The 62,526-nt window shown below is 31.5% G+C and overlaps 5 protein-coding genes across 10 annotated transcripts in view; 3 read left to right on the top strand and 2 right to left on the bottom strand.

The window, feature by feature from the left end:
- Nucleotides 1-2,125: 2,125 nt before the first annotated feature.
- LOC132746212 (uncharacterized) lies at nt 2,126-24,558 on the top strand. 4 transcript variants are annotated; one of them, XM_060735291.1, is made up of 7 exons: nt 2,126-2,232; nt 2,533-2,653; nt 2,836-2,946; nt 6,916-7,047; nt 7,749-7,767; nt 9,291-9,328; nt 10,961-11,389. In XM_060735291.1, exons 2-5 carry the CDS (start codon nt 2,540-2,542, stop codon nt 7,764-7,766), a joined length of 375 nt encoding a protein of 124 aa, XP_060591274.1. In that variant the 5' UTR covers nt 2,126-2,232; nt 2,533-2,539; the 3' UTR covers nt 7,767; nt 9,291-9,328; nt 10,961-11,389. The 4 variants fall into 4 exon arrangements, with proteins under 4 accessions (XP_060591274.1, XP_060591273.1, XP_060591272.1 ...); XM_060735290.1 differs by lacking the exons at nt 7,749-7,767; nt 10,961-11,389 and adding an exon at nt 21,226-24,558; XM_060735289.1 differs by lacking the exon at nt 7,749-7,767.
- LOC132746209 (CD209 antigen-like protein C) lies at nt 15,709-19,805 on the bottom strand. Its single transcript, XM_060735285.1, has 6 exons — nt 19,686-19,805; nt 18,040-18,128; nt 17,628-17,727; nt 16,598-16,739; nt 16,183-16,281; nt 15,709-15,800 (listed from the first exon to the last, which is right to left on the bottom strand). The coding sequence occupies exons 1-6, from the start codon at nt 19,771-19,773 to the stop codon at nt 15,776-15,778; spliced, it is 543 nt and encodes a 180-aa protein (XP_060591268.1). The 5' UTR covers nt 19,774-19,805; the 3' UTR covers nt 15,709-15,775.
- A 1,039-nt stretch (nt 24,559-25,597) lies between the features above and the next one.
- Nucleotides 25,598-42,752, bottom strand: LOC132746208 (CD209 antigen-like protein C). Of its 3 annotated transcripts, none has more exons than XM_060735284.1 (6): nt 42,604-42,746; nt 29,747-29,835; nt 29,309-29,408; nt 26,709-26,850; nt 26,127-26,225; nt 25,598-25,692 (listed from the first exon to the last, which is right to left on the bottom strand). In XM_060735284.1, exons 1-6 carry the CDS (start codon nt 42,689-42,691, stop codon nt 25,668-25,670), a joined length of 543 nt encoding a protein of 180 aa, XP_060591267.1. In that variant the 5' UTR covers nt 42,692-42,746; the 3' UTR covers nt 25,598-25,667. The 3 variants fall into 3 exon arrangements, with proteins under 3 accessions (XP_060591267.1, XP_060591266.1, XP_060591264.1); XM_060735283.1 differs by lacking the exon at nt 42,604-42,746 and adding an exon at nt 31,395-31,541; XM_060735281.1 differs by lacking the exons at nt 25,598-25,692; nt 26,127-26,225; nt 26,709-26,850; nt 29,309-29,408; nt 29,747-29,835 and adding exons at nt 39,117-39,207; nt 39,622-39,720; nt 40,095-40,236; nt 41,104-41,203; nt 41,538-41,626 and having other exon boundaries at nt 42,604-42,752.
- Nucleotides 42,753-45,904: 3,152 nt separating this feature from the next.
- LOC132746211 (methyltransferase-like protein 27) lies at nt 45,905-48,718 on the top strand. Its single transcript, XM_060735287.1, has 5 exons — nt 45,905-46,061; nt 46,985-47,116; nt 47,533-47,668; nt 48,012-48,107; nt 48,458-48,718. Exons 1-5 carry the CDS (start codon nt 45,954-45,956, stop codon nt 48,637-48,639), a joined length of 654 nt encoding a protein of 217 aa, XP_060591270.1. The 5' UTR covers nt 45,905-45,953; the 3' UTR covers nt 48,640-48,718.
- A 3,751-nt stretch (nt 48,719-52,469) lies between these two features.
- Nucleotides 52,470-62,526, top strand: part of LOC132746210 (ubiquitin-fold modifier-conjugating enzyme 1) — an 11,547-nt gene continuing 1,490 nt past the window's right edge. Inside the window, exons 1-4 of the mRNA XM_060735286.1 lie at nt 52,470-52,628; nt 56,616-56,747; nt 57,252-57,328; nt 61,957-62,047. Coding sequence (XP_060591269.1) covers nt 52,506-52,628; nt 56,616-56,747; nt 57,252-57,328; nt 61,957-62,047 — 423 coding nt within the window. The 5' untranslated portion in view covers nt 52,470-52,505. The remainder of the gene's footprint in view (nt 52,629-56,615; nt 56,748-57,251; nt 57,329-61,956; nt 62,048-62,526) is intronic.

Raw genomic sequence — 62,526 nt, 5'->3', positions numbered from 1 at the left:
TTTTTTTTTGATTTTTTTTGTATTTTAAAATTTTCAGTTTTTTTTTTTTTGCATATTTTTTTGAAAAAAAGAGTAAAAAATTTTTCCTTAAGACTTTCTTCAAGTTAAAGTCAAATATTCACCTTTAAAAGTATTAATGATAAAATGGACCTACCTAAACCCTGTATTGGTGGGGTAGTCCTTTTTGCCTATTTTGTATTTTCTCTGAAAAAAAAATTTTTTTTTTTCTATTTAAATTTGGGAAAAGTCTTGGAGTCAAAAAAAAAAGCATTTTTTCTGCCCCTTTTCTTTTTTGAAGATACCCTATTCTGCCTATGCATTGTTGAATCTGCTTTCTTGATAAAAAAGCTTTTTTTGCAATAGACACTTGTTTCTATAAATAGAACTTTTTTTCTAAAAATAGACATTTTTCAAAAAATTTTTAAAATTTTTTTTCCTATTGGAAGGCTATAAAAACAAAACTCCACTAAAAGACAACTTTGATTTGTACCTTTCGGTAAAAAAAAAGGGTCCCATAACCTTGGGCAACCCAAAAAAAGGGCCCCAATGGAACCTTACAATCCATTTGGTAGGGAAGGGGGGGGAGCACCAATGGTGGTTTCTGTTGGCCAAGAAGAAACGTATTGCGGATAAAAGGGTTATTTGGAAGAGAGGTATTCTTCACTAAATTTTTAAAAAATGATTTGTAAAATGTTTTTAACTCTAAGTTTTGCTAGCATGACTGATTCTACCTTTAAAACCGGAAGCCCAAAAGATTATCCGACACTTTCCTGCCTTTTGGCCATAGTTCACTTTTGCTTTTTAGTCAGAATTATTAGGAAATTTTGGAAATTTACCCCAAAAAATTGTTAAATTGGTTTTTTCCTATTGTAAAATGGTTAAGTCCATTTTAAAACTTTTAAAATTGAGTAAGTTAAATATTCCCCCTAAATAAAAAACGTTAAAATTTATGAAAAAACATAGTAATCAGTTAAATATTTTCATTAAAGCTTATTATAAGCTGGAATACTTCTGAATAATTTGGTCTGGCAATTTATTACTCAAACTTTATCATGCTACATTTGTATAGCAGACTTGTCTTATATTTGGAAATTCAGGATATCAATTATAAATTTGATCTCATCTTTTTACAATGTCTGATTCAGCAAGAGCAAGGCGTGCACACAAGAGAAAGCTTCTCCAAGAAATTGGTATGTTTCGTTTTCCTTTTTCATTTTTACATGAGAAACGGCTTTCAGAATAAAAATTTTATTCTTTTCTACTTGCAGCTTAAAAATTTTCTTTCTTATTAAAGCTATGCATAAGCATTGATAATATGATTTGTCATTCAATTTAAATCATAATTCTTGAAAAGGAATAAAAAAATAATAACTGTAGCAAATTAATAATGTGAATGAGATTGTAAAGCATGTAATCATCTTTAATAAAGAAAATAGTTTCAGACAAATAGAGGTTGAAGAGTTGAATGTTGATTAAAGGGAGACAACTGCTTTTCTTACAGGTGAACAAGCTGCTTTTGAACGTGCAAGAAAAGAGAGAGAAAAAGGCATACAAACTAGACAAGAGGTATGTATAACTTTTTTTTAAGATATTTTCAACTAATATCAAAGCATCTACATCTGCAAGATATTCAACCTGTCTTCTGTGGTGTCAAAGCAAAACTTTTCCTTGACGATTTGAACCCACACTGCAAGTAGTCCTTAGATTACTTGTCTGAAGTGTTAACCATATGGCAAAGCCCTGGAGATCCCCTTGATGGCAATGAGCAACAAAGTTTTAAACTGAAATTTTCAGACCAAGGTTTAATTTGAATCTGATTCATGAGAGATAATTGAAAGTGTTATATTGTAAAGTTAAACATTTGTTAAGTTAACAAAAGGCAATTCTTACTTTGAAGAAAGTCTATAAACATTTTAGTTAATTGGTTGACAGTGTTGAAATATCTTTTAATATCATAAGCAAGCAGTTAGTGTGAAGAACATTAATATAAGCAAAAAGATGCATTAAAGAGTAAGTAGTAAAGTGAAGTGTTTTTAAAGAATGTTTTTAAAGATTTCAACACTTTATATCATTGGGAAAGTTTATCTTTTTACTGAAATAAATGATATGTTTTTTTGACAGTTTGTTGAGGTAGCCAGATGCAATTAGACAGAAGAAGGTTGGCTACCCACGATTCAATCAAAATGGTTTGATATCCCAGCATCATCATTTACCTTGCATATGTTCAACACTGTAAGTTCACCTCATTAAGTATGCAGTTTGAAGTAAAGTAATTGTTTTATAATTTAAAGTGAAAAATAATTTTGTGAAGTCAACATTAATAATGCAGATAAATTATGTTATGTGAACAATTTTTTACGTAATACATATTATGTGATCAGTAATCAATGATTTATTTGTGAAGTAAACTTAAAATGTTTATGTTCAAAGAGAGGTTTTTAAAATTTTACTTTGCTGGACCTGAATGTATGATGATACTTTATGTTTAGAATTATGATAATTCTATATAAAAATATTGTCGTTGTTTTCCAGGTACCATATGCAGAAAGAATGGAACAAAAGAAGTACCGATGACTTTTTAGAACGACAAATTGAAGACAGAAATGCTATGACCCGTATAGGTCAGTTTGAGGAACAACGCCAAGCAAAAGAGGTTTGTCTTCATTCTTTGTCATCAACCTTACACCCCTCATTTAAACACAATGGGATTTCCTGCTTTAATATTGGAAACTTTTGTCCAAAATCTAAACAAGTTATTAGAAAACTTTCAATTCATGGTGTTTTTCTGTCAAAAGTTTTCTATATACCTACATAAATTATGTGTATACATTACAGCACTACCGTACAATAGATGGTTTCTTTGGACGACGGGGAGGTGGTAATGTGAAAGGTCCAGATACCAGAAAAATTAATCTAGACAAAGCCATCCATAATCCACAAAGCACTGTAAGTAAACAATGTTACTATTAATAGACATTTTTTTAAGGTCACTGAGTTCAGTTTCACCCTCTGTTCTTTGATGCAAGTTCAAATATTGTTCAGATGTTGAATACTTTCATGTGCCAAAGGGATGAAACTTTCTTGCGGAAGGTTTGCAGTATTACTCAGATGCCTGTTTGTGCCTGAAATAATGTTTGACGAAACATCTAAAAAAATCCTTCACAATGTTTGTTGACATAAAACTGAGAAAAAATTGAAATGAAAATTGTTTCTTTACAAAGTGAACAGTTCATTAAAATATTGTGCTGATATATAGAATCTATTTCATGGGTTCACAGGAGAACCAAAGTAACTTGTGTTGCTTAGCAACCTCGACCAAACTTTGTTATGTGCCTCTGCTCATGTATTTTCTTCCTCTATGAAAGAGCTTTTATTTTGTTGCAACTGTTGTTTTTACACTTGTATGATGAAAATTGTTTAAAATATATACATGTATAGAAATTATTCATGTACCTATGACATCATTTCTGTGTAAGAATTTCAGTTCAGGATGTTCATAGTAAATTTTACAATTTCTCATAAAATAAATTCTGAAGTACTTGTTAAATGTCAAACAAATTCAAAATTGGTCGCTTTCAGCTTGGGACACCACGAAACGATCACGACTATTTTTATGTGAATCGATGGGAACTATATCGTTAAGGTGAAATATATACGATACACGTATAGGATAATATCAGTTGCTTTTTTGATAATCAGAAAGCTTTCTCCCCCATTCTCAGTAATATGGACTCTTCTGCTACTGATTATGGAAGAGTCTATTGTAATAGCAATAAGGGGGAGAAATTAAAATTCAAGCTTGATTAATTTGCACAGCAATTATCATTTAGATAGAGCATACTGTCATTTAAACAGTATCAAGAGCTTTTAATTGGTATCACACTTTTTTTTTCATTTCTTTTAATCATCACACTATCTGTCATCTCATGAAAAAAAAATATTGAGATTTAGTCACCGAGATAAGCAGATCTTTGCAGTAGTCTCCCTTTGACAAAGTCAATGTGCTTGTATTTTGTAATTAGCAAGTTCTAATGTTATGTATTATAGGTTATGACCATTTTATCACATACCTGTGCCGCTTTTGCGACTCCATACAAATGGAACTGCACGACCATGCATATATTTTGATGTGACGTCATTTGCGTTACATAAACATAGCCTTAAGACATGCTAAATGATAGTGTTACACTATAGGCATGTCAATAACAAAAAGGGATTCTTTTCACTGTAAACAGTTCTTATGTTGGTTATGTGTTAAATAGAATATTATATTTGTGTAGATTCATTACATAATTAATTGATCTAGTTGAATAAAATAATATTATGCTCACTAGGAGTCCACATAATTTTTTTAAAAAACTCGTTCAATAAATTCAGTATTGAATCTACACTCATTTAATATCCCATATAATTATAAGATTTATTATTATAAATGGATTTTTGAAATTTGTTGATGAAATTTATGATGTTATTTCTAGGGTTATGGGAATGAGTTAAGTTTACTATAGAAAGGTAGAGTTACAAGTTCATATACGTAATTATCTCTATGTTGTCCAAATTCCCTGAAATACCACAATTCCTTTTACTACAAAGTATAAAAATAACCATAATACACCTTCAATTACTAAAATTCAAAGGAATACTTTTAAACCTGTATATTATTGTGTGTGTGACCCTTTTATCGTCTTTCTCTTTGATGTATTGTTAAAATACTAAGATTACTAATTTTTCTTTTCAGCTGATTAATTAAATGGAACCCAATAAATACATTTATGTGAGAATTTTTTTTAAGGTGGTTTAAGTATTTGTGGTTATAGGGAAAGCTTTTACACAAGGCACTGCACCTTTTTTTGTTTCAATAAGACCAGTCTGTTAAACACTTCTCTCCTATTGGTTCATTTCAGATTTGAATTAGCAAATCAAATGGCAATATTTTAGACTGGTTTTATGATTTAAGCTAAAAATAGCATCAGCCATATTCTGAATCTAATGTAAAGACTTCCGTAGTTACAGTTACCCACTGGCGTTATGTAATTTATTACATATTCACAATATTAAGTTGAGGCTTTAACAATTCATTTTTTCTAAGTGAGATAACTTCTACAAATTAAGGAAAGAAGATAAGAGAACTGCAAGAAAAGTAGGAACAATTTGCATCAGAATGTCCTGTACAATTTATTATCCCCCGCCGAAAAATTTCGGCGGAGGATATAGAAATAGTCTCCATCCGTCCGTCCGACCTTCCGTTCGTCCTTCCGTCCGACATTTTTGTCCGGAGCATATCTCTAAAAGTATTTGAGGTATCAACTTGAAACTTCATAGGTGGATAGACCTCATTGAGGAGGAGTGCAGTGCACAAGAATGATAACTCTACCTTGCATGATTTTTGAGTTATTGCCCTTTGTTATTTTTCAAAATTGATTTTTGTCCAGAGCATAACTCCAAAAGCTTACGAGATATTAACATGAAACTTCATAGGTGCATAGATCTCACTCAGGAGGTGTGCAGTGCACAAGAATGATAACTCTACCTTTCATAATTTTTGAGTTATTGCCCTTTGTTATTTTTCATACCTAATTTTTCACCTGAGTGGAGCATAACTCAAAAAGTGTTTGAGATATCAACATGAAATGTCATAGGTGGATAGATCTTATTGAGGAGGAATGTTGTGTGCAAGAATGATAACTCTTCCCTATACAATTTTTGAGTTATTGCCCTTTGTTTTTTTTTATGTTATTTTGTCCAGAGCTTATCTCAAAAAGTATTTGAGGTATCAACTTGAAACTTCAAAGTGGATGGATCTCATTGAGGAGGAGTGCAGTGCCTAAGAATGATAACTCTACCCTGCATTATTTTTGAGTTATTGCCCTTTGTTATTTTTCAAAATTAATTTTTGTCCAGAGCATAACTCAAAAAGCCTTTGAGATATCAAAATGAAACTTCATAGGTGCATAGATCTCACTCAGGAGGTGTGCACTGCACAAGAATGATAACTCTACCTTTTATAATTTTTGAGTTACTGCCCTTTGTTCTTTTTCATACTTAATTTTTCAATTCAATTTTTTTTCTCAAAAAGTATTTGAGGTATCAACTTGAAACTTCATAGGTGGATAGATTTTACTGAGGAGGGATGCAGCACACAAGAATGATAACCTACCCTGCATTATTTTTCAGTAATTGCCCTTTGTTATTTTCAGCCATCAGTATTCACATAGGTTTCAAATCTGTAATCATTATAGCCATCAGTTTTCATTACCAAAAGACCTCTTAAAATGGAATTATTCCGCTCTACTACATATACATTCTTCCAATGAGCAAACACATTCGGCGGGGGATGGCCATGTTGACATGGCTCTTGTTTAAAGTTATAAGTATAATAAAATCTAAATTATTAAGTGCTTCATGATGATACAAGTGTTTATTTTTTATTTCAATTTAATATAAATCTTTTGACAAATATGAATATTAATTTATAAACAAACAAATTCAGTTACAACTTCAAAATTAAGTGCAACAGGTTGACTAATCTATTGTGACAGGTAGTGTCTGTCAAGTTTTAACATACCACAGGGGTGGGGGAGTAGCATGAAAAAACGCACATTTGCTGAGTTCCGTATAACATCATTTGAATCAATAATTCATTCCAGTACTACTACTGGTTATTCCTAGATATATGTGTACCCTTTTTATACAATTTCTTGCATATTGAGATTAATTTTGATTTTTATCAAATTTTCACGACATCATGGAAAAGCAGTGAATAAATTTGACAGAGAATGTCATCATTTTCATCCAAGAGTACTTTCATTATCTCATTTTTTTTTATAAAACATCTATTAATAGTAACAAATATCTATAAATAGTAACAAAGTATATTATTAAAGTACTAATCTGTGTTGTTTATTGAACTCAAAGAGTCAGTATTACAACAAAGTTAGATTGGAAGAAGAGATGGCACCGCACGAAATTCTCAACACGTTTAAACCACGCATAACCATTAACAGCACACATAAGAATTTATATGAATATCCACAGGGCGAACTTAAGGTAAAGCTAGCTTAGACAGTGGTAGAATAATTGTGTATATAATCATAGCGTTAATGTCGCATTATTCCCGTGTTTTAAAAAGTGTGTCACGTCAAATGTTTAATAATAATATGTTGCAGTTATGGTGCATATATAATACTTGTGTAGCAAAGTTTGTTACTGCAAAAGTATGATTAAATGTTGCATTTATGTAACATATACTCTTATTAAAAAGTGTTGGTAATGTTAAATCAGTGTTTTTATTTGAAAATTTTTGTCCAGTTCAATGTATGTTTTTTGTTCCCTTAACAACAAATCTATGTTTTTAACAGCTGAAAAATTTGAAAAGCCGGCAAATACATGTATAATGTAAGACTAACTATGGAATGTTTTCTGTTAATGTTGTTTAAGTTCTGAATAAAATATACATATAATATTCTCAAATATATATTTTCATATACTGCATTATAGAAGTAGTTCAAAAATTAATTGAGCCGTGTCATGACAAAACCATTCTGATCAGGATCCATGCTGTTCGCTATCAGTTTCTCTACTTGTTATAGGGTTTGTAAGCGAACAGCATGGATCCTGATCAGACTGCGCGGATGCGCAGGCTGGTCTGGATCCATGCTGGTCGCAAACGCACTATGTTGGTTTTGTCATGACACGGCTCAATTGTATAATTATAACAAGATATACATATAAAACATAACTATTTTCAGAGACAGCTCTTTTATTAAGGTAAACAAAGTAAACTGTAGTTTTAATTCAAGAAGATGCCATTATTTTGATTATAGCATTTTATTTTTATAAAGATGATTTTTGTTTGATGCTAGGTTAAAGAATTTAATTTATGTTTTCAGCAGCTACATGTAGATCAGACTTTTTTTAGAAAAATATAAACATTGTAATTGTCTTTAAGGGCTCTTAAATCTAAGTTGATCATGTATCACACAAAGAACTATTTGACCCTCCTTTATATAATTGTGTTCAAATTTCATAGTACATTATACAATAAATAATTTTATTAGCATAGCTATAAGATAGTAAATGATACTATAATAATAATCCAGTTACCTCTCTGGCGTGGGTTCGATCCCTGGGAGATGCTTCGGTAGTTTAGCACGGAGGAAGGTAGTCTAGTACTGGTGTAACTCTCCAGGAACGATGGTTAGTAAACTACCCGCCTATATGACTGAAATACTGTTGGGAAAAGGCATAAAATGAAACAAACAAACAAACAAACTATAATAATGATGATGATAATAATAATCCAGTGAAAAGCTCATCAGAAAATTCGAGGAAAAGAAAGGAAATAAAACCTTATAATTATACTTAGTGCAATAACTGATAAAGGGCTATTAAATTAAGAAGGACTTATTCCGTTATTGCACTAAGGCAACACATATTATACTGCTGATAAACAAAACATAAAATGAATAAAAAAAATGAAACTCAAATATTACTTGCAATTTGACATACATAATTAATAATCATACAACTTTAAATTACTGATATATGAAAATCAATCCACACAATTTCTTTGATAATAAAATAACATGAAGAGCCTTTATGTTTACTTGATACTTCTGATTTTATCAGACCTAATATGTAGATGAGATAACAATATTGCAAAAGTTTAAAAAAAAAGATTGAGGATTGATTTTGAACTAGCTGTATAGAATAGTGTTTGCTAGATGATAGCCCTGTGTGAAGTGTGTGATTGTTACCATTATATAATTGATATTGGTATATAGGTCAGTTTTCATCAACATCTGGCATTTTATAGCAATTAGACTCATTGACATACATTAGTTATCCATTAAATTTAAAGTACTTTTTCTGGTAAGGCCAATAATTGGTCTAAAAATCTAAAAAATATGTGGCAGGGAAAATGAGTTTCATTAAGTTTAAAGGAAGATTTGCAGGTTTTATGAAATAAAACAATTTTGTTTCCAATCTTTCACAAGATGGTCTATTTTGATAGATTTGGATGGCAAAATCTAGCTTTACCAAATATGATAACCGCCAAAAGAATACATAATATAGCAAAAGCCTTACTTAGCAAAAGCCTTACTTAATTGAGTTTTTTTTCCATGAGGCACAAATTTACTCCACAAAAAAAACCCATAATTTTAGCCCTGACATCTTGATAAATCTTTGACGATGAATAAGGGTTGTTGTAATGAATGACAGTTGAGCATAAACATTGTATCAAGTTTTGTAATCAATTAATGTTTTAACATATTTTCTGCTCCTTGCAGAGTATTGATGTAAGAAATTACATGGGACGTGTTTGAAGGTAATTGTTACACTAGATCAAATACCTACTAAAATGTGCTAGATTGTCTTTTCCTGTACAGCATATGTATTATAGTTCTTGCTAGTTGTCCCCTTTTTTCTTTACAATTTTACCCTGCTTAATTAGTATAATGGACTTGTATCAATTTAGAAACCATTTATGAAGGATTTCAGTATCAAAATACAAATTTACTGAATTTGAAATTATTTAGCGGTCAGTAGTAGAGTGAGGGCCGTCTGCACCATATGTTATTATATTTGATATTTCTGTATCAAAATACCAAAATTAAATGGCCAGTAGTATAAGGTCAGGTCAGACTCGGAGGTTATCAAAAGGTGTTGATCTGTGATGATAATTATTAAAAAAACCTCCCCCTATCCTTCAAACCTTCCTCACAGATAACTAGAAACCTTCAATTTACTCTGTAACTGGAGTATTTATATTATTAAACATGTATACACAAGATAATTACACAGAGTATCTTTCCAACTGCCTTTGGAAAATTTCAGTAAATTCTAGGCTAATTTAAATTTTCTATATAATTGATATGACCATTACTATTTCCAGCTATGGTTAACTATGTTAATATGATGTGACAATCAATTTGGTTGTTAAAAATTTTAAGCCAATCACATTCATTTATTTAATTATCCAATCAGCTTATCAATAGTCCTCATCCAATTAAATGCATTTTATCTTTATCACCCAATCATGTTTCATTTTTTGTATATTTTTACCCAATCATATTCAAGCAGTTCTAATTTTAGTGCATATTGTAATCAGCCTCAGTTTAATTTATTCATATATATTTTCTTTGTTTTGTTCTTTTCACTATTTGCATAATACTTACTGTGTGGGCATTTGGTACTTTTTTCTTTATTGCAAGCTTTAATAATAGTTTTGCTTGATGTCTGTCCAAAAATAATATTATTCCTGTATGCTTTGCATTGTATAAACACATGTCTATTTGCTGTTGTTATTCAATATACTCAATAGACTGTAACCATGTTTACTACAACAATTATCTCTTTAAATTGCAAAAGACGTTCTATAATTTACACAGTTTTTGTTTTCTTTTTTTAAGTACATTTTTATAGGTATGTTTTTTCTGTTGTGATTTCTTCCAGTCTAACTCTAGTTTCGTTGATTTTTTTATTGAAACACAATAATTTATTGAAATTTGAGGTCAGAATATATTAATTTTGTTAATGTCAAATCAAAACAGCTTATCTATGGATATCATTTGTAATGAGTATATTATACGTGAGTATATATAGATAAAATTAAGACTTCAAATCATTCTTATATGAGTGTAAAATCTAGAAGTACTGTATATAATTATGATAAATTTAAAATTAATTATGAACTGACTATACAAAAATAACATGCAACATACTTATCAATCATATACATGTAAATTGTTTTATTCACACATTTGTAGATTGTGCTATGAACATTATAAGTCAATCTCAAAATAAAATCTCATATAGAAATGCAGTCAATAAACAAATATGCTAATACTAAATAAATATGCTGTCGTGGAACCTGTCAAATATCAAAATGACAATTATTGCACTGTTTGCTGTAACAATAAATATGTTATAACATTTCTTTATTTTTTTTATTTTCCAGACAAACTACTCGGGGAGAACGCCTTACGCTGCAGAGTTTTGAAAATAAATTTTCCCAAACAGATGAATTAGATAGGATATAGCAATAAAGATTTCATAGCACATTAGATGTCATCCTCTTGTAGATACAGCCATTTTTGCAAGCCTCTTAATCATCTAGATCCATAAATAGCATGCCTCTTTATCACATAGATTATTTTATTATTGGAACAATGTGTATATATGAAAAAAATATGACTTTTGAAGAAATGAAACATATAAATTTTGATTTCCGTTTCACAAATTCCAGAGGATACTCATAAAGGGACTGGGGAAATCTTGTATTTCAATGTGTTTTTATTAAGGGCAAAAATTTACGCTTTTCATTTTTGTGAAACAGACAGAGATGTTTGCTCAATATTTTAGTAATAAAAAATATTTTTGTCTCAAATTTATGTTATTTGTATATATATATAGTGTCATATTGTCATAATATTGTTAATCATTAATGAGAATTGTTTCTGTGATATTTGAAAGATTTTATATATGTACATAATTGATCTGATCAGATTGGAAAGGAAAATAAATTTTCAAGTTTTATCTTTATTTCTGGATCGGCGGCTTAAAAAAATGAAGAATTAATTCCTTGCCAAAAAGTGGGAATAATATCAACTTATGATTAGGCTATGCACACTGCAATTTTGTTCCTTGGATTAAAGTAGCCTTAAAGATGTCACAATGAATTTGAAAAAATGTTTGAAACAACTTGGTGGCTTTTTATAAGCAAAAATAAATAGTATGCTAATTTGAACAATTGAAAAGATGTTTTGAGATAATGATGTAGGAACAAGGTTCTGTCATTTAATAAAAATTATTGAGGTAACCTCAAACTGTTTAATACAAGTTTTCCAAGTTCTGTATAATGTAAATTTATCTTGAATTAATTGTTACAAAGTATTTATATATATTACCAGTATTCTGTATGTAGAAATTAAATGTCTTGTTCAAAATTGATGATTACAAAAAATTTATGACATGGAATTGTTCCTTATACCTTTGACCTTCCATTATCCTATTTTATAAAATTTGATAGATTTTATTTTATGTGCCAATTTGATTTAGTGATGTAAGATCATTGATGAAACGTTTTAAAGAAAAATATTTTGTTCAGATTTAAATGAAACAGTCTGTTTTATTTTCAAGTTAAGTGAAACATTTCTAATTTTTATTTGAATGAAATAGGGTTTTGTTGTTTCAGTCAGAATTGAACAAACTACTTTTTTCTTAAAAAATTTGAATTTTGACATTTTCAACAAAACATAACAATGTTTTATTATTTCAAGGAAAGCTGTTAAATTTTAGTTTATGTTTAACAGATAAAAGCATGACAAAATAAATGGATTAAAAATATCAGCTTTATAAAATATATATTGTGCACATGACCATGTTTTTTATATGTTAATGATTGTTTAACCGTTTTTAAAAAGAGCAAAAAAACTGTGAATTTATTTTTGGTTTGATTTTTGGCCCGGGGATTTTTTTTTCTATTTTTTTATTGTAGATTTTTATTTAACAAATTTAAACCTTTTTTTAGTATAAATTATTTATATTTTTTTTTTTAAAAGTTTTGTGAAAAAGCTTTTTTCTTTTTTTATTTTTCTGTTTATAATTTTTTCCCACATTTTGTTAGTTTTTTGAATTTAAATTATTTACACCTAAAAGACATTTCAACTTTGAAAAAAGAAGTTTCAATGTTCATGTATATATGACCATTTTAAAGAAGCTCCTTTAAAGTCTTGCATTATCATTAATTTTCATATTGGTTTAACCTTTGGTGATTAAACCATATTTGCCAAATTTATGTCTGTCAAAATATTTAACAAATATTTCATTGATCATGTTCAGAAATAATTGTCAGGATTTTGCTGTGGGATACTTTTTGATTATCTTCATCATTTAATTTGAATTGAAAAAGAAAAAACTCAACATCAAGTTCAAAGTTTGTTCGTAATTTCCTTTTTGCTAATTTCAATTGATTTCCTTTTTATCTCTTTGGGTTCATTAATATTTAAATAATGCTTATTGACGATATTTTTATGTATTGAAACACCTATTTGGCCAATCTCCACACAGTGATCTCCCCTTAATTCTTCGGCGTAGATCTCTGCCACCAAGGTCCCGATATATCAGAATTTCTGATATACTATATTTTTTCAAAAATTGTTTATCTACTGCTTTTATCTATCAGATAAGTTTTCTCTCATTTTTTAACAATGTTTATGAATAAATAAATAATATGAAAATTTAGAAATAATTTTAAAAATTATGAGCTGAGACGATATTTTATATTTTTTAGCTTTTGAATTTATTTTTCGTTATTTTGTATACTTTCGATAATTTTTTGATAAACTATATCGAACGTAGGCACTAAAAGTTAAAAATAAAACAGAAAGAGAAAAATAAAGTTAGATTTTCTTTGTAACGGTCGATATTTACATTTGAATTTCGACGTTACGTCATGTGACTTTCATCATCATGTGACGTCTTTGAAGGCAGTGATTACAATACTGCCAAGGGAGGTAATCACTATGAGGAGTTTGCTATTTGGCTTTATTGTATCATTTATTATTTTTTTTATGATCATTATAAGAATATTATATTTATATATCCACATGTACTAAAAAGTCTTTTTTCTTCTTAAAAAAAAATTCCGTCCATTTTTTGTTTGTTTTATACATGTTTTAATTGTATTAAGTGTCAGGGAATAAAATGTAAAGTTTAGATTTGTATATTTTTACATGAGAAAAATCATTGAGAAAAAAAAAACAACTATGTTCTTATCGACTATTTGTGGTGTTGATAGTATTCAATACATAAGAAATAAATACTTTGTTAAAATATTATAAGAGCAAACTTCAACTGTGGCATATATTTTATATTAGTTTAGTAGACAGCTAAAAATGTTTAGTAGACAGCAGTGAATTGTTTACAAAATATTTCAGTGCATTAATGTTTATTGTTAGCATTTGTATAGGTTAAATTAATATTTTCAAATATTTCTAAAGACTGTGTAACATTAATAAACTATAGAAATAGCAAGTTTAAAAAAAACAGAAAGAAAATAAAACAGAACGCAAATTTAATTAAAAAAAACAACAACAAAGTATTTTGGAATAGAATTGTATTGAAAATGTCACATTACAGTTTTTTTTTGTTTTTAAACATTTTCACAGCGATCTGCTCAAGTGGAAAATTATATTTAATAATGTAGAGACATCTGTTATATATTCAATCTCATCAATAAATGTATTTGTTCTTAGAAAAATATTCCTCTCTTTCTTTTTTCCATTCTTCTTATTTATGTGCAGCGACATTTGAATATTACGCATGAATTCCTCCCATCAGAAAATGCAGAAAAGTTGACATTCTATTTCCTTATGCCCCCATTCTAGGGGGAGGGGAGGGGGACTTGTCCCGTCACTCCGATCACACTACCAGATAGGGATTGTGGGCCATCTAATTACTGTAAACATAAATCTAACCAGAGTTCATTTCATTACACTAGAGGTAGTGGCCAATGGTCCTCTGATTAACAGAAGAAATTAACAATAGAAATGGCCCTTTATCCCAATTTGGTTGCTTGGTTGTGCACATGTCTGTTGTGCATTATCATGTTGTGCCACATGTAGCTCTGAAAGTGCTTGAGCTAGAGTAAACAAACTTTTACCCTGACTTAGAATAAATTTGAAGTGGTGCATAGCTCAAAAAGTATTTGACCTGAAGCCAAGAATCTTTACAGGTGTTGGTCAGGATGTATAGTTGTGCATCTGGGGTTTTGCTTGTACAGTATTTATTTTCCTTTAAGCAAACTTTAGGATATAAAACAATGAGATTTTTAATATTTGGAGAAATCAAGATGTCAACATTTGGAAAATTTGATGTTGATTTTATGTCCCGACCACTAAGGTATAGTGGGGTGGTTCATGTAGAATTTCCTTTGTCCCTCTTTTCATACTGTCCTGCTGGGTTGCCAGTAAAAAATTTAGACTGCGGTTATACATCAAAAAAAGTTTAAGATCTATCAATATAAAATATACAGCTAAAAAGTGAGACTTTATAAAGATAACTCATGTCCATCATGGTCTCCGATTACTGCGTGCACCTGCAATGAATGATTGTAATGGACTTACAGATGTAAGCCCGATGAATTTCTCAGTGAATGGGAGGTCATATTGGACCCCAGCTTAATTCAATATAGTTTCTTTATCAAGATGCAAAACGTTAGGTCAGCCTCCCCGTTAGGCTCATGCCGTCATGCCATGTAGCTCGAACCACAGAGCTTTGGCTCAGTGTTAGTTTTATGTAGAAGGTGCTTCGCTCGTCAAATTATATATTACCAAAGAAAAGAATTTTTTTATCAAACCATTATTTTGAATATATTACGCGAGAAACCCAGGCAAATGTGAGTATAATGAACACGAAGTTTACAAAGCTGAAACCAGGATAATTTTGTGCTGAAAAAATAGTACATGTATTCATTTTATTTTTCAGGACTTCAAAGAGTTTACTATAATAAGAATTTACTATATAAGTTATGGAGAAATTGTAGGAGAAAAAACTGTCAGATTTGTGTAAAACACTTCACGCCGCTATCAATATAGTATATATGCTGTCTTGAAAAAGATCTAGTCTATGCGCTAACAATAAAGAACAACAAATTTGCAGGTTTTTTTCAAGTTTGGCAGTCAATAATAAATAACAAATCAACACTTGCAATCACTTCTTTTATTCGAAAGCTTGAAAAGAAAAGTGCATACGAAATCGTTTAATTCTCTCATTATCCAATAACGTCAACATCATCTCTGAAAAATAATGAATTTGATATTATTATATCCTTTTATTATTAATAACAAAACATTCCTCCATAAAGAACAATTTATAGTTGATATACTAGAAATTGCAATTATTGCCGTACATAACGCCGTGGTCGTATATTAATCCAACATGTTTATGTGTATATCAACTTTGAGCTATCTTTGTAAAACGTAAATAAATACGTATCCGAGTTTAACAAATTGAACGCATGCAATTAGATAAAAAGGAAGCTAATATATTTATTGTATTATACTTCTAAAGACTCTATTTTCAGTTAACAACCTTGAAGTTGGGGTGGCCAATAGTCGTTTATCATTTACATTGTATTATTTAAACCGAGCGAGTTTTTTGTTGTGAGCTTTAACTTACGCTGCTTTACAGATATAGAAGTCCTGTATGTCACAAGGTTGGTCATTCCACTGGTAAGCATGAGAATCATGACCCCAGAGAGTAACACAGTCTTCCTCTCTGAAATTTATATACTTCAATTACACGCTTCTTTACTGTATATGAAAATATTTTAACCACTCGAGCTAAAAAAAAGACATTTGCTTTCAAATTTTAAAAGCCGAATATAAAAAATTAAATATGCGCAAAATAGAAAACAGAATATTCTTCAAGCTCGGGGAAAATTGCATCACATACTGCTATCGTATTCCCGTGTATAATACCTGAAATAATACAAAAAGTTAAGTCTAGGTTTTTACAATAATGAAAACAAAATCCGGATAAAAACGCATTATAATATTTTATCAAAAATACGTTTTGAAAAGTTTGAACTAACCTGCCGTCGTACCAGTGATTGTTTGGTTCCCCACGGAACCAGTCAGTCGTAGTCATTGGTATACCTTCCGGATAACCCCAAACCCATGTTCCTTCAACGGCAAGGTCATTTCCGCTCGTCCAGTAACCAATAGTCTGAGGATCTGAAATGTGAAGAGTTCCTTGTTTTTTATTTATCTATTCGGTTTAAGTTTTCAAGCCGAATACCGGTGGTTCTTGTAAAGCTTATCGATGATCATTCTTGAACTTTGTTCTCATCGTAAACAATTTTAACAAATTTAGTGATCTTAGGCATACTTGAATATTTCCTCCATCTCCACCTCAAATGGAAGTGAACACTTAAATTAACTTTAATCTGGCAATAGCTATCAATGATAAGGGCACACTATAGTACAAACTCTACAGAACAATACCTTTGACAGACAAATACTTTGGTTGGTGCTGAGACGTTTTGCTCTACGGAGGTTAAATCTTTTACGAAGTAAATGTATTACCATGGATGAGATGATTTCATTTGTGTAAATAAGTGATTGTTCTAAACAAAGCCTTTCTTTAGTGGTCAAGTTAAATATATTCTGATATTTCATAGCGATAAAGAAACAATATTTATTTTTATTTTTTCAAATTTACAGTAAATTGATCCCCATTGAATGTCAGCTGGAAATTTTTAACCTGATTCTCTCAATTTCCACCTGGTTCAGCCTTTTTTAATTTTTTCTTTCAGCCTAGTTCAGCCTTTTTAATTTAGAGATAAATGCGCCGCGTCATGACAAAACCAACATAATGGGTTTGCGACCAGCATGGATCAAGACCAGCTTACGCATCCGCGCAGTCTGATTCCTGGCATCCGCGCAGTCTGATCAGGAATCATGCTGTTCGCTATCAGTTTCTCTACTTGTTATAGAGTTGTAAGCGAACAGCAAAGATTCTGGTCAGACTGCGCGGATGCGCAGGCTGGTCTGGATCCATGCTGGTCGCAAACGCATTATGTTGGTTTTGTCATGACACAGCTCAAATCAACAAATTCTTACTGTCATGTACATGCTGGTGCTTGATGGTACGTTTCAGGAATTCTTCTTCGTCTTTTGATTTAACATCAACTAATTTAGCATCTAGATCGTGGCATGCTTTCTGAAAAATGAAAGATATTGTGACACAAAAGAACACCAGTATGAAGAAACTTATTAACATTTTGAAAGTTTTTCTAAAATTGTTTAAAAAAAGACAATGTATAATCTTCCTGATGTTCATTTAGCAATTAATTCATTTTGTTTATAGATTTAACACTACATGTTCAGATTCTACTAATTGATAGGGTTAAAGCGCAACGTGCGAAATGATAAAATGTACTGGTAAACGCGTTTCATAAAATATTAGGTCATCAATTCATTTTACAAAGCGATATTTTTTAAAGATAAATTATTTAAACTAAATGGTAATTACCGCGGCATGGAACCATGTCTGTTTTGTTGTCACAAATGAATAACAGTTCCCGTTGAAAGTTATCCAGCCGTTTGGACATGCGCTGACCACTTAAAACGAAACAAAAGTATATAAACCACTGTGTGTTTAGTTATATATCGAAATTCAATATATCATGATGGCGAAAATCTCGAGATAAAAATTTATTCATGTAAAAAGTTTGTCACGACTATCTTCTTATTATGTTCTCCTTTCTTATCACTGACAAATAATGGTCAAATAATTGTGAACCTTGTCATGTTAACCCTGAACCTACTGGAACCCAATGTGATCAGCCTTTGCCACCAGTATAGAGCTAAACCAGCCTGCACATCCGTGCAGTCTGACCAGGCTCTATACTGTTAGCAGCTCAAATTTTGTTTTGTTGATACTGTAATCCCTTGAATTTTGAATGGACTGTTTCAAATTCATAGCTGGACAGATCCTTTATAGAAATATAGTAGGTTAAAGGTTATCCATAATTATACAATTGAAGATAATGACAAGACATAACATCTTATCAGCATAAATATAGACAATAAAATCTGAGTCATTCTGATAAACAAGAAATCTACTAAATGTTGAACAATTTATAACGACAATATTGTTACAAATTGTTTTAGCATCATTCACGCCAATGCAAATCAAATTGTTTCAGTCTAAATGTTGCATGTTTGTTAGTTAAGTCGATAGTGTTTATATGTATATGAGTACTGTATTCCTAGAAAAGATTTCGCGCATTTTAAGTTAGCGGTTTTCGCGGTAGGCATGATTCCGCAAATCTTTATGGCCGCGAATATGTCACTTATAACAAATCCGCGAACATTTCTAGCTTCAACCAAATATAACATAAAAAGTGCAGAATATTTATTATACAGTAATCTACTTACACAAAACAACATAATAATTACCAACAAAGGTGTTAGAGAAATGTGTAAAGAATTATTTATGTATGTAATGGATACTAGTTTTCACGCTGAAATTATTAGTAATTAACATGCTTAATGACATTATTTGCTAGTCACGGCCTTGACAAACGCATTTACAGTTTGCGAACATTGAATGACTTGGATTTCATTTGCTTGGAGTAGGTGTAATCCTTTGGTAAAAGTACAATAGCGATCAAGTGCTACATTGATAAACAGCTGTTATGTTGTTATAATAAAAATATGTACAGTCCGATAATGTGTAAAAAAATACGTATCGACATTTTGGAGATAAAGTCAGTTATGACTCAAATGAGAATAAAAGCTAACGGGTCTGACTAAATCTTACTTAATAACATAATGAAAAGGTAAGGAAAACATTTTTATCAGACACATAGAAATTAGAAATAGGTGAAGGGCGAATGGATATAACATACCGTGACAATGCATTTTTATATAGATCATTTAAAGTAAATGATAATTAACTGCTGACAATGCAGCATTTCAAACATCAGATAAATCTTGAATGATGAAGTAACGAATCCACGTTACATACATATGTGCGTATAAAAATGCTGACTTACTAAATACAAATGTACATATTTCTACATGGTTATGCATTATTCAAGCTCATTTTATTACATAGTGCGAATGAGCCATATATCAAATTATGTAACACAAATGCATCTCTAAAAAACTAACCTAAAATCGTGGCCAGTAATAAATGTAGAGCACATATATTCCACCACATCTTCGCGTTCCTAATGGTAACTCTTATCAACGGGGTCATTTTAAGTAAGTCAGTATCTACGCTTCTTCGAGGGTTTTTGGGGTCACGTGATTTGAAATATTGAAAATACGTAAACAAAAATAACAGCAACAAATTATTATTTCTTTCTTTGGGAGCTTTTATCTGTTAGAATTTATTTGATGCAATTGCAGGAATCATAATAATGCCAATCGAAACATCTCGGCTTTTATTTATAAAAACTTCTCATTCGAAGATTGTCAGAAAGGGTCAATTATGATGCCCTACTTAATGCACCATATAAATACTTTGGGAAGAAGAGGAAAAGCTCGTGGAACAAGCAATTGAATACAACATAATTATTTAATATATTAAGCTAATATTGTTTTAACACAAGTTACCCCTACTCCCGAGGAGTGCGAGATATAGCACGAAAGAAAAACATACAAGTTATCACAAAAATATAATCGTGTAAAACTAGTGTTATTTTTGGTGCTTAAAAGCATGGACCATCTACAGTGGCGTTGAGAAAGGCTTTTGATATATAATGTCGGTCTATATAGTGGTAGGCCTATATCAGGTATCAAGTCAAGTTTTTGCTATTTCCCGAGCTGGGGGATGGCACGGATTTACAACTGACTTGGGCGTAATCCCTTATGCTGTGTTCTCACCGCCGATCAGATCAACTCGATCAAGCACGATCAAGCGATCGGGTACCGGTCTAGCTCGGTCTGCAAGCTTGATCGGGGTGTACGAAGCGGTTTACCTTGGTTGGCATGACTTGGGCTTCCTATCCGAATTTTTTTGACATGTCAAAAAAATTCGAGTAGCGATCGAGTAGATAAGCGGTCGAGAAGCGATCGTATAGTGATCGAGTAGAAGATCTAGTTGATCGAGAATAAATCGTGTAACGATCTAGTTTGGTCGGGTATACATCGGGTATACATGATATTACCCGATCTGTACACGATCATCTCGAATTCTGCTCAAGCATTATCCGATCGCAACCCGATCAATTCGACCTCTGTTCGATCTATTGTCGAGAATAACTAGACTACTACCCGACTGCTACAAGACCACACACGATCGCTTCCCGACAGTTATTCGACCATACACGAGTTCACGTGACCTAGACAATATATAGATGGGTGTCTCATTAGCTGTTTAAAATTTGAAGATAGAGCAACTTCCAAATTCTGACAACAAAAATGCATAGAAAGGGTAAAAAGGCAACATGTTGTACGAGTAGTAGGACCATCTGGACCACAACTGCTACTGCTCAATCTCCATCATGAACTGATTTGAACTAGGAATGTTTGAAGTTTTTATTCTAAACAATTCAATACACGACTATTCACGACTCGATTACGATCATTACGATCTGGTATATAAATATGCTGTTGTGGAACCTGTCAAATATCAAAATGACAATTATTGCACTGTTTGCTGTAACAATAAATGCGTTATAACATTTCTTACCTTTTTATTTTCCAGACAAACTACTCGGGGAGAACGCCTTACGCTGCAGAGTTTTGAAATAAATTTCCAAACAGATGAAATAGATAGGATATAGCAATAAAGATTTCATAGCACATTAGATGTCATCCTCTTGTAGATACAGCCATTTTTGCAAGCCTCTTAATCATCTAGATCCATAAATAGCATGCGTCTTTATCACATAGATTATTTCATTATTGGAACAATTTGTATATATGAAAAAAAATGACTTTTGAAGAAATGAAACATATAAATTTTGATTTCCATTTCACAAATTCCAGAGGATACTCATAAAGGGAGTGGGGAAATCTTGTATTTCAATGTGTTTTTATTAAAGGGCAAAAATTTACGCTTTTCATTTTTGTGAAACAGACAGAGATGTTTGCTCAATATTTTAGTAATAAAAAATATTTTTGTCTCAAATTTATGTAATTTGTATAATATATAGTGTCTAGTGTCATAATATTGTTAATCATTAATGAGAATTGTTTCTGTGATATTTGAAAGATTTTTTAAATGTACATAATTGATCTGATCATATTAGACAGGAAAACTTATTTACAAAATTTATCTGTATTTCTGGAATGAGCTGCTTCAAAAAAATGAAGAATTAATTCCTTGCCAAAAAGTGGAATTAATATCGACTAATGATTAGGCTATGCACACTGCAATTTTGGTCTTTGGATTAAAGTAGCCTTAAAGATGTCACAATGAATTTGAAAAAAAATGTTTGAAAAACTTGGTGGCTTTTTATAAGCAATCAAAATAGAGTGCTTATTTGAACAGTAACAGCTGTTTTCAGATAATGATGTAGGAACAAGGGCCTGTCATTTAAAAATTATGCCGGTAACTTTGAACTGTTTCATTGAAGTTTTCCAAGTTTCGTATAATGTAAATTTATCTTGAATTAAAATGTTACAAAGTATTTATATATATTACCAGTATTCTGTATGTAGAAATTAAATGTCTCGTTCAAAATTCATGTTTACATGACTTTTATGACATAGAATTATTCCTTAAACCTTTGACGTTCCATTATCTTATTTAATAAAATTTGATAGATTTCATTTTATGAGCCAATTTGATTTAGTGATGTAAGATCATGGATGAAATTTTTTTCTTCAAGTGTTACAGAAAAATATTTTATTCAGATTCAAATGAAACAGTCTGTTTTATTTTCAAGTTAAGTGAAACATTTCTAATTTTTATTTGAATGAAATAAAATTTAGTTGTATCTGTTTAAACTGAACAAACCACTTTTTTCTTAAAAATTTTGAAATTGAACATTTTCAACAAAAGGAAACAATGTTTTATTTCAAGGAAAGCAGTCAAATTTTAGTTTATGTTTATCAGATAAAAGCACGACAAAATAAATAGATTAAACATATCAGCTTTATGAAATATATACATGTATTGTGCACATTACAATGTTTTTATATGTTAATGATTGTTTAACCTGTGTTATGAAGAGCAAAAGAAACATGTGATATTTATGTTTGGTTTGATTATTTGGGTCCAGGGATGTTTTTTTCTATTTGTTTTCATTGTAGACTTTTATTTATACAGTACATTTTAAAGCCATTTTTTAGTTATAAATATATTTATATATTATTTTTTATTAAAGTTTTGTGATAAAGACTTTTTTTCTTGTTTATTTTTTCTGTTTTATAACTGTTTCCACATTTTTGTTAGATTTTTATGAATATATAATATTATATTTACACACTAAAAAGACTATTTCAACATTGAAAAAGAAGTTTCAATGTTCATGTATATATGACCATTTTAAAGAAGCTTTTTCATAGTTTTGGTATAAATATTTACAATTTGTGCAGTAAATTAAGTTTGACAATAATACATCACATAGCTGAGATACACTTGATATGAAATTGAGTATTTTGTTTGTTGAATCAGTTTGACGTTTCACAAATTGAAAGCACATGCATTTTGTTTATGGTTCATAATATTTTGGAATGATTTTGTTTTAAGATATGTTGTTAATGATGTTCAATCTAAATAATTTTCTATGTTGACAATGTGTTGTAAAGAAGGCTTTTTTGTAATTTGAAGAAAAATAATAATACCTTTTCCCTAAATTTACAAGACTGCTTCCTTTAAAGGTATTCAATTCTTTGAAGAAAATAATATTTCACCCAAAATTTATGAGACAGCTCCTTTAAAGTCTGCATTATCATTTCATGCAGTTGTTCACATTGGTTTAACTCTTTGATGATTAAACCTTATTTGCCAAATTTATATCAGAAAATTCTGTCAAAATATTTAACAAATATTTCATTGATCATGTTCAGAAATAATTGTCAAGATTTTGCTGTGGAATACTTTTTTGATTATTTTCATTCATTCAATTGGAATTGAAAAAGAAAAAATCAACATGAAGTTCAAAGTTTGTTCGTAAATTCCTTTTTGCTTATTTACAATTTCCTTTTTGTCATTAATATTTTAATAATACTTATTGACAATATCTTTATATTTTGAAAAACCTATATGGCTTTATTATATCATTTATTATTTAGAACATAATAAAAATAGTATATTAATTTATTTATCCACATGTATTTAAAATCTTTTTTCTTTCATAAAAAAATTCCGTCCAGATGAATTGTTTTTGTAAATGTTTTAATTGTGTTAAGTGTCAGGGAACAATATTTAAAGTTTAAAAATGTATATTCTTACATGAGAAAAGCATTGAGAAAAAAACTACAATGTTCTTTTGGACTATTTGTGGTTGTTACAGTATTCAATACATTAGAAATACATATTTTGTTAAAATATTATAAGAGCAAACTTCAACTATGGCAAATATATTATATTAGTTAGATTTTAACGCTATTTCTGAAATAAAGTTACACCATATTAACAATGCTGGAAAAGGAACATGCAGTGCATGAGCCACAGATGCAATGGTTTGTGAATGGTGTTTTCAAATGAAATATTAAAACATGTAACAACAAAATATAAACATAAAATGTTTACTGACAAAATATTTAAGTGAATTTTATTTTTGTTAGCATTTGTATAGGTTAAGTTATTTTTTTTTTCAAATACTTTTGAAGATTGTGTAACATAAATAGATAATCTATGGAAATAGCAAATTAAAAAAAAACAAACAGAACACAAATTTGATAAAAACAAAACAAAACAACTAAGTCATTTGGAATAACATTGTATTGAAAATGTCAAAATGACCTTTTTTTTTTGTTTTTAAACATTTTCACAGCGATCTGCTCAAGTGGAAAATTATATTTAATAATGTAGAGACATCTGTTATATATTCAATTTCATCAATAAATGTATTTGTTCTTAGGAAAATATTCCTCTCTTTCTTTTCCCATCGTTCTTTTTTTTTCTTATGTGCAACGGCATTTGAACATTTGGATTGGACACCATGGGGTTTCCTCTAATAGAAAGGTAGAAAAATCGATATTTTATTACTAGTATATTGTATAGTCAATTTGGGACTTAAAGCCATTTTCTGGAGAAAATACTTATAACTAAAGATCGTTTTAAAAACGATTTATACTCGTTTATTTCACAATATATATCAAATGTAACCAATGAACCCTCGTCATTTACACAAACGGATCTCCCAATATAAAATTTAATTTATTTGTATAATATTTAATTTGGATCATTTTAATTTAACCTCGTTTTGATTTCCTACGTTTAAAAAAATCCATAACACATACTAGAAGTGACAAAGTTCTAAGAAAAGATAAAATAAATTAGATATTATACGTATTTGATTACCGCGTGTATCTGCAACGAATGATCCTAATAGACTTGCAGATGTAAGCCCGATGAATTTCTCAGTGAATGGGAGGTCAATTCAATATAGTTTCTTTATCAAGACGCAAAACGTTAGGTCAGCCTCCCCGTTAGGCTCATACCGTCACGCCATGTAGCTCGAATCACAGAGCTTTGGCTCAGTGTTAGTTTTATGTAGAAGGTGCTACGCTCGTCAAATTATATTATACCAACGAAAGGACTTTTTTTTATCAAAACATTCTTTTGAATATATTACGTGAGAAACCCAGGAAAATGTGAGTATAATGTACTCGAATTCGGCCTTTTTGTAGTTTACAAAGCTGAAACCAGGAATATTTTGTGGGGAAAAAATAGTACATGTATGCATTTTATTTTTCAGGACTTCAAAGAATTTACTATAATAAGAATTTACTAAATAAGTTATGGAGAAATTGTAGGAGATTTGTGTAAAACACTTCACGTCGCTATCAATATAGAATATGCTGTCTTGAAAAAGAGCTAGTCTATGCTGACAATAAAGAACAACAAATTTGCAGTATTTTTTTTCAAGTGTGTCAGTCAATTATAGATAACAAACCAACACTTGTAATCACTTCTTTTATTCAAAAGTTTGAAAAGAAAAGTGCATACGAAATCGTTTAATTGTCTCATCATTATCCAACTACGTCAACATCATCTCTGAAAAATAATGAATTTGATATTATTATGTCCCTTCATTATTAATAACAAAACATTCCTCCATAAAGAACAATTCATAGTTGATATACTAGAAATTGCAATATCACTTATCGTTACGCCGGGTCTAAATAATTACTAGAAATACAGCATGTTTTATGTATTTATGGACCAAGAGCTATCTTTGTAAATAAATAATTGTACATACTTGAGTTCAAGTCTTCATTTTAACAAATAAAACGAGCAAATTATGCAGTTAGAAAAAATAAAAAAATATATATATTTCTTGTATTAAATTTCTAAAGACTCGTATATGGCTGATTTTTGTTTCGACGTACAATCGACTTGAAGAAGACTACCTTGAAGTTGGTGTTGCCGTTTGTCGTTCATCGTTTATTGTATTAACTAAATGTGTTTTGTTGTGAGATTTTACTTACGCTGCTTTACAGATATAGAAGTCCTGATTGTCACAAGGTTGGTCATTCCACTGGTAATCATGGGAATCATGACCCCAGAGTGCAACACAGTCTTCCTCCCTGAAATATATATCCTTTAACTTTATGTCTTAATATTGTTCATGAAAATAATTTTTTGAGAGAGTAAGATGTAATCAGGTTTCAACGAAGAAATGTGTGCTACAAGACACGTACAAACACACTCGAGCAGGGCGTAAAATACCGGAATTTGCTTTACAATTTTAAAAGCTGAATAAGAAAATCAATTATAGGTTTTAAAAAAAACCGAAAGAGATGACATTATTATAATTTCAAATAAAATGATCGGTTCTGCGCAAAATGGAAAACAGACTATTCTTCAAGCTCGAAAAAAATGCATCGCATACTCGTGCAGTGGTATTCCCGAGCATAATTCCCGAAAATCATCAGTGCTACTTACACGATATATAAAAAGTAGGTCTAGGTTTTCACAAGCATGAAAACAAAATCCGGATGAATAGTTGAATACGCAATATAATATTTATTTTTTATACATGTATTACGTTTAAAAAAGTTTCAACTAACCTGCCGTTGTACCAGCTGTTGTTTGGTTCCCCTGGGAACCAGTCAGTCGTAGTCATTGGTATACCTTCCGGGTAACCCCAAACCCACGTTCCTTCAACAGCAAGGTCATTTCCGCTGGTCCAGTAACCAATAGTCTGAGGATCTGAAATGTGACAACAAGTTCCTTGTTTAAATTGATATGAGCCGCGCCACGACAAAACCAACTTAATGCGTTTGCGACCAGCATGGATCCAGACCAGCCTGCTCATCCGCGCAGTCTGATCAGGATCCATGCTTTTCGCTTACAGACCCAATAATAAGTAAAGAAACTGATTGCGAACAGCATGGATCCTGATCAGACTGCGCGGACGCTAATAGATGTTTTAAATTAACTTTAATCTGGCAATGGTTAGCAAAAATTTACAATAATTTGACACCCAAATTGAATTTTAAATTTATTGTCAGCTGGAAATTTTTAATCTTATTCTCTTAATTACCGCCTTGTTCACCTTTTTTATGTCCCCGCTATGTAATGGCCGGGGCATATAGTGTTACCCTGTTCCGTCATTCCGTCATTGTGTCATTCCGTCATCATCAGATTCCGTTCATTATCTTAGTAACGGTTGCACACATTCAACTCAAATTTGACATATGGATATGTCATAAAAAATACATGTCAAGTTCGAATTTGGTCATGGTTCGATGATTTTTGGCAGAGTTGTGCCCTTTTTACTTTAAAATAATATGAAATTTTCAGTTCCCGTTCATTATCTCCCCAACGGTACAACACTTTCAACTCAAACTTGACATATGGATATGTCAAAAGAATGCGCAAGTCAAGTTCAAATTTGGTCATGGTTCGATGATTTTTGGCAGAGTTGTGCCCTTTTTACTTTAAAATAATATGAAATTTTCAGTTCCCGTTCATTATCTCCCCAATGGCACAACACATTCAACTCAAATTTGACATATGGATATGGCATGATAAAATACAAGTCAAGTTCGAATTTGGTCATGGTTCGATGATTTTTGGCAGAGTTATACCCCTTTCACTTTGAAAATAATATAAATTTTTCAGTTTCTGTTTATTATCTCCCCACCGGTACAACACATTCAACTCAAATTTGACATATGGATATGTTTTTGGAATGCCCAGGCCAAGTTCGAATTCGGTCATGGTTCAATGATTTTTGGCAGAGTAATGCCCCTATCACTTTGAAAATAATATGAAATTTACAGTTTCTGTTCATTATCTACCCAACAGTGTTACATATTCATCTCAAATTTGACATATGGAAGTTGGAATTTGGTCATGGTCCGATGATTCTTTTGGCAGAGTTATGTCCCTTTCACTTTGAAAATGATATAGATACATCTTAGGAATAAGCAGTTTAAGTTTGAATTTGGTCGTCGATCAATGATTTTGGACAAACTTATCTTTCTTGAATGTTTGAAAAATTTTGAACTTTCAGTTTCAGCACTCATAATTTTGTGGAAATGTATGTAGCCATTATTTTAGCTACAAATATGAAATATGCTATTTTCAAAAGGTTAAGTGTTGTGCAGCCGAAAAAAAATGATAAAATTCATTTACAAAAAAAAAAAGTAACAAATATTTCTAGTGGAAAGCCACAATGTTATCACTTGGAAATCCAAAATCTAACTGACCAAATTTTCTATCTTTACAATATTTCTAAAAAATGGTTTCGTTTTAAACTGACCGATACAATTTAAACATCTATGTTTCTTAAATAACAAAATGACCAATCAGGTTTCAATACAAAATAATGTAACATAGCAACATAGAATTTATTACAACAATTATCACCTGGATATTTTATCAGTCATAAGGTTTAACAACATGATAAGTACAGACAGCTTAATTGACCTTATCACTTATATATTATAAAACTTTTAGCACAGTTGATTGGACAAAGAGGAAACGCCGCATTTTAATCTTTCAGTTACATAATTTTAAATTTGACATCTGTTATTGAAACATATACTATTTGTAACTTAACATATTTGAAATTTCACAAAATTTGTTTTGAAAATATGACCTTTTAGAAAATGATTATATATGTTTAAAAGAAAATCATCATGCATATTTATTCTTTTTTTTTTTGTAAATGAATTTTATCATTTTTTTTCGGCTGCACAACATAAGACTGAATAATTTCAGTGCCTTGAACATTGTATGGAAATGGCTTGTGTTAACATTGAAAAGTTTTAAGGGCCTTCAACTCAAAATGAAAAAATAATTTGTGCAAACAAATTTGGAACTAAATATTATAACATCTGAAATTTTGGCTGCATGCCGGGGCATCCGTGGCATGATGACACATTTCTAGTTTAATTTCTTCTTTCAACCCATTTCAGCCTTTTTAATTTAAAAATTAAATAAGCCGCATCACGACAAAACCAACATAATGGGTTTGCGACCAGCATGGATCCAGACCAGCCGTCCGCGCAGTCAGATCAGGATCCATGCTGTTCGGTATCAGTTTCCCTACTAAGCGAACAGCATTGATCCTGGAGCGTAGGCTTGTCTGGATCCATGCTGGTCGCAAACCCATTATGTTGGATTTGTTATGACACGGCTCAAATCAACAAATTCTTACCGTCATGTAGATGCTGGTGTTTAATGGTACGTTTCAGGAATTCTTCTTCGTCTTTTGATTTAACATCAACTAATTTAGCATCTAGATCGTGGCATGCTTTCTGAAAAATGGAAGATATTGTGACACAAAAGAAAACCAGTATGAACACATTTATTAACATTTTGAAAGTTTTTCTAAAATTGTTTAAAAATAGACAATGTATAATCTGCCTGATGGTAATTTAGCAGTTAAAGCATTGTTTTATAGATTCAACACTACATGTTCAGGTTCTACTTATTAATGGGGATATAGCGCAACGTGCATGCAAGAGGATAAAATGTACTGATAAACACGTTTCATTGAGAATGCATTACCATGATTCATAATATTATGTCATTAATTCATTTTACAAAGAGATATTTTTTAAAGATAAATTAACTGAACTAAATGGTTATTTACCGCGGCATGGAACCATGTCTGTTTTGTTGTCACAAATGAATAACAGTTCCCGTTGAAAGTTATCCAGCCATTTGGACATGCGCTGGCCACTTAAAAACGAAACAAAAGTATATAAAATACTGTATGTTCATTTACAAATGTGTCTCCAAACTCCAAAGAGCTTTCAAACAATATATCCTAATTTTCAACCGCACATGTCACACCTTTCATGGCAAAAAAGTAAAACAAATCCCCCGAGATTCATGAAAATAAGAAAACAATACGTTTCTAAATTCGATATACATGTAGTTGGTGCTAGGGTGGTGCGACGACGTCTTGAAATTACCTCTACCGTCCTTGTACTGGCGCAATCAAACTGGGCCTCTAAAATTTTCAATTTTACCATTTTGGGCGGTCTATAGGAATTCCGTTTTTTCTATCTAATTGAGTATGTATATGAGATATAATAAAAAGTGTAGAATCTGCCAACACCTCCCTAGCACCATCTTGAGCTGTATTCAGTTAAAATTTAATTAAGTGTATTCAGTTTACCAATTTAACTGGAACGACTTATTACAAAGTAATAGCTCGGAATTCCATATTTGGTGATGACGATAATCTCGAGATAAAAATCTATTAAAGTAAAAATTTGTCACGACTATCTCCTTTAATGTTCTCCTTTCTTATCACTGACAAATAATGGTCAGATGATTGTGAATGCTAAATGTCATGTTAACCCTTAATCTGCTGGAACCCAATGTGATCATCCTTTGCCATCAGTATAGGGCTTAACCAGCCTGCACATCCGTGCAGTATGACCAGGCTTTATACTGTTGGCAGCTCATTTTTTTTGTATTTTGATATTGAAATCCCTTGAAATTTGAAAGGATAGTTTAAAATTCAAAACTGGACAGATCCATTGTAGAAATATAGTAGGTCAAAGGTTAAGATAATGACAAGATATAGCGTCTTATCAGCATAGTATAGATAAAATATAAGTCATTCTGATAAACAAGAAACCTGCATAATGTTGAACAATTTAGAACGCCAACATTGATACAAATTCAAGCATTAGATAGATAGATTTATTTCAGTATTCAGTAATAACATGGTAAAAACATATCCAATACATGATAAAACAATAAAAACAAATATCAATGTAAAAGAAATGCACCATATCAAAAACATCATACCAAGGATAACACAAGAAAGAGAACTTAATCTCTTATTTCCACATGTGGCATTCACGTAAATGCAAATCAAATTATTTTAGACTTAATGTTGCATGTTTGTTTGTTAAGTCCGCAGTGTTTATATGTATATGAGTTTTCAAGATGATATCCTTCAACATTTTTATGAAATATTGTATATAACATCGGTGAAGGGCGAATGGATATAAAATACTGTGACAATGCATTTTTATATAGATCATTTAAAGTAAATGGTAATTTACTGCTGACAATGCAGCATTTCAAACATCAGATTGAATCTTGAATGAAGTAACGAATCCACGTGTATGACATACATATATACGTATAAAAACCCTGCTGACTTACTAAATACATATTTCTACATCGTTATGCATTATTCAAGCTCATTTTATTCCATAGTGCGAATAAGCCATATATCATCAAATTATGTAACACAAATGCATCTCTAAAAAACTAACCTAAAATCGTTGTCAGTAATAAATGTAGAGCACATATATTCCACCACATCTTCGTGTTCATAATGGTTACTCTTATCAAAAGGGTCATTCGTAAAGTGGTCAGTATCTACTCTTCTTCGAGGGTTTTGGGGGTCACGTGATTTGAAATATTGTACAATATTATTTAACACCTGATTCACCTGTACACGTCGAGCAGCTAGATACCCAAATTACAATATATGAGATCTCTAAAACAATTTCATCGTTGAATAGAAATAAAAGTGCGGATTATCAAAACATAGTGGCGGATTTTTTCATTGATGCTAATTATTTTATAAGTAAATATCTGTGTGTTATCTTTAATAAAATATTTGAAACAGGTGTTTATCCTGATTCATGATGTAAGGAGATAATTGTCCCATTACATAAAGTCTCTATATTCTCAGCTGAATATTTCATATTTAATTTGATAGATCTTCAATACTTTTTGATATATAATCGCAGTTGCAAATTTTTTTTTTGGCAACTCTCGAATAATGCCATCTTTAATATTTATTTCACACCACATTTAGTTTACCTTTTCATCGAACTTTGTCACTTCTAGTACAATAAAGACGTGATATGGATTTTTGGACACAGGAAATGATAACGAGATTAAATTGGTAAGATCCAAAATGATAATATTATACAATTTAATATTGGAAAATCAGATGGTGCCAATGCCGAGAGTTCATTGGTTACATTTTATATATTGTGAAATTAACGTGTATATAATTGTTTGAAAATTGAACTAAAAATCTATTTTACTCGAGAAAAGGGCTTTTAGTCACTTTTTTACTATATAACAGGAAATGTGTCCATAAGACACTGATGCCCCCACACACTACTGTTTTGTTCTATTGAGGTACAGCAGGACAGTATAAAAAATGACAAAGGAAATTCTACCATTCTCCCCCCTACCCTTAAGTGGTTGGACATAAAACGAGGGTCGCAATTTTTCCAATGTTGACCATATTCATTTTCCCCAATATTAAGAATTTCAATTCGCATAGGGTTTAGAAGAAAAAAAAAAAAAAAAAAAAAAAAACAAGCAAACCCCAGATGCACAAGCTACACTTCCTTAACACAGTCTGTAAAGTTTAGAAACTAAGGTCAAATACATTTTGGGCAGGCCAAGGTGAAAATTTCAAATTTATGCTAGTCAAGGGCAATCACTCTAACAAAACTGAATCAATCCACACTCCAAACCAAAACCAAAGTTCACAACATTCCTATCAAGTTTCATGACTTCAGGTCAAATACCTTTCGGGCTATGCGCGCACAGATTGAATTTGCAAATTGTTACTAAGTCAAGGGCAATAACTCTACAAATACAGAATAAATCCACAAGCAAAATCCCAGGTACACAACTGCACGTGCCGACCAACATTTCTGTAAAGTTTCGTGACTCCAGGTCAAACACATTTTGAACAATGCACCGCACAAGTTGAAAATTGCAAACTTATTTTAAGTCAAGGAACCACGGACACGCAACCGAATTGGGATAAAGGACCATTTCTTTTGTTATTTTCTTTTGTATAACAGAGGGTCATTGGCCCTTATCTCTATTGTTATGGAATGAACTGTATTGCCCTCTTTTTTATGAATCTACAGTTAGATTTCTGTTTACACGTAACAGTTATATTTCTGTTTTAAATTAGATGGCTCTTAATCCCTATTCGTAGTGTGTGAACAAGGAATGATGGCATGGGACATGGGCAAATCTAAAACTACACCATACCCCCCCCCCCCCCACCCACCCCAACCGCAGAGTGCGGATACACCGACTTTTCTACTTTTCTGATGGAAAAAATCTCAGCGTGTTGGATCCATGCTAACATTCAAATGTTCATTGCACATAAGAAAAAAGAACGATGGAAAAAAAAAGAGAGTAATATTTTTCTAAGAACAAATACATTTATTGATGAAATTGAATTTATAACAGATGTCTCTACATTATCAAATATAATTTTCCACTTGAGCAGATCGCTGTGAAAATGTTTAAAAAAACAAAAAAAAAAAGCCTGTAATTTTGACATTTTCAATACAATTCTATTCCAAAATACCTTGTTGTTGTTTTTGTTGTTGTTTTTTTTTTTTATCAAATTTGCTACTTGCTATTTCTATAGTTTATTAATGTTGCACAGTCTTTAGAAATATTTGAAAACGTTAATTTAATTTATACAAATGCTAACGATAAATATTAATGCACTGAAATATTTTGTAAACAATTCATCATTGTCTAGTAAACGTTTTATGTTTATATTTAGTTATGTTTTGAATATACACTATGCATCTGTGACTCATGCACAGCATGCCTCTTTCCTCGGTATTTCAGATACATAGCGAAATTATGTAACTAATATAAAATATATGTCACAGTTAAGATTGCTCATCATATTTTAACAAAATATTTCTAATGCATTGAATACTGTAACAACCACAAATAGTCCATAAGAACATTGTGCTGTTTTTCTCAATGATTTTTCTCATGTAAAAATATACATATACAAACTTTAAATATTATTCCCTGACACTTAATACAATTAAAACATATATAAAAACAATTCAATTGGACGGATTTTTTTTTTTTTTAAAAAAAGAAGATTTTAATACATGTGGATATATAAATATAATAATTCTAATATGTTCATAAAAAATAGTAAATGATACAATAAAGTCAAATAGGTGTTTTCAAAGTATAAAAATGTTGACAATAAGTATTATTTAAACCTATAGAGACAAAAAGGAAATTGTGAAATAAGCAAAAAGGATTTTACGACAAGCTTTGAACTTGACGTTGATTTTTTTCTTCTGCAGTTCCGATTGAATGAATGAAAATAATCAAAAAGTATCCCACAGCAAAATCCAGACAATTTTTTCTAAACATGATCAATGAAATATTTGTTAAATAATAGTTCAAAGTTCAAATTTTATTTGCAAATCGGCAAATCTTTGCCTTTGGCAATACATACAAAACATACATACATAGATCTTAAAATATAGCACACATAACTACAAGATACATATATAAACATTTCAAATATCAGTATTCGTTTTTAAATTAACAAATAACAAAGTATTGTTAATAATATATCATTAATTTCGTCTATTTATCATTTGTTCCATGGCATTAGATCGTAAATCAAAAGCTTTGTCCAAGTACTTACTTATCAGTAATAATCTATGTTTATTATTAGATGACATAATATAATAAAACTTATTCAGTGTGGGAAAAGATGCATTACGAATAAAAAGTTTTCTTAATTCTGAATAAAATGGACAACAAAGCAGGAAGTGATATTCTGATTCTATCATGTTTTGACTACAAAGTTTACATATTCTCTCATTTCTGTTTAAACCTATATATCTGCCAGTTTCAATTTCTAGAGAATGGGAACCAAGTCTGAAACATGTCAAACGTTTTCTTAACTTGTCATTTTGTATTACATTTAGATATTCCTCAAAACAAAAATTTGATTTGAAATTCCTACAATAAAAGAGTTTTAGCATGTTATTTATTTGCTCATGCCAATTTTGTATAAATTGATCTCTAAGGCGTTGTTTAAAAATTAAGCTAAAATCAGAAATAACATTATAGTTATCTAACAAATATGAAAATCCTAACTCATTAATAATAGTATGAGTTTGCCTAGCCCAGCATTTATTATTTCCATTAACACATTGATCTAAATACATGCTATATATAGGCGAATGCTGATTATTAACAATTTTATTCTAAAACTTTAATGATCTTTCTTTACACAAAATTGACAAAGGAATTTACCAAGTTCTCCATAGACAGCACAATTAGGAGTTTGTTTTTTAACACCAAGTACATATTTATAAAATTTTATTTGCAGTTTATCAATATCTTTATATTTGTAAATTTCCCATACATCTGAACCATATAAAAGAATTGGAGTTATCAGACTATCAAAAAGGTGCAGTTTAGTTTTAACATCTAGCTTTATCCTGTCAAAAATACCCAATAGACTGTTATATGCTCTAAGGCCTTGCTCTGCAAGAGTCTTAGTTGCTTCAGAATAGCTACCCGTATAAGAAAATTTTACACCTAAATATTTAAAATTATCAACAATATCTACAAACTAACTGTCAATGTTTACACTAAAATTATGTATAGATTTTCTTCTTTCAAAAACACAAACTTTAGTTTTATTAACATTAATTTTAAGCCCCAATTTTGACGAATAACTATATACATTATCAACTTGAGCTTGCAAGCTCTCTGGACTTGTAGAGAAAAGCACGATATCGTCTGCAAAAAGTAGCAAATATTTAGACAAGAGTTTAAGGTCATTATTCGACATTTTGTTAAGATCTATACATTTTTCAATATCATTTAAAAAAGAATAAATAGCAGGGGAGATAATAGCTCTCATTGCTTTAATCCAAGAGTTACGTCGAAAAATTCTGACATATTCATAAAAGCATTAATTTTTACACATGACACTACAGACGAATAAATTGCCTGTAACATATTTATCATTTTACAACTAATACCAGTATCTGACAGCTTAATCCATAACGCATCTCTTATAACTGTGTCAAAAGCCTTTTAATAATCAATGAAAATACAAAAGAGTTTAGAATTTTTGCTAAAACTTTCTGAATATGGAATGAAGTATAAAAATAGCATCAGAGGTTGATCTCGAATCTCTAAAACCAAACTGAATATCGCTGAAAATTCTTTCTGACTCACACCATTTATTAATTCTATTGCGCAATATTAACGAAAAAAATTTTGCCATACAATTTACCAAAGTGATGCCCCTGTAGTTGAGGGATTTTCATGATCACCTTTCTTATGTAGTAGATATAAGCCGAAAACCGTCCAATATGTAAAATATTGAATTTCATGAGGCGTGTAGCGCCGAAGGGAATTCAATATTTTACTTATTGGTCAGTTTGAGGCTTATATCTTACTTAAATTACTACTTTTACTATCAAATATCATGTTATCTATCGAAAAATTAGAAATAATGTATTTTTTAGCGAAAAATGTACAATATTACTGTTTTAGCAATTATCTTTTATTTACTTGGAAAACCCTATAGGTAGCCTCTTGAATAACAAAATGTCCGTAGCATGAAATTTTCGTGTTTTGAAATATGACCAATTATGTACATGAACACAATGATATACACAAAATATACCAGTTACACAAAATATTGGACTTACACACATACAGTATACATGAATTTACATTTGGGATTTTTACAAGGAATAATAAAAATGAAATGTTTTCAAATTTGTGTTGAATCTCGGATATTTTAAATGATTGACTGAAACAATCTATGACGTTTTTAAAAAGGAAGGATTTTTACTGACCATTTAGTGTATATATGATATTTTACTTTACTACTAACAACTATCACGGATGTTAAATTTTGGATATTTACGCAACATAATGATATTTTCTTATTTTTGAATTGATATTTGTCATACCACAGGAGTCTGGAATCGTTTCTTTATATAAGCAGTCAAACATGTTTTAAATAGATTTCTCTATTGTATTTATTTGAAAAGCTGACCATTACCCTTATTTAAAAAGTTGAACTTACTGAAACATAACGTACATACAATTAAGCAAATCATGTATGATTGTCAACTTAACGTTAAAATGTATTGAAAACAGAAAAAAACGGACAATAGACAAGAAATTAATCCCATAAAATCATATCCTAACTGACGCTCCGCAATCGCGTAGACAGTGATATGATGTTAAGAGCTTGAAAATCGAAAATCAGTAGGTTTGGAATAATAATTCGTTAAATGAGCCAGAGAACAAGACTAGTATTGTTCTTTTCCCTAAATTATGTAATTGCGTAATGGGCGAAGGAAAGACATTGCATCATTCATCGTGTTAACTTCTGAGATACGAGGCTACATTTTACTTAATCGTTTTTTTTTTGTTTTTGTTTTTTTCTTTTTGTTTTCTTTTTTTTAATTAGAGAATTGTCCACGAAATCCTGTTGTCATACAAGCTTCTTTCAAGAGACGGCACGCTGTCTAATATTAACGGGTTACACGATTAATATTGGACTTTCTCATTAATATTGGACACCTACCTGTACTGTATTAAAAAAACAGTACGGTCAGGACAAAGGAATGACGTCATAGTAGTAATTTAAATAAAGATATCTCATTGAAATTACATTTTATATTTACATGTTCATCACGGTCTTCGATTACCGCGTGCATCTGCAACGAATGATCCTTATACACTTGCAGATGTAAGCCCGATGAATTTTTCAGTGAAAGGGAGGTCGGTCATACTGGACCACAGTTTCTATATCAAGACGCATAGCGTAAGGCCAGCCTCCCCGTTAGGCTCATACCGCCACATCATGTAGCACGAGGCACAATGCCTTGCTTCAATGATAGTTTTATGTACCATTAAACTTGTCAAGGTAGTACGCTCGTCAAAATATATTATACCAAAGAAAGGATATTTTATGAAACCATTCTTTTGAATATACAGTCAACTATCGTTATCTCGACATAGCTTTTCTCGATATTTCGTTATCTCGATGTAATTTTGAAAGTCCCGATTTTCTTCCTTCTTTATCTATATTGGATATATTTGTTTATCTCGATATTTTTATTTCGATATCTTAAGTATCTCGATGTAAAATTTCAGCCCCTACAGTTATTTTCACACTATTATCCTTTGTTTATCTCGAAAAATAGTTTTCGTCTTGTGAAAAACACAAACTAGACGATAATTGCTCAATAACGCGTGTCATTATGATGATTATGCTTGTAACAAGTTGAGCTGTTATTATAGAAGTTAATCTAATTAGCGTGTTGATTGACTTATGTCCAAAATGACCGAATTTTACGTTCTATATAAATATTGGAACACAGTAATATTCATTATAACATTTCATTGTAAATGAAATAGTGAAAGTATAGAAACGTAATCGTTACAATATTGTTTCACAACATCAAAATATCAAACAGCGGTCGAACAATCCCGATAACTAACCCGATCAACCACCCTAAAACAATATTTTCACTATTTTGTTGTAATACATTACTGAGTAAACCTCACTATATGTTTTTTATCACAGACACCCGTATTTCCGCTGGTAAGCATCCGCTAATGGTACTTTGTTAAATATTGACTTTGCGATACTAGATAAAAAAGAAGACATGGATATATCATAGTTTATTTGACATAAGGTATGCACATGTCTTTTGTAAAAAATTCGGGTTCTGCCTTGTTTAAACTCATTATATGTTTATCTCGACATTTCGTTCTCTCAATATTTTTGGACGGTCCCGATGACTTCGAGATAACGAGTGTCGACTGTATTGTGCGAGGAACCGAGGAATATGTGAGTATAATGTTTACGAAATCGGCGTTTTGTAATTTACAGAGATGAAGCCAGGATTTTTTTGCGGGGAAATATAGTATTAATTATTTTGTGGGGAAAATTGTACATGTATTCATTTTATTGTTCAGGACTTCAAAGAGTTTACTATTATAAGAATTTACTATATAAGTTACGGAGAAAGTGTCCTTTATTTGGAAAGAGAAAAAATGTCAGATTTGTTTAAAACACATCAGCTATCAATTAGTATATGCTGTCTTGACTAAGAGCCAGTCTATGCTGAAACAAATTTGCAGTATTTCTTTTTCTTGTTTGCCAGTCAATAAGAAATAACAAACCAACATTTGCAATCTTTTTTATTCAAAGGCTTGAAAAAGAAGTGTGCATACGAAATCGTTAAATTTTCTCATCATCCAATGACGTCAACATCATCTCTGAAAAATAATGAATTTTGTATTGTCATGTCTTTGCATTATTAATAATATAAAGGAAAATTCATAGTTGATATACTTTAGTACTAGAAATTGCAATTATTGTTGTACATAACGCCGTGGTCCTATATTAATCTGAATAATGTAAACGTCATGTTTTAAGTATTTATCCACCAAGAGCTATCTTTGTAAAACATAAATAAATACATATGAATTCGGGTACAAGTCTTCATTTCAACAAGACAAAAGAAGAAAACATATATTCCTTGTATTAAATTTCTAAAGACTCGTATATGGCTGATTTTTGTTTCGACGTACAATCGACTTGAAGAAGACTACCTTGAAGTTGGTGTTGCCGTTTGTCGTTCATCGTTTATTGTATTAACTAAATGTGTTTTGTTGTGAGCTTTTACTTACGCTGTTTTACAGATATAGAAGTCCTGTATGTCACAAGGTTGGTCATTCCACTGGTAATCATGGGAATCATGACCCCAGAGTGCAACACAGTCTTCCTCCCTGAAATATATATCCTTCAATTACACGACTCTTATCTGTATATGAACATATCAGATAGAGCGAGAAGTAATCGGGCACAAGAAAAAAAGGTTGAACGAAATAATGCGTTCAAAACACACTTGAGCTTAAATAAGACATTTGCTTTCAAATTTTAAAAGCCGAATATGAAAATTAAATCTGCGCAAAATAGAAAACAGAATATTCTTCAAGCTCGGGAAAAATTGCATCACATACTGCTATCGTATTCCCGAGTATAATACCTGAAATAATACAAAAAGTAAGGTCTAGGTTCTCACAAATCATGAAAACAAAATCCGGATGAATACGCAGTATAATCTTTTGTCAATAATACGTTTAAAAAAGTTTCAACTAACCTGCCGTCGTACCAGCTGTTGTTTGGTTCCCCCGGGAACCAGTCAGTCGTAGTCATTGGTATACCTTCCGGATAACCCCAAACCCATGTTCCTTCAACGGCAAGGTCATTTCCGCTCGTCCAGTAACCAATAGTCTGAGGATCTGAAATGTGAAGAGTTCCTTGTTTTTTATCGATCTATTCGGTTTAAGTTCTCAAGCCGAATACCGGTGGTTCTTGTAAAGCTTATCGATGATCATTCTTGAACTTTGTTCTCATCGTAAACAATTTTAAAAACTTAAGTGATCTTAGGCATACTTGAATATTTCCTCCATCATCACCTCAAATGGAAGTTAACACTTAAATTAACTTTAATCTGGCAATAGCTATCAATGATAAGGGCACACTATAGTACAAACTCTACAGAACAATACCTTTGACAGACAAATACTTTGGTTGGTGCTGAGACGTTTTGCTCTACGGAGGTTAAATCTTTTACGAAGTAAATGTATTACCATGGATGAGATGATTTCATTTGTGTAAATAAGTGATTGTTCTAAACAAAGCCTTTCTTTAGTGGTCAAGTTAAATATATTCTGATATTTCATAGCGATAAAGAAACAATATTTATTTTTATTTTTTTTTAATTTACAGTAAATTGATCCCCATTGAATGTCAGCTGGACATTTTTAACCTGATTCTCTCAATTTCCACCTGGTTCAGCTTTTTTTAAATTTTTTCTTTCAATCTAGTTCAGCCTTTTTAATTTAAAGATAAATGAGCCGCGTCATGACAAAACCAACATAATTGGTTTGCGACCAGAATGGATCCAGACCAGCCTGCGCATCCGCGCAGTCTGATCAGGAATCATGCTGTTCGCTATCAGTTTCTCTACTTGTTATAGAGTTGTAAGCTAACAGCATGGATTCTGATCAGACTGCGCGGATGCGCAGGCTGGTCTGGATCCATGCTGGTCGCAAACCCATTATGTTGGTTTTGTCATGACACAGCTCAAATCAACAAATTCTTACTGTCATGTACATGCTGGTGCTTAATGGTACGTTTCAGGAATTCTTCTTCGTCTTTTGATTTAACATCAACTAATTTAGCATCTAGATCGTGGCATGCTTTCTGAAAAATGAAAGATACTGTGACACAAAAGAACACCAGTATGAAGAAATTTATTAACATTTTGAAAGTTTTTCTAAAATTGTTTAAAAAAGACAATGTATAATCTTCTTGATGGTCATTTAGCAATTAATTCATTTTGTTTATAGATTTAACACTACGTGTTCAGATTCTACTAATTGATAGGGATAAAGCGCAACGTGCGAAAGGATAAAATGTACTGGTAAACGCGTTTCATTGAGTTACTATGATTCAAAATATTAGGTCATCAATTCATTTTACAAAGCGATATTTTTTAAAGATAAATTATATAATAATTAAACTAAATGGCAATTACCGCGGCATGGAACCATGTCTGTTTTGTTGTCACAAATGAATAACAGTTCCCGTTGAAAGTTATCCATCCGTTTGGACATGCGCTGACCACTTAAAACGAAACAAAAGTATATAAACCACTGTGTGTTTAGTTATGTATCGAAATTCAATATATCATGATGGCGAAAATCTCGAGATAAAAATCTATTCATGTAAAAATTTGTCACGACTATCTCCTTATAACATTGGTCAAATAATTGTGATCTTTGTCATGTTAACACTGAACCTGCTGGAACCCAATGTGATCAGCCTTTGCCACCAGTATAGAGCTAAACCAGCCTGCACATCCGTGCAGTCTGACCAGGCTCTATACTGTAAGCAGCTCAAATTTTGTTTTGTTGATACTGTAATCCCTTGAATTTTGAATAGACTGTTTCAAATTCATAGCTGGACAGATCCTTTATAGAAATATAGTAGGTTAAAGGTTAACCATAATTATACAATTAAAGATAATGACAAGACATAACATCTTATCAGCATAAATATAGACAATAAAATCTGAGTCATTCTGATAAACAAGAAATCTACAAAATGTTGAACAATTTATAACGACAATATTGTTACAAATTGTTTTAGCATCATTCACGCCAATGCAAATCAAATTGTTTCAGTCTAAATGTTGCATGTTTGTTAGTTAAGTCGACAGGGTTTATAATAATTATTATGTATATGAGTATTCAAAAATGATCCTAAAACATCTTTATCAGACACATCGGTGAAGGGCGAATTGATATAACAGCGGTGAAGGTTGAATGAATATAACATTCCGTGACAATGCATTTTTATATAAATCATTTAAAGTAAATGATAATTAACTGCTGACAATGCAGCATTTCAAACATCAGTTGAATCTTGAATGAAGTAACGAATCCACGTGCATGGCATACATATATACGTAAGAAAACCCTGCTGACTTACTAAATACATATTTCTACATGATTATGCATTATTCAAGCTCATTTTATTCCATAGTGCGAAAGAACCATTTATCAAATTATGTAACACGAATGCATTTCTAAAAAACTAACCTAAAATCGTGGTCAATAACAAATGTAGAGCACATATATTCCACCACATCTTCGCGTTCCTAATGGTTACTCTTATCAACGGGGTCATTCGTTAAGTAAGTCAGTACCTACGCTTCTTCGATGGTTTTTGCGGTCACGTGATTTGAAATATTGTAAATTCGTAAACAACAATAACAGCAACTAATTATTATTGCTTTCTTTGGGAAATTTACTCTGTTAGAATTTATTTGATGCCATTGCGGGAATCATAATAATACCAATCGAAACATCTCGGCTTTTATTTATTATAACATCTTATTCGAAGATTGACAGAAAGGGTCAATAATGATGCCCTACTTAATGCACCAAATAAATACGTTAGGAAGAAGAGGAAAAGCTCGTGGAACAAGCAATTGAATACAACATAATTATTCCAGTTCATATTGTTTTAGCACCAGTTACGAGTTACCCCTACTCCCGAAGAGTGCGAGAGATAGCACGAAAGAAAAACATACAAGTTATCACAAAAATATAATCGAGTAAAATTAGAGTTATTTTGGCGCTAAAAAGCATGGACCATCTACAGTGGCGTTGAGAAAGACTTTTAATATATAATGTCGGTCTATATAGTGGTAGGCCTGTATCAGGTATCAAGTCAAGTTTTTGCTATTTCCCGAGCTGGAGGTTGGCACGGATTTACATCTGACTTGGGCGTTATCCCTTATGACCAGGAGATCATATCCTACCAATAAATGCGGTCCATGACTTTTTGCATTTTCATATGTATTTAAAAGGAAAATACCTTTCACTAAAGTGGTATAAAAATAAGAAAAGTTTATAGTTTATATCGGAAAATATCTAGCTATAGTTTCTATTTACATTGTTTTCAACGGTTATATTTATATATGTACAAAATGTTGTTAAATCAAAATAACATTTATGTTGTATTTTATGACAAGAAAGTTAAATGTGGGATTCAACAAATCTGTATAAACTTAATAGAAAGACAATTATACCAGGTTTTTATCGGATATATTTTGTTAGTTTATATGTCAATGTTCTGCGGAATGTGGTTTATAAATTCATTTACAAAAAATGCGGTCCCGGACTTTATTTTTAAAAGCTGACAAAAACAGGGCATATTCACAATAGTGTCGCAATTGCTGTTTTAATTTTTATGATGATACAACTTGAATTACCCAACACAGACACAACGCCCATATATGTATGGTATAAATGAGCCGTGTCACGACAAAACCAACATAATGGGTTTGCGACCAGCATGTATCCAGACCAGCATCAGGATCCATGCTGTTCGCCTACAAACCCTATAACAAGTACAGAAACTGATAGCGAACAGCATGGATCCTGGTCAGACTGCGCGGATGCGCAGGCTGGTCTAGATTCATGCTGATCGCAAACGCACTATGTTGGTTTTGTCGTGACACGGCTCAAATAATGTTTCGTTAACTGTAACGGTCTGTTGCTCATTTACCTTATTTATTCATCTTTATCTTCTACAAGGGAATTTTTATCATGTAATTACGGAAAATTATTTACATCTAACAGGTAAACATCTTGTTTACAGATAATCGTACATTTCAAAATTCATCATATAAATAACCATGTTGTCACGTGATACGTGTAGACGTACAATCATGTGACCATTCTGACATTGAACCAAATAAAACCCACGTGTACTTTAAACGATAACGGGCAATAAATTGAACTCGAACATGAATACAAAATTAATGTAACATCTTTAGAGAATTATATATGTTCATAATTTTTCAAACTAAACTTAACCAATGGAAAAATCTACAGGGAATTAAGTACATAAATTTATACTTTTCGTGCATATAATATTCATTCAAAATCCGCTATAATGAGCACTGTCTGTTGTTAAAATAGAAATTTACATTTCGATAAAGTTCAAAGTATGTCACCATGAATTCGATAAAGTTCAAAGTATGTCACCATGAATGGAAACTTTCTTGTGTCAGCTTCGAGCAAGCACCTGAAAAGAACATTGGACATTCTGTAAGCGAGCTACATGAAATAATCTAGATTTTTGTGGAATTCGAACTCATATCGGGATATATCGGTTAGGGGAAGAAGTTTTTGAGTTAGCGATGTTAACAATTTGGCAACGCAGACCAGTTTAAATCCATTGATGTTAATTAATTAAAGATTAATTAATAAAAGAGTATTGATTCAGCAAAAATCTCAGTACTTCCGGCAACATTTTGAAAAAATAACAGGTTGAGTTTGTTTTCTTAATGTTTATTTAAACCCAATCGTCATAGTTTAGCGAAATATAACTGTAAACGGAGTAAGGCTATAGCTAAGGTCTGGTTGCCTGAACTACGATATTTTTAGGGCATATTAAGCCAAAATTATATAGTGACATGTTTATTGTCATAACTCGTTCAAGGCTGTGACCGGACAGCTTTAAGTCCACATATACCATGAACACAACGATTAACAGAAGGTCATCGTGGATCTCAATTGGTTACAGTGACCGCAGTTTGACCATCTGCAGTATGGAAAGTTGTAAAATTCAAAATTTTCCATAACGTTAAAATAAAGCAGACGACAGTTGAATAGATGAAACACTCAATTATTTATATCTATATTCAGCAGGGTTAATGCATTAATAACTTGTTTATCAAAGATTTATTTATTATATTTGCAGTTTAGATAGCGGTTAAAAAGGATCACAACGCCGACGCCGAGTTTAGAACAAATTATATCGCAAACCACTATAACAGTTTCAATCACTTTGTTTTTAAAAGAAAAATCTTGATTTTAAAACACTGTTATAATTATAAAGATGAGGTTCGGAAAGTTTTTGAATGTTAACGTAAACTTTGTGTTTTTATATAATGTTAATTCTAAATATAACAATCATCATAAATATGCACTCTTAATCACATGTAAACGGGAAATTCTTTTTATACAGTAAGAAAATAAAATTTCAATTAACATTTCAATATAGTTTATATTTTCTTATAACCTATTCAGCATTCGTCATATAAGAGCTATAAACTGATTAAACGACGAAAGAGATAAAGGTCCGTTTTGCATCGTGCACGCAGTAATACACTAAGATGAACTAAGTGTCCTTATCAGCAATGATTTTCCAAGTGACACATCAGTGGTATAGTACCCTACATTTTTCAAAAAGAACTATCACCCATTCATACCGTGACACTCAAAATCTGTATACATGCGTGACAGGGCTTATGTAAATATGGAAAATATATCCCTCCCCGTCGGCAGAGAAATTATCAACGGAAAATTTCTGTCCCCTACAAAAGTCTGAATATATAATAAGTCAGTTCAGTATGCAGACAGACCATTAAACAATCATGACTGGTATTAACGTAAAAGCTTGGATAAATGAGATCAGCGCGGACGGTGTGACGTTACAACAGTCACAGAATGCCTATATAAAATGGGCGGACAAATATGATGAGGTAATTAGTTTTTGTTGAATTATTTTTTTTTATCAAATAATATGAACGCAGACCAGTTGCAAACAAATTTTCACTGCAAATGCATAAATATATTCACAAATAACATGGAAATTAAACCAAAAAAAAAAAAAAAAAAAAAAAAAAAAACAAAAAAAAAAACAACAAAAACAACAAAAATAAAAAAATAAAATAAAAAAAATAATTATTTTGTGTAGAAATAAAAATGCAGCTATAAACCTATAAAAGCTATATACAGGTATGAACAAGATAAATAAATAATTAAAAATTATAGTAAAATAATAAATTTTCGTAATTTCTCTAATGTTCGTTGATTCCTTTATCTATCAAACACCTGTTTAAGCTAAAATTTGGTCTAAACTTTGGATGTCTCGTATAAAAATATTAACTTGTAAAAAAAAAAACATTTAAAAAAGTTTATCTATGATTTGGTTTTTGAAAATTTCTGTAAATATTTTTATCAGTACTCTTAAACGCGCCATTATTTCAAAAATGTGTTCATGCAGAAACCTAATTACTGATTCACGATGAATTTTTACATTGAATGAATTCCAGAAGATCGTTAAACTTTACATTACGTCGTGAAATGTGCCCTAACAGCTTTATTTAGGTTACACTTGATAAATACCGAAAATTATTAAAAATAAGGACTATATTACAGTGAACATGCAGAATATATTCTCCAAATAGAGTCTCATTTAATTTCATATTTATTCTACAGATTTTCATCTCTTTCATGCACATATCTCTGTATCTTTAATTAGGACATCTTTACCTACGTTTTACAGAATTAAGAAAAAAGAAAATTTCAAATAAGTTATATTCGATGCATGCATTTTAAGACAAGTAAAGTAAATAATTGAAAAGAATGAATTGTATTTTGATTTTTTATAAATATATTTTAGGATCTTGAAAACCACGCATTCACCGGACCCAAAAAGGTTGCACAAATAGTGCGGGACAAACTTTCCAATCAACGACCCGAAAATGTTCGAATACTCGATGTCGCCGCAGGAACTGGGCTTGTCGCTAAAGAGGTGAGTATGCAGAAATCTTACAATTGCAGGTTATCTAATGTTAAATAGTTTCAGATTTTACTAAGTATTAATCAGTAGCGACAATATTAATTAAAATATCACGCATATTAACGATGTTGTGCTTAAATGTATCTTTATTTACATCTCATCATTGCATATAACTGATAAAACATACATTTCTAAATATATATCTTTCAAAAAATGCATGTCCTGTTGATTTTAAAAGTTTATGACTGGTTAAAATGTCTCATCTTTTAGACCATGCTCTACGGTGCTATCAAGAAATACGTAGATCATTTTAATGAACATTATCACATATTATGCATTTCTAATGAATGATTCATATCACTGAAACTTAAAGAATAAATCTGATAATTTTTGTTTCATTTTCTTCATAATTATATTCTATATTTCAGCTAAGAGAGTTTGGTTTCCGGCATATTGACGCCCTGGAACCATCAGAAGCTATGCTGAAAGAGGCCAAGAAAGCTCATCTCTATGAGAATTACTTTATAGAATACATCTCGCAATCTCAAACCACAATATCTGAAAGTAAGCAACTTTTTTCCTTTTGACCTTTCGACATGATTTGTACAATATTAAAAGTACTGTTAAAACTGTTCAAAGTGGTATGTCTTTTCAAACGTAACATTACGTGACGAATTTGAAATAATAAGAGCTAGCAACTAGATATTGAGCGCTTTTAATATTGAATACCCTACAATGTATATTCTAATGTACTTGGCAAGCTGATTCTTCTACATCAAACGCTTACAATACAAAGGCGGTCGATCATTGTAAACTTGAAATAAATAGAACTGTTGATATAGGCAATTATATGACTCTATGATTTTGTAATTACAAATGTACCTATCTTCTTTTCTGATAATATTAGATTCATACGACGTTGTCACCGGAAGTGGACTCTACGCAAACGAGGCTCACGTGCCATGTGAAGCGCTCTATGAGATGATTCGACTTGTAAAACCAGGTAAGGTTATCTGTAAATTAAACCCTGAAATTGTCTTCTTGTAAATCAAACCTCCCAAAATAGTCGGGCAGTTGCCATATGCTATTCCTTTCACAAATTTGGAAAGAAATCATTTTTGCTCCACCCGTAAGATAGACGATTATTTAAAGAGTCAAAGATTAAAACATAAACTGAATATTTTGATGTAGCATAAAACACGGATCTTAATAACATTTATCCATGACAAAGTAATAATATTGAACCAAATTTCAATATACAATCATTTTCAGTACAATATATACAAATAATGAATCTATATCTCGTACAATCGTTGTTATACGTTCTATATTAAGTTTGTTTTATTTTTCAAGGTGGCCTTATTGTTCTTTGCGGTCGAAATCATCTTTTGAATGACAGTGAAACTTACAAGCGTCTGGAACCATTGATGAACAAACTAGAATCGGACCAGAAGTGGAAAAAAGTGTCACGTGAAATCTGGCCTGGATATTTGAAAGGAATAGACGGTGTAGCATGGTGCTACCAAGTACTTTAAAACAATATTCAGTTATATTTTTGTGTGTGTATGTCTGTTTTCATCAAAATGTAATATCATTAAAATATAGATTATGTTATTGTTACATTCTTGTCATTGAATGTATGAATAACCCTGTCCTTGTCCTGGTGATTTTGTCCTAATTTGTGATTACACATTTTCGAACAAATATAAAGCATAAAGACAGTACAAAATACATCAGATTACTGTCTATAAGTCTTGGCCTACTTTAGATTTGAAGACTACAATACAAAATAATGAAATGGTAAATTCATCTGTATTGATGAGTTTACAAGTTTGACGCTTAAATATGTCCATTATATTCCACTCTAACAATCCAAAATAATTTATATTACCGGATTTATTGGTTTTGATTTTACTTCAAACTTTCAACCACAGCCCTCGTTTTTGAATTCGTGTTAGTTTTTCAGGTTAACGTTCAGACTCACTACCATTTTCTATTCTACCACTGTGACAGTGTAAAATTTCAAAAGTTTAAAAAAATTTTGAAATGTATGCCACGTCCATTTTATTTAAGCGATTTAAGCATGCCAGACTGACAATGCAAGAACCACGTGCTAGCCTCCGTGCAGCAGCACTAAAGACGAAAGAAATATGAATTTATGGCCGCAACAAATATATCTGAGGTCTAATTCGTACCATGTTGCTGCTGTGCTAAGAGAAAATCATGATTATCAATTACCTTCTCTACCTTTTTTTAGAGAAAATGAACACATTCATCTGAATAAAATCAACTGGTAACAAAATATAAATTTCTAAAAGTTATAATTAATGCCCTTTTCTGTCAATGTATTGACTAAAATTAGCGGGTATTCGGTTAATTGAAATGTACCCGGGTACAAGGCAAAATGGAACCTATACCCGGTAATCATCTATACCCTATGAGTGACTGAGATCCGTTTGATAATGAAAAGTTTAAAACACGTGCGTTAAATAAAAACAGATATCAATGAGAATAAAACAACTGCATCTTCTACAATGATACTTGAAGACAATTATTAGAACAAATTAGAGAAAAATGAAAGTCTAAAAGAACGCCTAAAAACGGCAAAATTAATAATGTTGGCTTGTAGGCTCGGTTCGATCGAACCTGTCCATGGACGGTTGTGGCAGTTACAAGCCACAGTTCACGCCACCAGCAAACCGGCTTAAGCAGAATATAATATTTTAGTTAAATTAGAATAAATTGATTTTGTTATCAACCAAAGCCTTTGAAGTTTTCTTTTCAACGTGCACTTATCTTGCCCGATTGTTTACAATAACAATTTCTTGGATAAGATTTACAAACAACTTGCTAATTTTAATGTCACTATCCATACTTGTACTGCATGGTGAATACCTAGCTCACTTTTACAAGTAACATCATCGTCGTCCTTTGGATTTACCACACCAACTTCATAAACATAATATATATTTATTTTTATTTTATTTTAGCAACAACATAGATCACAGTTACATAATAAGATATATATAGATAAATAAATATATATAAAATAACAGTTTATCCAAATTAAAATATCATTTCATAAACAAATTTAGTTAATGACTGAGATCAGATGAGGCATTGGATAAATGTATTTAAAAAAAGAAGCAAATAAATAAATTAATAAAATCACATTTCAGACTACAACAGTCAGAATTATAATTATCACAGAATATTGTTTAAAGTTACTGATAAACATGATATAAAAGAAATAAAAGAATTTCAATAAAAATTCAATACAAAGGTTTTGTTTAATAGTGATCTATGGTTACAAGGATAGCCCATTAAGCTGGCGTGCTTATTTCCAATGGGGTCCTGTTAACCAAATAGATGGAAACAAGATGAAACCAGAGAGACATTCATTCCTCAAATAAAAATAGACAATGAGATAACCTTCAAATTATTCAATCACAGTAGTTTTGCATTATCACAGAAAGAAAGGCACAGGAAAAAATAAGATAACTAAAAAACAATAAAGTTTGGCGAACTTATGTCGCCACTTAGTAATATAAAAAAATCACTTTGATGTTGCGCAGCCCATATTGAAGCAAGATGGCTTTTAAACAGAATTTTTATATAAAGTTGGATTTGATATACATTTTACATCATCTGGCAAACTATTCCAATCTTTAATACCATTATAGAAAAAGGTGCTATTACATGTCTTATTACAAAGAGGAATTGAAAAATTAAACTTATTTGATCTAGTGTTGTAGTTGTGTATATCAGACATCCGAACAAAATTTGTTTTCATATAAGTTGGACACTTATTATAAAAAATCTTATGCATATGATTAAGTCTTAATTGTTTAACTCTGTTTTCAATATTTAACATGTTAACATCTGTAAAATCAGAAGGAGTTAAACTAGTTCTTGGATGGTAATCTTTTATAAACCTTATGACTTTGTTTTGAGCTACTTGCAGTTTCTTTTTCAGACTTTTATTTAAACTTTCGTACCAGGACGAACAAGAATAGTCAAAATGACATTGGATTAAAGCAGAACAAAGCAATTTTCTACAGTTAAATGATAGACATTTACTGTTTCTGTACAAAAATTTAAGTTTAGTGTTTACTTTAGATATGACTGTATTAACAATTTTTTCTCCAGACAGAAGATTTTCAATTTTCAAACCAAGATATTTGACTGTCTTAGTAAATTCAATAGTGTGACCATTACAAATAATATTAAAATTATTAATCTTTTTAAGTTTTTTCTTTGGACCAAAAATCATACATTCAGTTTTTCCTAAGTGGAGAGACGGTTTATTATCAACTAGCCAATCTGAACAAGATTCTAGTGCTTTACCTAATTTCTGTGAAATAAAATCAGGATCAGGATGAGAAAAAAGTATAGTGCTGTCATCAGCATACAAAATAAGCTTACACTCAGAATCGATACTGGTGATCATATCATTTACATAGCATAAAAAGAGCAATGGACCTAAAATACTTCCCTGAGGAACACCACAATTTACTATTGATGGAGAAAAAGAAAACTCTCCAATATGTACTAATTATATATACCTGTATTTACTTAGAATTTCGGAAAGTGTCATTAGAACAAAGGAAAACGGATCCGAGTTTAAACTTAAAAACTAAGATTACATCATTCATATATATCTTTCTGCAATCATTTTTAATGTACATGTAAATATCAGTTACGTTTATTATATACTTATAATTGAAATATTGAGAAATATTGATGGAATAAAATGTTCTGTATTTTCAAAACTTATTTTTCACTGCAGTGAAACATATTTTCCGTATTTTAGCTGGTATCTTGACTGACTTCTTTCTTCTGAATTCAGTCACTACACAAAATGTAAGGGTATATTTTTCAAATTGTTATGTAAAAGAAGAGGAGAAATTTTATTTAATAAACAGAAAATTCAAGTTTTTTTCTTTAAATACAGGATTTATTTTCGTCTTGTGATGCGAAAATTATCATATTTCATACCACTTTATGAAAATAAATTCTGTATTTATAGAAAAAAACTTGAATATTCTCTATATATAATTATATTGAAAAGTTAATTTAGACGAAGTATATTATACTTTATTTTCTAATTCTGCTTTTGTCATTGTTGTATTATCATTACATTTCTGCGTCTTTCTTTTCGCAATTTATTTTAAAGAAAACTGCGCATTGCATAAATGTTGTAATACATATAGGTAAACATGACCTAAACTACCATTATGTAAAAATGTTAAAATTTTCTTGATGAAAAAAAAAAAAATAAATAAAATAAATAAATAAAAAAATGCGATTGTCACGTGAAAACGGTACGGTATAGGTACGGGTTTAGTACAAGCGCGATAATTTCTCACGACTTACTTATTTTACGACGCACGGAAGCAATATGGTGGACGAAGCAACAAAACGAAGCCTTGCACAAATTCCACTCTTAAAAACGAAAGCAGGACCGCGAGATGGTGAAATATGGGTGAACAGACTAAAAGAAGAATATCAGTCGTTAATTAAGGTGACTATATTTAAATATACTAAAGTGTGTCCTTGTAAATAGATCTACATTCTACAATATGTCAACGCGACCTAAGAAAATGTACCATATGTTACATATATACCTTTGAGAGTTTAATTTAGTCGCGTATTTATCGTTTAAAGATATTTATTCCTTTATATACAATTTGAAAATGTATAATCTTACATTTCTGTGTAGGTTTGTTGGCTGCTGCGAACAAGACACATCATCTCTCCCCCTGACATTTTTCAAATCATAATAATTTAATTGAATAAAACATCTCTGATAAAAGGTTCGTACGAGCCCGTATAGTCCTTTAAATATGACGTCGCTTTGAGATATTTTTACTTCAGGGCAAAGCAACGTCATATCAAAATTGCTCAAAAACCCGTAGCATGTTCCACTAGAAAATCGGGCAGAACGAAAAATAAGACCGCGTGTATTTACATTAGTTTTGACCTATTTATGAACAAAACTAAAAAATAAATACCTTTTGTCAAAATAAAATTAAACTGTCACATCCGAAAAATCATTTTTAAATCCTATCATGTATTTAAATTCCTTTTACAGCCGATAAACTAATGCAGGGTTCGACATTAACGGGATCCCGGGATTCCGAGGATCCCAAAAAGTCGGGAGGAATCTCTGTGATTCCTAGCTGGGGATTCCGTTGGGATCCCTGAAAAATTGCTGTGTAAATTTTTGAAATTGTCTGAATTAATATCATTGAATCACAAATATTCAAGAAAAGAGTTAATAAAGACTGGCAGAACTGCAATGTTCAAGAAAGAAAAGAAAAATCCCGCCGGTAAAATCTACGCTCTTGAATCATGTACGCCAGATTTCCTTTGTGCAGTGACTGCTATCAACTCATTTGCGATATATAATGAAAATAATTTTGGCTAAAGAAACATTCTTGAATAATTTTATATCATGCATTGACTTCATAATATTAAGTTGTGAAAATTCAAGAAAGAAAAATAATTATCGTATAATTATTACACGAGCGGTGTGTACTTCAAATATGTGCAGATCGGCGTTGCCGGCGGTATATATAGCTACGAAGTTTTTTTTTGTGTGCAAAAATTCGGCATTTGTTGATCATTGTAAATTTTCGTAAAAAAAAGTGAAAAAACAAAAAGATTACTGATGTATTTTTTTCCCCTGTAGTACACAGGTTATCGGCGTGGGACCAAGCCCTACCCCTAAGGTACAAAATCAAACAATTCTATCAAAAAATATAATACTGATACTATAAACACTATAGTATCAGTATTATATTTTTGATAGAATTGTTTGATTTTGTATTGACATGTATTTTGAATATATTTAAGTATATTTGGGTAGTATTGTGGGTCCTGGGGGTGGTACCTTAGGGGTAGGGCTTGGTCCCACGCCGATAACCTGTGCTGTAGTACAGCAAAAGTATAATTAATAAATAGAAAAAAAGAATCCATACTTTTCAGTTTAAAATCCTTTTTGAAACTCTGCAGCCTAATTGCTAAAAAATATTGTCTAACTAAAGACTGAAGTGTTCTAAGGTCAATCAAGGTCACGCATAATTTACCGACAAAAAAATAGAAAAATCCTTAGGTGAAACATACACCAAATGACGTATATTTCATCTGACAGTTCTTTGGGCCAATCAGTGCTCTGAACTACATGACTGCTGTATGCGGTGAGTGCCTTTGATGTGGCATATGTCAAAACTTAAAAGAAATCAATACACACAGGGAGGAAAAGAATCGGGCATTTCAGTGTAAAAATTGAGAACAATAAATTTGGATATTACACATCCTGTCATGGACTTGGAGCAACTTTTTATTTTTAAAAACGAAATCATTTGAAGGTACCCTATTTGTAATGCAAACAAAACTTTTTTCTTGATATTTTAGCTTTAGTAAAAATTTAACAAAATATTTAATTTACAACAATCGATGGGATATTTCCTTTTAAACGCAAAAAGTGTACAGTAAGATGAAAATCACTTTTTTTTTTTAAAGTGATCATAATTAAACATTTCTTTTTAAATGACATGAAAGTAAATATTTTCCAAAAGTTATCCATACCAGAACTTACTGGAATATGGAGCCTAATCATTACCTGTAAGTTTTTAAAGATCTACAGATGATAATGTTGGCTCTATTTCAGTGAACCCTAGGCTATCTGGGAAAATGTTTCCCCAGTCCACTTAACTTCAAAAGTTCAAACCCTAAGTCTCATTGCCCAGTCACTTGCATTATACCTTCATTTACAGAAACTGGTTCACAATTATCAACCCCAGGAAGAAAACAGGTTTTATTTTCAAATCGAACTCTTGTTCAGTGGGTGAGCTTAATGTTATTCTGTTTACGTGCATGTAAAAAATGTATTATGTTTTAATTTATCTTAGCAGTCCAATTATATATACACTAGTAAAGTAAACACTTTGAAACACTTTTAAAACTTTAAACAGCAATATTTCCAAAGGGCTCATATGGCCAGTTATGTGTTGACGTGCCGTAAAAATCCAAGCAAACAAAAAAAAAAACCCAAAGGGCTCATAAACTACATTTTCTGCATCTGAAACAAGGCAATATATCATGTGTGTGGTCTTTAAAAAAAAAAATTGAAATCGGATTGCTGCACACCCTTGTTGTTATTCTTTGCCTTCATATTTTACTATTTTGATCTGAGGAATCCCTGACAATTAGGAGGAATCCCTGAATTTAATCTCAGGGATTCCTATGGGATCCCTTGTTAAAACAGTTAGTGTCGAACCCTGTAATGGCGGTCATACAGTGCGCGAAATCTGATTGGCTAATTCAAATGCAAGTGTTTAACTTTAACTGAGTCAGAACATTCTAACAAAATATTTTTTAACGAAATAATTGCCCATGCACCGTCAGTGTGTTCGAATATATTTTTCCGTCCAAACAATTGGAATCAATCTGTAAAGCACCTTGCATAACCAGTATGGCTGATAGACAAAAATAGATTAATGTTTATATTTTATTTTAAATTGATAAGTACATTGTTTGAGAGTTTTTGTGTATGACTGAGCATGAAATTGAAAGAAAAGAAGATAAGCTTTTGAATAAAGCTTGAAAGGCAAGACAATAAAGTTATAGACATTTTTTTATTTTTTATGATGCTTTGCGCTTTTGAGCAATCACTATTAGACATCAGACTTGACCGACATAAACTATAGCAAGCCTGTAATGTCTAATATATTGGACTAGAGCCCGTATTGATAGCCAAAAGATCTAGCCATATGTGAGTCATGTAAAACTAGCCTATACACACTGATATGGCTAGCTGGACAGCACTTTTTCAAATAAATAACCTAAAACAATAATAAATATATTTGAAAAATGTCACACTGTAGCAGACTTCCAGAAATACGTTGGTCCTACGGACATGTCCGATAAATTTTGATTAGGTCGGACGATTTTGTATTCCTGATCGGTCCAACTATTCGGCTTTTATCCAAGTCGCATGTTACTTTATTGTATACAAAATGGTGTCGCTAAAGTAAAGGTGCCAAAGCTGGTAAAAAACGAAAATCTACATCAGAGGAGAGGGCAGAACAGCAGTAAAAGGATGAAAAGAAAAGACTTGAGACAAATTTAATGGAAAATGGAAGCAGGACCGTGAATCGTTGATGTATGACAGGGAGGAGATGAAAATGCGCTGTACGGATTGTGCCGATTTTAACAGCGAAAAAATTAAAACTGAAAAGTTTCATAGAAATACAAGCACAAGTTTTCCTTTGATTTTGATTAATTTTATTTGGTCTGACAGATTTCGTTTCGGTCTGACAGATTTTCATGGTTTGTCAGACCGAATGTCTGACACTTTTTTCTAACTTTCGGGAAGTCTGCTGTAGCGTGAGTATGTAGTTGAACTGTTCAAGTTCTCTGTATTTGATATTACACTTACAGGAGCTGATAATTGTTTAGAAAGTTGGTTTATGTTCAATGAATTGCAACTATTATATCTTTTCAGTATGTTCAAAATAACAAAGAAGCTGATAATGACTGGTTCCGACTAGAATCAAATAAAGAGGGAACCAGATGGTTTGGCAAGTGCTGGTATATTCATGAACTCTTAAAATATGAGTTTGATGTAGAATTTGATGTAAGTTTTTGAAAACTTCATAAGAAAGACTTCATTGTTTAAAATAGAGATTTTACATTATTATTTGTACTATTTAGAACTCATTTAAAGAACATGAGATATAAAACTTTAGGTGCAATGTTTTTAAATCAACAATGTCTTATTAATGTCTTATTTTTCTAAATCTTATTTGGTTGTCCATTTCTGTCAAACCTGTTTTTGGGAATCTAGATACATCTTACTGGTCTTAAAGTGACATAATCATGTCAGATGATGCTTTTTAAGTGTCTGAACTGTTAAGTACACGTAGGTTACGGTAGAATATCTATCTATCTGCTATTTGTTGTCTAAGCTTCTAGCTATAAAACAATTTTTCTCTGCAATTTTTATTATCTAAAATGGAATGATGGTTTTGTTATCAGTGAACATTAGATCATTCTCTGAATGTAATGTGCTGTTGTCATTTCTCTTTTTATTTCACTACTAAAGATAAAGACTAAAGATTTTTTTTATTTTCTTTTCCAGATACCTGTCACCTACCCAACTACTGCCCCTGAAATAGCTCTACCAGAATTAGATGGTAAAACTGCTAAAATGTACAGGTATATATACACTTAATTAAGTGTCTCCAAAAGACATATTGTTTCTGCCTAGCCGTCAGTCTGTCCGTCCCTCCGCATTAAGCTTGTCCGGCCTTCAAAGGTCAAACTACTGATAGGATTTCATCCAAACTTTACAGGAGTGATCAGTGTCATCCCTTGTTGTGCACATTGCCAGCACGTTCCACTTTGCTGCACAAAATGGCAGCCAGAGGTAAAAATAGAAAAAAATCTTGTCCTGCAGCTTTCACAGGTCAAATTAGTGGTGGGATTTCAACCAAACTTCACAGGAGTGATCAGTACTATCCTTAGTTATGCATTTCGCCAGCACATTCTGCTTCAATGCACAAATGGCCACCAGAGCTATAAATAGAATAATCTTGACCAGCTTACACAGATAGAATTGCTGGTTAGATTTAAATGAAACTTCACAGGAGTGAACAGTACCAGGGTTTTACGGGACGCAGAATTTTGCGTCCCTATACGCATAAATTTTGACATGTACGCATATAAGTTATCCACTTGCGTCCAAGTGTATGCACAAAAAATAATCCTAGACAATAGATATTATTGTTTCTGGCCTGACATGATTTTATCTCTTTCTTCTCAAAGCTCACAAAATTCCATTTAAATCTAATACAGCGAGCAGAAAATGCTTGCATTGTTTATTGCGGAAGTTAACATAATTGAAATCTACTGCGCATGCTCTTTGCAAGTGCCCGCTGCAGAAACTGATGACGTTTATCGTGCAAGCTACAGTAACTGATGACGTTTACCGTAAAATCTATTTTAAGTAGCTGTTTTTGGTTTTTCTGTTGCTATATTTAGACGGACTATTTAGAACAAGCAATTAATATTGGTTAGCGTATCCAATGTCGATGCGAATGTATTTTGTACATGAACGGCAATAATAAAAAAGGCAGTGCTTTTTGCAAACTTATTTTCATAGTGTTATAGAAATTAAGTCACTGGGTATGTTATTATCGTTGGTGTTATAAATATAATGGTTTCGGCGAACTTAACTTTTGACTGGGACATCAAGTATGCCCCAGCTTATGAGGAGGTGCAAAAGCGCTTTCGTCAGCCTTTTGTTATATGATATTTTTTAAAACGCAACATATTTAGCTGACTGGTCTGTAAAGTTATATATTGTGTGTTTACTAGTTCAGCTAAAATATTTACAAATAGATCAGTACAAATTTTCAGTCTGTTGGTGTAATTACCTTATCAATAACAAAATATGCTACTAAAACTTGACATTCCAGCCACTCAAAGACTTATAAGCCTTGGAAATAGCACAAAGGGCTACTATAGGGCTATAAAAACCTAGTGATAAAAGATATTGAAATCATATACTTCTAATTATGAAAACAGTACAATTTACATGCATATCTCTTACAGGGTAAATAAATGATTTTAAGCAAAATAGAGTGGTCTTCATAGTCTTTTATAGTGAAAATAATTTTGGACCCCTAAAATTCAGGCCTGGACCCCTACTTTTCTAGGCTGTGCATCCACTGGACCCCTAAAATTTCAAAGAGATGTAAAACCCTGACAGTACCATCCCTAGATGTGCATATTGCCCGCATGTTCTGCTTTGCTGCACTAATTGGCCACCAGAGCTATAAATAAAAAATCTTGTCCAGCTTTCACAGGTAAACCTACTGGTAGGATTTCAATTAAACTTCACTTGAGTGATCATTACCATCCCTAGTTGTGCATATCACGGCATGTTCTGCTTTGCTGCACAAAATGGCCATCACAGCTATAAATAGAAAAATCTTGTCGGGCTTTCACATGTCAAGCTACTGGTGGGATTCCAATGAAACTTCAAATGAGTGACCATACATAGTTTTGGGAGACATATGTTTTTGTGACAAAAACCCTTCTAGTTAATGATGCTTCTCCTGTTGCAAAATTGATTAACAGATTGAAGTGTCTATAATGTGGCAAGTTAAAGATATTAAATTCTTTGAAGGCAAGTGGTGGTAATGTTTTTCCAATGCTATCAGTATTAAGGCATGTTTTAATGTTTGATCAGGCTTGCTCAGCTATTATGTGGTCACTTTTAACTTTAGATATTAAAACTACTTTTGATAACTATGGACAGGTCTTAATTCATAGTCAGACATTTTTATGCCACCGCAGCATCTGCGATGCGGTGGCATATAGCGATTCACCTGTGTGTGTGTGTGTGTGTTTGTTTGTGTGTGTGTGTGTTATATAGATTATATAGTGAACTTAAAAAATCTTCTTGTGAAAAACCACTAGTCCAATTTCAACCAAACTTGGCAGGATTGATCCTTGGGTGAAGAGGTTCCAAAGTTGTTCAAAGAATTTCATTCCATGCAGAAATCTGGTTGCCATGGCAATTAAAAAGAATTAAAAGAATAAATTTAAAAAATCTTCTTGTAAAGACCCAAAAGGCCTAGAGCTTAGATATTTTGCATAAGGCATTGTCTGGTAGACCTCTACCAAGATTGTTCAAATTATAGCCCTGGGGTCAAAATTGGCCCGCCCCGGGGGGTCATTGATTTTCACTATATGTACATATAGTAAAAACTTAAAATACCTTCTTGTAAAGACTGAAAAGGTCTAGAGCTTAGATATTTTGCATAAGGCATTGTCTGGTAGACCTCTACCAAGATTGTTCAAATTATAGCCCTGGGGTCAAAATTGGCCCAGCCCCGGGGGTCATTGATTTTCACTATATGTACATATAGTAAAAACTTAAAATACCTTCTTGTCAAGACTCAAAAGGCCTAGAGCTTAGATATTTTGCATAAGGCATTGTCTGGTAGACCTCTACCAAGATTGTTCAAATTATAGCCCTAGGGTCAAAATTGCCCCTGCCCCTGGGGTCATTGATTTTCACTATATATACATATAGTAAAAACTTAAAATACCTTCTTGTAAAGACCCAAAAGGCCTAGAGCTTAGATATTTTGCATAAGGCATTGTCTGGTAGACCCTTACCAAGATTGTTCAAATTATAGCCCTGGGGTCAAAATCGGCCGGCCCCTAGTGTCATTGATTTTCACTATATGTACATATAGTAAAAACTTAAAATACCTTCTTGTAAAGACCCAAAAGGCCTAGAGCTTAGATATTTTGCATAAGGCATTGTCTGGTAGACCCTTACCTAGATTGTTCAAATTATAGCCCTGGGGTCAAAATCGGCCCCGCCCGGGGGGTCATTGGTTTTCCTTATATGTATATAGTAAAAACTTATAGTAAAAACTTTTAAAAAATTTCTTGTAGCAATTGACAAATGCTAGAGGTTAGATATTTTGCATGAAACATTGTGAAGTGAACTTCTAGCAAGATTGTTGTTGAATTATAGCCCTGGTGTCAAAATTGCCCCCGCCCCAGGGGTCATTGATTTTAAATATAATTATATATATATAGTAAAAAATCTTATTGTCTGAAGGTACAAGGCTTAGAGCTTTAATATTTGTTAAATGATATCATCTATAGGAACTCTACCAAAGTTGTTCAAATTTTGCTTCTAGTGTCAAAATTAGCCCCGCCCCGGGGGTCATAGGTTTTCCTTATATGTATATAGTAAAAAATTAAAAAAAATCATTTTCTCTCAATTTACAAAGGCTAGAGTTAAGATATTTTGCATGAAACATTGTGTAAGGAACCTCTAGCAAGATTGTACAAATTATAGCCCTGGGGTCAAAATTTGCCCCACGCCCAGGGGTCATTGATTTTCACTATGTACACATAGTAAAAAAATAAAAAAATATTTTTGTCTGAAGGAACAAGGGTTAGAGCTTTGATGTTTGCTATATAATATCATCTATAGGTCCTCTACTAAAGTTGTTCAAATTTTTCCCCTGGTGTCAAAATTGGCCCTGCCCGGGGGCAGTGATTCTCATTATGTACACATAGTAAAAAGAGAAAATAAAACAAATGTTTTCTGAATGGGAGAAAGCTACAGCTTAGATATTTGACTTGAAATGTTGTTTGGTGGACCTGTATCAAGATTGTTTTGAATTAAACCCTTGGGTCCAAAATTTTGCCTTGCCCAAGGGGACAGTGACCTACTTTCTTGTCCTTTGATGTACAGCAATGAAATTATGACCATGTGAACAGTTTTAGTTGTAAAATTGAACTTTGATATCAGGTGACCTAGATTTTGTTGATGTGACCTACTTTCTTGTCCTTTGATGTACAGCTATGAAATTTGAACCCTGTGCACAGATTAAGATGTAAAGTGAACTTTGATTTCAGCTGACCTAGATTTTGACAAAGTGTCTTACTGTGTTGTCCTTTTGATGTCACAGTCATGAAATTTAGGCTGTGTGAAATAGGCTTCACCACCAAATTCACTAGACTCGAGTGCATTGATATATTCCTACTCTGATCTTTTATTGAGTTAAAATTAGATTTAACCACTTATCTGATAATAAGAATAAGATAGGTCAGGGATCTATGCTTTATGACAGTCTTCAAAATTGTAAAGAAACAAAAAAAATCTGTTCCTACACTACTATTTAGTGTTGTATTAATGCGGTGGCATAGCATTTTTCTCAAATGCAATCTTGTTTGATACTGAGATATTGTGGTGTTAATGTTAAATATACAATATAGTAATTACACATATACTGTTTTAATGCTTTCAGAGGAGGGAAAATTTGTTTGACAGACCATTTTAAACCACTCTGGGCTAGAAATGTACCTAAATTTGGAATAGCTCATGCAATGTCACTAGGAGTAAGTAATCTTAAAATGATCAAAGTTCCATTTACATTTTGGTGAATTGGCTTTGCTTATGAGCCTTTAATAAACCAATTGCCTGTTTTCTTCATATATCTACAATATTTGCTTTAATGGTCAAACTGATCTTCACAAATACATATTATAGATTAGATTTAAAGCCATTTAAATCTTTTGATGGAACCCTGAAATTGACCAGTTACATAAATTCTATGTGATTAGAATAAAAGAATGCATGTACATTTGTATCTAAAGACCATACAGTTTAAAGGTTCTACTTTCAGTCAGTATCCAAGAAAAAAACCTCAACAAACAGAATATAAAATGTTCAGAAAGATGTTTATGTTCAACAGTTGTTATTTCTAGTTATCCCCCGCCGATGAAATCAGGAGGGGGATATAGTTTTGGCGTTGTCCTTCCATCCGTCCATCCGTCCGTCCGAATTTCGTTTCCGGGACTAGTTCTCTGCAACTACT

Source organism: Ruditapes philippinarum, unplaced genomic scaffold, assembly GCF_026571515.1.
Source record: "Ruditapes philippinarum isolate M1 unplaced genomic scaffold, ASM2657151v2 ctg9942_1_1_1_1, whole genome shotgun sequence".
In the NCBI taxonomy this organism is placed as follows: domain Eukaryota; kingdom Metazoa; phylum Mollusca; class Bivalvia; order Venerida; family Veneridae; genus Ruditapes; species Ruditapes philippinarum.
Note: the sequence above shows the minus strand (reverse complement) of the source record. Positions and strands in the feature narration are given on the sequence as shown.

Bases quoted from the DNA above. Each gene is read 5' to 3' on its own strand.
- LOC132746212 (XM_060735288.1), top strand. From the start codon at position 2,540: ATGCAGAAAGAATGGAACAAAAGAAGTACCGATGACTTTTTAGAACGA. The intron at 2,654-2,835 runs GTTTGTCTTCAT...TATACATTACAG, and splicing joins AACAACGCCAAGCAAAAGAG to CACTACCGTACAATAGATGG. The intron at 2,947-6,915 runs GTAAGTAAACAA...TTGAACTCAAAG, and splicing joins TCCATAATCCACAAAGCACT to AGTCAGTATTACAACAAAGT.
- LOC132746209 (XM_060735285.1), bottom strand. From the start codon at position 19,773: ATGACCCCGTTGATAAGAGTTACCATTAGGAACGCGAAGATGTGGTGG. The intron at 16,740-17,627 runs GTAAGAATTTGT...TTCACATTTCAG, and splicing joins GCACCAGCATGTACATGACA to ATCCTCAGACTATTGGTTAC. The intron at 15,801-16,182 runs GTAAGTTAAAGC...ATTATTTTTCAG, and splicing joins TTCTATATCTGTAAAGCAGC to AGATGATGTTGACGTTATTG.
- LOC132746208 (XM_060735281.1), bottom strand. From the start codon at position 42,691: ATGACCCCGTTGATAAGAGTAACCATTAGGAACGCGAAGATGTGGTGG. The intron at 41,627-42,603 runs GTTAGTTTTTTA...TTTCGTTTTAAG, and splicing joins GTTATTGACCACGATTTTAG to TGGTCAGCGCATGTCCAAAC. The intron at 40,237-41,103 runs GTAAGAATTTGT...TTCACATTTCAG, and splicing joins GCACCAGCATGTACATGACA to ATCCTCAGACTATTGGTTAC.
- LOC132746211 (XM_060735287.1), top strand. From the start codon at position 45,954: ATGACTGGTATTAACGTAAAAGCTTGGATAAATGAGATCAGCGCGGAC. The intron at 46,062-46,984 runs GTAATTAGTTTT...AATATATTTTAG, and splicing joins GGGCGGACAAATATGATGAG to GATCTTGAAAACCACGCATT. The intron at 47,117-47,532 runs GTGAGTATGCAG...TCTATATTTCAG, and splicing joins CTGGGCTTGTCGCTAAAGAG to CTAAGAGAGTTTGGTTTCCG.